Consider the following 72,089-nt stretch of genomic DNA (forward strand, 5'->3'; position numbering starts at 1 on the left):
ACCATGCCTTCGAACAATTTGAACTCAAACTTCTTTCCAGCCTGCACACCAATCATAGCAGCCTGCTGTACAAGCTTCTTACTTAACATCCCTAATTGTTTCAGCAGCATTCGATATTTGCCTGTATAAACGACAGTAAAAAAATCTATTAGATGATATGAAATATCTACTTGCAGAGGTTAAATCATCTAAACATTGACTATAAAGACCCATAAACAAACTATTATCCAATTAAATTAAAATTCCAACAACCGCTCTGCTCTTACTAACATTAGCAATTTTGTTCACGCCCTCTCTTTCTGACTGTATTGAGTATTCTTGTCATACAACACCCAGTTTCCGGAACTTGCAAGTTCTCTTCCATTCCATGCAACTCCCTGTGTTTCAAATTCTAGATTTGTCCCAAGTCTAACATTTCTATCTTTGGCCATCAATTCCTATAAATTTGTACAGTATAATGACGAGCATAATTCTCATGGCAAATCTAAAAATATAAATCTTATAATCTCAAACTATAGAGTGAATTTCACTTTTTATCCATAGTCTAACATTTGTGACAGCAATTACCACATTTAATAGGAATTCCTCCTGTTTACCCTATTTAGTCCAACTCTAATATCTGACGAATGGTACGAATATAGGGACAGTACTGAACGCATTCACCAGTTAACATTCCCATTTAGTGAAACATTTGCCAGTTTATACAGTTATATTTGGTAGGACTCGTTCATCAGGTCTACGTGGGCATGCGCGACTTCAACAATCCTAGCTGCTTCTACTACGATCTTGGTTGTTGCTACTGTCAGCTTGCTTCATCGATCGCTTGGCCGAAACCTGAAAAGAGAAGCTAGAGCATGCACACTTGTCCTGTACATGCATGGCACACAGAAATTTTATGCTACGTACTAGTACTAGAACAAAAACAATAATTACCAAAAATACAACCAAAATACTCTACTTAAGTGGACTACTACTAGTGCCCTATTATGCTCTGGCTAGCTCTCGCGTTTAGTTCTATCTGGCTAGCAGAAGGTGAGAACATTGTGGCAGCAACAGTTGCCACACAAAGGTACAGATGAGGACCTGAGAAGGTAGTCGGATATTAAAATATGCCAGGGCAAAATATGTTTCTGATATTGCAAAGCCACATAGAGCTGATAACTCGGTGCAACCTTACAGAATGGGTTAAGTTTAAAAGAGGGTGAAAGCTGACACAACTTTTACTAAATGGGATAAGTGAGAAGAAATTCTGCTAAATGGGCCAATTGTTAAACTAGGGGGTGAAAAATGGAGTTCACACTAGACTATACGCATTTCTAGAAACCGATAGTTATTCAAGAATCAAGATAGAAAGAAAGGTTTGACTTTGGACAAAACTAGAATGACAACTAATATGAAGTAGAGGGAGACCCTAAATGTACTGCCATTTTTACAGGGGCCACAGATCCACTGCAATATTTCCCCTCAAATAAGCCAACCATAGGGATTGCCAATTTTGTCCCACTAAGAAACAGCTGGGTTAGCTAAGCTTACCTATTTTGCTTATTTTGTGTGATGGAAATAATTTCGGTTCCACAAAAGAAATAAACGATTAACACAAAAGCAAGATTATGTACCAAGTAGGTGCACACAACAAAGGAAAACATTGCTTTATTGGTGCACATAGTGCATCTTATTGTTTATAGACAATGGCCAGGGAAATTGTCACGAAACACGCAATGCATGGAAGCTGAATCCTGGGCATGAGATAACCTACCAATGGTGTGCAATATTTTCCCCTCAAATAAGCCAACTATAGGATTATTTCCTTGGTGCACCATTTCAACAACGGCTGTGGATCAATAGGGTTTAGTTACACCACATGGCGTGCAAGATACAGCACATGGCGCACTCATGAAATCATTCATGTGCAACACACCATAAGCAAGCAGAAACATCGGTTAGGGAACAATGCGGTGAAGTTAAGCTGGACAGTCTTTTACTTTTGTGCATTGAATGAAGCCTTTTTAATACATCTCATCAAACAGAAACCATAGAATTTAAATGTGGTAACAGGGAGCAGCAAGTGCTGAAATTTTGGACGGAAACGTAAATGCTAACAAGATAAATGCAGACACAATGTTCACCATCCTGAAACAAATACAGTAGTTATTCTGAAACAACAAATCAGATAGATCTAGAGAATACTAGTTGGTAGCTGCACATGATCAAACCAAATAATAAATAATGAAAACCAGAATTGTAATGGACGATGGAACACATTCTTTTGTGAGATTAACATGCACAACATAATAAGAACATAGATGTAACAAATCTACATCCACTCGGTAAAAGTACCTAAAGTACTCTCCTGCTGCCCGTACAAGCTGGTTTACCATTGATACTTCAGTTTGTACCTCATTTTGCTAAGCAAGAATGTGAAAGCTCTAAACAAAATTACCTGGTCGGTGAGAGAATGCCCAGATGCTTGGAGATCCCACTCTCAAGGTAGGTGAAATGATAACCCAGGGGTCTTCCAGAGCCAAAATTAGCCACGCCTTTTACAGTCTTGTTCCTCATATCAAGAGCAATCACACAGGCCTTACCGTCATGGGGATCAGGTGTGTGCATGAGGTAAACAACATCACCATCATGCAAGCTAAGAGCAGGATAGCCTACACAAATTTTCTTCAGGTTTTCCTTGGTATCATCACCCTCCTGCGGATTAGGTAACATTTGGGCATACACAGGGTTATCCACTGGGACATCATCACAGCATCTGATAGTGCAGTCCTCCTCCCAGTTACTACCAGAACCAATGCTTGAAATTTTTATCTTTTTTGTTGCAGCAATCCAACCTTCTAATATCGGGGAGCTTCCAGTGTATGAGCTCGGTCTGACATTATTGTGCATCTCGAAATACTTGATGTAACCTTGGAGGACAACGATGTTCCGAACAGACAACGGATAACGCTGTAGTGGCTCGGGCGACAGCGGCGAAGGCAGCGGGACGTAGCGAAGGCTCTGGTTGCTGTCAAGGAGGAGAAGGTCACAGATGATAATGCCGCGTCTAAGGTCGACCCAACCAACGGAGCCATGCTCCCCTCCGATGGTGATCTCCTTGTTGAGAGAATGGAACTCAAAATCCGGCGGCGAATCAAGGTGCATCAGCTTGGTGCTCCATGTCTTTGTCTTGGAGCTGTACAGGTGGAGATTAAAGTGCCCGTCGGTGAACTCCCGCTCAACGAAGGCCCTGCGGAGCACGGCGATGAAGAACATGTCCTGGTCGCGGCGGCGCAGCAACGCGACCTCGTGGTCGAAGAAGGTGAAGTCGGGGGGCGAGTGGACGAGCTTGACCGACGGCGGAGTGTTCTTGGTGCCGGCCTGGTAGACGAAGTAGCAGATGTTCTTGGGGTACATGTACTGGCGCTCGGGGCAGATGGTGATGCAGAGCAGGGCGAGGCCGTCCTCCGTGTAGCAGACCTTGGGGATGCTGCCGTACGCGTCGGGCTTCAGATCTGGGCAGTGGACGGTGAAGCAGGAGACGCGCGGCGGGGCAGCCGGCCAGAAGGTGACCAGGATGCGCTTGCCCTTCTTCTTGGTCCTGCTCCTGCGGCCATTGGCAGTGGTGGCGTTGGTGCGGTCGCTGAGGTAGCCGAACGAGTCGATGAGGATGGTCTCCGGAAGAGGAGAGTCCGGATCCTCGGGGTGGATGGGCGGAGGGATCGTGAGCAGCCGGAATTCATGGTCATCCATGCCCATGGCAACCGAGGAGGTGGATCGATGCGGATTTCTTTTCCTCGTGCGGGCCGATCGAAGCAGGAAGGCGTCGTCGTACCTTGATTGACTCCACATGCGTTGATCAAAAGGCGCGGTACCTTGATTGACTCCGCATGCATGCGTTGAGCCCGCTGCTTGCACCGCGTCGTACAAATGAAAACGCGTTTAGAGCATCTCCAACAGGTGCGGCAAAAGACGCGCCCGTGCGGTAAAATTCGGTTTTAGTGCGCGCCGGCTGGTTTCGCGCGCTCCAGCGGTGGCGGGAATTCACCGCGCGCGGGAAGCGCTTGCACGCGCGCGGGAGAAAGCGGCACGCGACGCGGTAGATTTGGCGCGCCGCTTCGCGCGCGCCTATAAAATGCCGCGCTCGCCACGCGCACAGACACAGCCACGCGCCCTCCCCTCGCAACCTCGCCGTTTCGCCACCTTGCCGCTTTCCGCGCCACCATGCCGCCGCGCCGCTGGGGTTCTTCGGGCTACCGCGGCATTCGTGAGCACCCCAACGGCTGGTACTCCGCCGAGATCCGGTCCGGCGACGTCCGGCTCGGCCTCGGGTCGTTCCGGAGTGCGTACGAGGCGGCCCGCGCGTACGACGCGGCGGCGTGGCGCTTGGATAGGCCCCGGTCGCAGATGAACTTCCGGGACGTCTTCACGCGCGAGCAGGCGCAGCGCGTCGCCCCTCCGCCGCGTCTCATCACCGACATGGACCGTGTCGACTACGCTTGGCGCTGCCGCCGCCTCCTCATCGCCGAGGAGGACGAGTGAGCCATGGCAGAGTGGCGTCGTCGCCACCCGGAGGACGTCGCCGACGAGCGTGCCTACTGGGCGGAGAGGACGGCAAGGCGCCGCGCGGAGCGGGCGGACCGGCGTTGGCGGAAGGCATTGGCGAATGCGCAGTGCGATATCGTTGAAGCAGGTGGGAGGTCGATCTTCACGTCAGACGATGAACGTTGGGACGACATATGGCTCGATACCTCGGACAACACCGACGATGATGGTGATGATGGTAGCGACTTGGAGTAGTTTCTATCTATGTATGCCGTAGTAGTTTCTATCTAGTTGCACCGTAGTTCTATCTATCTATGCTTTCGAACTATCTATCTAGTTGCACCGATGTAAAATACCTTTGTATCGTTTTTTATCTATGCAATTTATCGTTTTTTATTATCTTAATATTTATCTATGCTTTCGAAAATGTTGTAAAAATGAGCGCGCGTGCTGCATTTTTGCGCGCTGCTAGAGCGGCGCGCGCGCTGCATGTTAGCGCGGTTGCTGGAGTCAGCGCTGCGCGCCGCGTCAAACCAGATGATGGACGCGCGGCAAAGCTGTTTTTTGTGCGCGGCGCGTTCGGCGCCTGTTGGACATGCTCTTATGAAGCAGACCATAGAGTACGTCAAGACCGGAATACAAATCCTTTTCTTTTCTTCTCTATTACTAGCTATTTGCCCGTGCGTTGCAACGGGACCATACATATTCCAATAGTATAACATCAATTGTGTATGTTTATAGGATACTCATGCACAACAGACAACATTGTTCTCCCACAAAAAACAACAACATTATTGACTATTGTTTCACCACTCAATCACACTCTTCTTCTTTCACCACTATTCCCACCTCTTCGTCGCCCTACTCCAAGTAGCCTCCCTAGTCCAATCTATCCACACGGTTCTCAATAGTGCATCCGGGTCGCATCCTCAACCACTTCCACCCTCACACACACACTGGAATTTCAAGCACGCAACCATGTAGTTGGGGTATATTTTCACAATGTGCTTCTCTTAGCAAGGAGTGGTTGGTGGAGGTTTTGATATTTCAAGATTTCCTATATTGCATCCTAATTGGTGATTAGAAAGAAGCCAAGGATCAATAGAGTCATATTATTCCAGAAGCAGAAACAGTAAAACAGAAACAAATATTCTGGAGGTTAAAGATTTGTACAAGTTCAACGAAGACTAATGCATGCTACCACATCAAATTCCTTTAGCAAGATAATACTTTCCCAAAATACGTTTAACATCTAACTTTTCCAATAATTGTACGACAGCTCCATGAAAATAAACTGAGCAGTGCTACATGGACGATAATATTGGACGATTGCTGACAACAATTAAATGCAGCGGAGAAATCTTGTCCATGGCCGAGCAACGACCGCTGGATTCTCTAGTCGTGCACATATCGCCCTAAGTTTGACGTGTCTGGATCACTTTCGAAATTAAATTGGATTGAATCATTTGTACTCTGATTCAATTTTGTGAATTTTGCACCTCGAGCTTTAGGTCGAACAATATGTGAGATAGTCCTAGAATATACCGGGAGATTGGATGATTTGCCACACTTTACTTGGTGCTTAGATGATTCGCCCTGCTTTAGTTAGGATTAGATGATTTGCCCCATTTTTCTTTTATCTTTTGATCGTTTGCCCTAATTTGTATTCTAATTAATTTTTAATTATTTTAATTCAAAGAATCAACGTGGAATGACCTTTGTGCCCCAATGGTAGTTTTGCAATTTCTATGCCTAATCTACCTGGTTCGACCCTTCATAGTTCATATTGAACCTGCTGCTCGTCCTTCTCGCTACTCTTATTACTGAAACACCGATGCAGCAAGAACATGAAAGCAGCGCTGCAGCTCAGCGGCCCGGTGGCTACTGCTGCCGCTCGGAGGCCCGACGGTTCCCGTTGCTGCCCGACGGCTCGACTGCCCGGCAGCTTCCTCTCCACCCTAGTGGCTCCCACTTCTGCTCGGCGGTCCGGCGGCTCCCGTTGTTGTTCGAAAGCCGGAGGCTCCTGGTGCTGCTCAACGGCCCAGTGCCTCCCTCTGCACCTGGGTGGCTCATGCTGCTGCTTGGTTGACGGCCGCTCCCTCTACTGCTCGGTGACACGGCGCCCACCCGGCGACCAAGTGCCCTGTATTTCCTTGCTCCTTTCGATCCCCTTGCTCCACTCGATTCCTCCGCAAGGCAGCATGCAACTTACAGCAGGGGGGAGATTTAGTGTTTGACCAGTGCATTTTGAGCATTTTCCTCCGATCCCTTACTCTGAACTTGTGCATAGAATTTTGAGAGATCCCATTATCCCATGTAAGCATAGGTTCTGCATCAGTTACTAATGTTTCTATCTTGAACAGGAATACATGGACAATCAGTTAAATGATTTTTTTGCCTGTTAGATAGGAGTCATATCTCATTCAATAGATGACTCTATGTTCACATTTAGAATTAATGCATATCTTCACACAAAATAAATGATTCAGAGTTCACATCTCACAATTTATCACAAGTTGCCACACGAAACAAATAAATGATTCAGAGTTCACATCTCCTAATTTAAAATAAGTCATCACATCATTGAAATCAACCTAGCATCTTAATGCAATAAAATTTCAGTGTTTTTTCTTCCTTAGGGTCAATTTCTTCCTGGATGCTATAGAGCTTGAAGGCATGTCAAAAAGAGTTGCTCGAGAAGAACATTTTTTGTTCAATATGTTGGTCAATCACAAGATGAGACATTGTCAAAGAGACCCAGGACAACATATTAGTCTCAACCATCTGGAGCGGCAGCCGTTGTAGGTTTGTTGTCCTTGCCACCGCTGTCACCGTGGAACATCGCGGCTCCTGCGAAGTTGCCGGAGTCGCCTCGCCTTGCCCCGTCATGATTGCTAGAGTGGTTGTGCCCATATGTGACTACTTGTGGCTGCCAGTCTGCTTCTCGTCCTGGTCCATAGCGGTGATGGTGGCTCCGGCGATCTTGTGCTCGTGAGGATGGTGCAATGCTAATGGTGTGCTGCCTTTTTACCATAGAAGAGAGAGTTTATGGCCTTATACATAAGAGATTCGGTGAGTTTATGACAGAGATAGATTGATTATTTGGTTTCCGTGTGTTTATAACCTTACCATATGTGAATTGATTTATTACCATAATTGTCATATTTGCGATTTTCGTGAGGTTATGGCCTTACCATACGTGAATTGATTTATTACCATAATTGCCATATTTGAGATTTTCGTGAGTTTATGGCCTTACCATACGTGAATTGATTGATTACCATATTTGAGATACGTGGGGTTTTCACGTGAGACGAAAAAACTCAGTAAGAGAGAAAAACCGGTTGAAGGGGGAGAAAAATCGGTGGAAGGGGGAGAAAAATCGGTGGGAGTGGGGGTTCTCGTACGTGGAGGGGCGGACGAAAGGTGAGACGACGTAAGAGGGGAGAGGAAACGTTACGTTTCTTTTAGATAGTAGAGATAAGTAGTAATACTTCTTTCATGAAACAAAGCCTTCCCTAAAAAAATAGAAAGAAAGCCCGCAGCATGTACGGTGGGAGTGGGACCCACCCGCCCACGACGCCTTCCTTCCTCCTTTTCTCATATAACTAGCAAAAAAGCCCGTGCGTTGCAACCGGTATAAAATAAATATGAGAGTTCGTGTGGTATTCAATAGTTTACCTACCATGGTGAATAATATGAATTTCCAATTAAAATTGGTTGTAGGACTTATAAGGGTCCCATTTATGAAGACCCCATTGTACCCCAAAAGCTCGTAATCTTCTTCTCTGCTAATAAAACCTACTCCTTCAAATCGCCCTAAAGAAATTGAAATATGTGTAATAAATTGTTAATATTCAAAAATCATGTGTAAAAATAGTAACAAAAATATAAACATTTATTGGTTCAGTAGATCAAAAGACTACCCCTTTGATGCGAAAATAATTGTGCATCATTTGTATACGTGTAGCAGATTCAAATAGATCATATATTAATTCCTATATCTCTCAATCCCTATTAACATTTATTCATATTTATACTTTCCCATTTGATGGAAAGTAAAGAGTTTACAATGCTTGGCCCTCTTTTGTTGACACATTGCCGACGGTAGTAGGAGTACACCCTTCACGTCAACATGACCATTTACCAAGACATTATCACCTAGCCTCATTGGGGACCATGATTGGGATATGCAGGCCGCGGGATCAATAGATGGTACAACGGAGGGGAGTGCTTCCCTCCCAGCTGTCGTGCGGGGTGAAACAGGACACGATCAAGATGCGGCGTCCGTTGTCATACTCTCGCTATCATCACTCCCTCTCTCCTCCCTATCTCACCAAGACATAGGTGACATCCAGAGTTAAGAAATATCTTGATGGTTAACATGTACCGGTGAGCCCCAAATATCTTCCCTGCTCTGTATGTAGTACATATTATAATCTCTAAAAGGAATCTTATTTTTTATTGAAGTAATTATTATATCAGATAATGTATTTGTATCAACAAATAACAGCAAGTTGTAATCGGCGCACGTCTAGCAACTTCGGGTCTGTGCAGCACAACATCTAGCACCTACTACTGTCTACTACCCACCGCCCACTACGCATTGTGCTGCGTGCCCCTTATCCACGAGGACACATACATCGCGCCATTCGTCCCCTCATGTTCTCCATCCACCGGACGCTTGCTTCCTTGGCCCCCTCTCTATCCGGTGCACGCCGAACGGCTTGGCACGAACATTAAACTCATGTGTAACAACAAACAACGGCATGTAATTATAAATCGGTGCTCATATAGAACATTTTCTTTGCAGTTGATAGCACACAAAAATTATAATGGCCAACATAAAACAATTCAAGTTCATCAAATCGCGCCAATCTAATGTAAATCCTACAAATCAAATCGATAATTAAGAATAAGCAGATCCTGAGATCAAGGAGACCATGGACGGGAGTATGTGCTCAAGAAAAAGAAGCATCCAGAAACATTTAATATCAGTATAACGGATGCTACATTTTTAGAACGTTGGCAGAGGCTAGAGCTACCATCCCGACAGTCTGTTGCTACATATACTAATATCAATATTTAAATACAGCAATAATATAACTTACGTGGCATCACCAAAAAAATACTACAACAAAAGGGCATGGGGTAAAAAAACATGGTCCACAATCATCGACTGGAAATATAAATCAATCCAGCAGCTTCTGGTCGGTGTGCAATCAATAAAAAATAGACAAAAATCCCCATCGGAGAGCTCCCTTATCCACACAGCACTGCTCGTGCTCGTCATCAATCCACGCCCCCATCAGCGCTGCTCTCTCCTCTTCTCCGCCCCGGCCCCAGTTCCATCCGTGCCACACCCCCCATCTCTCTTCCCTCCTCCTGTCCTCCGCACGGACCGTGGCGCCAGATCGAGGTAAGGGCCCTGCCTCCTCCAACCGCGCGCAAGTAGGCCAAGCCGATGCCCGCCCCCTCCCTCTCTTCCCCTTCTCTCTCTAATCTCTCCCACACGTTTTCTTTAGGGAGCCTGGCAACGGAGGTCGCCGCCTCTCCGTCTCGATCCGTCGGCTGCTAGATCCGACTGCGTGGCCCGCTGGTGCCCTCCAGGGACCCCCAGACCCCGCGTCAGTGAGGACAGCCATGGATGGGCCCCCTGGAGCTCTTCTGCCGTCGCCCGATCTGGCCGCCCGCCCAGTCGCCGGACCGTGCTCCGGATCCGGCCAACAGCATCGCCTCCGACTCGATTCAGACGCCCACAACCTCCCTCCGCCACCTGCGCCATGCATGCCCCCAGGTCCGACCGATCCTGCGCGGCTCATCCTCACTGCTTTTCTTTTGAGTGAACCTCTCTGCTTCTTTTTGGCTCGCAGCTCGCAAGGAGGCCAGGCACCTCGTCCAACTGATGCACCGGCGGCGCGTATCGGCGTGGGGGTGAGCCGGTGACACACATCGGCATATTTCTTTTTCTCTCTTGTCAGTACCGCTTCGGGTTGACTTATAATAGTACTGCGGGTTGAATACCCAAAACAGCAGGGGGTTTTCTGTAAAAATGCCGACGACGTACGTTCTCTCGGTCTCTCTCTCTTTTCGTCTTCTCCGCTGTACGTCGCCCGACCTCCAAATTAACCACTCCCGCCGTCGCGATTTGAGCCACCGCCGGCATGGTTGCCGTCTTCCCCGAACTCCGCCATGCATGCCAGCTCCTCCTCTCTCTGCGGTCCGCCCACGACCGCGCTCACCGCCGCTGGATACCGTCTACCTCGCCACCGACAAGCTAGGGTAAAAAGCTAACTTTTTCTTTGTTTGTTTTTGCAGACGTGACGTGCGGTACGGACGACAAAGCGACGACCACCGCGGACACCCATGCATGCATCAGGCCTCCCCCGGGCCTGAGCCACGCCGGCCTACAACACCGACGGTGACCATGCCCCGGCTCGCCGAGAAACGCACAAGGTAGATAAAGCTGGCATCTTTGTGCATCGATCCGCGCCGCGCCCAACGTACGTCCTCGCGACCGTCCTTTCTCCGACGAAACTCCAAGTCGCCCGGGCTCTTGCTCCTTCACCCAACCAAGAAACTGACTGCCACCGTCCTTCATGGTTGCCGTCTTCTTCCTCGCCTCCTTCCCATGTGTGGTGTAGTTTGACCTACTCTTGGCGTATATAGCTCCACCGTCTTTGACGTACTCTTGGTGTATATAGCTCCACCGTCTCTCGTCTGCGCTAGCTCCAGGTCATGCATGGACGGCGGACATGCCCCGGCCGGTTCGTCATCGACGCCGGCGCCGAGGAACAACACAACACGTACGTACGAGTACGCCGCCGGCGTCGATCGGCATTTCCAAAGATGCATGCATGCCAGCTCCTGACCCACGCACGTACATGCACGCCGGCGTCGTCGGACACGAGATACACCCATATCAAGCCTCCTCCTGACCCACCTCTCTCCGTGTCCTGAGCCACGCGGACGGTGACCATGCCGACGAGCTATGTAGGCAAAAAAACAAAAGCCCAATGTCCGGCGTGGGCGCCGAGCATGGCCATTCAACCGTCCTCCTCTCCTCCAAGTTCCCATTTTCGTTCGCGAGTCGCCCGACCGACCTCCCGCTCCCGCTCCCGTACGGACCACACCGCCGTGCTCCTTTTCCCCGGTAACCGATAAATAAACAAACGTCTCTCCTTCACCAGACCACCCAACAAACCGCCTAGCCGTCGACGTGCATGGTGATGCTTGCCGTCTTCCTCGGCTAGCTAGCTACCTGGTAGTGCACGTACACACAACTTCAATCCACTTACACTGCATGCATTCCAACGCTAGCTACATGCCACCTCTTACACTGCATGCATTCTGCATTTTAACGCGCACACATGCCTAGCTACCTACGGGTCATGCATGACGCATGCATCAACCTAATTAGCTACCTAAGAGCATCTACATCCATCCGGCCACCTCGAACCCCTCTCACACGCACGCCCCGCCGGACGGACCGGTCAGTAGCCGGTCAAGAAAAAAGCCAATCCAGACAGGCTATTCAGATCGGCCCTATATGCCCGCCACCCCCTCATATCTAGCCATAGGCCAAATCAACGAAAAAGAAAGGTCATCTTAGTTCATGAAGCATGGATAAATGTTAACGAACGAGTCAATTGCATTGAATAAAGTCCATCTCTGTCGTATCAGACTGACCGTTGGGACCCATGCGGTAACACTCCAAAACCCGTCGGTCCGGCGGGTGGCTCCTTCGATTTTCCATGGCGCACCACCCGAGGGCCCTCGTCCGGCTATTTAAGCCGGATGCCGGTACCCAAACCATACCTCGTCCCCATTTCCCCCCTCTCCCATCCGCCGCCGCCACTTCCCAATTAACCCCACTCGCCATTTGCCGCTAGTCATGCCCCCACGCCGGATCATGACGTATGTGATGCTCACGTCAAAGCGGTGGCTTGAGCTCCTTGAGGAGATCCGGGCTAGGTGTGAAGCCTGGATCACAGCCGGCCTACCTTCGTACTTGCTGGAGACGAAGGAGGAGGAGGTGGTGGCTCGGGCCCCTTGAGAAGATTTGGGTTAGCCGTGAAGCCCGGATCACAGCCTGCCTACCTTCGTACTTGCCGGAGACGAAGGAGGAGGAGGTGGTGGATCAAGCTCCTTGAGCAGATCCAGGCTAGATGTGAAGCCCGGATCGCAACTGGCCTACCTCCTTACTTGCCGGAGACAAAGGAGGAGGAGGTGGTGGATCAAGCTCCTTGAGCAGATCCGGGCTAGATGTGAAGCCCGGATCGCAACTGGCCTACCTCCGTACTTGCCGGAGACAAAGGAGAATAAATAAATTAAGACAACTCCTATGGCTCTTGCCGGTTGTCATACTCATCGACATGCAAGTCATGATTTCTATTACAAGAACATGATCAATCTCATACATCACATATATCATTCATCACATCCTTTTGGCCATATCACATCATAAGGCATATGCTGCAAAAACAAGTTAGACGTCCTCTAATTGTTGTTGCAAGTTTTTACGTGGCTGCTATAGGTTTCTAGCAAGAACGTTTCTTACCTACGCGAAAACCACAACGTGGTATGCCAATTTCTATTTACCCTTCATAAGGACCCTTTTCATCGAATCCGATCCGACTAAAGTGGGAGAGACAGACACCCGCTAGCCACCTTATGCAACTAGTGCATGTCAGTCGGTGGAACCAGTCTCACGTAAGAGTACGTGTAAGGTCGGTCCGGACCGCTTCATCCCACGATGCCGCCGAATCAAGATAAGACTAGTAACGGCAAGTAAATTGACAATATCGACGCTCACAACTGCTTTGTGTTCTACTCGTGCATAGAAACTACGCATAGACCTAGCTCATGATGCCACTGTTGGGGATCGTAGCAGAATTTAAAATTCTCTATGCATCACCAAGATCAATCTATGGAGTAATCTAGCAACGAGGGAAGGAGAGTGCATCTACATACCCTTGTAGATCGCTAAGCGGAAGCGTTCAAGTGAACGGGGGTGATGGAGTCATACTCGTCGTGATCCAAATCACCGATGATCCTAGCGCCGAACGGACGGCACCTCCGCGTTCAACACACGTACGGTTGGGAGACGTCTCCTCCTTCTTGATTCAGCAAGGTGAGAGGAGAAGTTGAGGGAAAACTCTGACAGCACGACAACGTGGTGGTGATGGAGCTCGTGGTTCTCCGGCAGGGCTTCGCCAAGCACTACGGAGGAGGATGAGGTGTTGGAGGAGGAAGAGGGCTGCGCCAGGAGAAGGGTGCGGCTGCCCTGTCTCTCCCTCACTATATATAGGGGGAAGGGAGGAGGGGGAGGAGCCCTAGGGTTCCCTAGGGGAGGGGCGGCGGCCACAGGGGAAACCCTAGATGGGTTTGGGCGCCCCCACCCCCTAGGAAACTTGCCCCCCAAGCCGGGAGGGGCGGCTGCCCTAGGGGTGGCGCCCCCACCTCTCCTGGTTACGTGAGATGGGGTGGGAGGGGCGCTCAGCCCCTTAGTGGGCTGATGTTCACTCTTCCCTTGGCCCATAAGGCCCCCCAACGCTTGCCGGGGCCTCCGAAACCCCTTCCGGACACGCTGGTCATCACCTGATACCCCCGGAACAATTCCGGACTCCAATACCCTTCGTCCAATATACCGATCTTTACCTCCGGACCATTCCGGAGCTCCTCGTCATGTTCGGGATCTCATCTGGGACTCCAAACAACCTTCGGTAACCACATACTATTTCCCATAACAACTCTAGCGTCACCGAACCTTAAGTGTGTAGACCCTACGGGTTTGGAAACCATGCAAACATGACTGAGACAACTCTCCGGCCAATAACCAACAACAGGATCTGGATACCCATGTTGGCTCCCACATGTTCCACAATGATCTCATCAGATGAACCGCGATGTCGAGGATTCAATCAATCCCGTATACAATTCCCTTTGTCCAGCGGTATTGTACTTACCCGAGATTCGATCGTCAGTATCCGATACCTTGTTCAATCTCGTTACCGGCAAGTCTCTTTACTCGTTCCGTAACACATCATCCCGTGATCAACTCCTTGGTCACATTGTGCACATTATGATGATGTCCTACCGAGTGGGCCCAGAGATACCTCTCCGTCACACGGAGTAACAAATCCCAGTCTCAATTCGTGCCAACCCAACAGACATTTTCGAAGATACTTGTAGTGTACCTTTATAGCCATCCAGTTACGTTGTGACGTTTGGCACACCCAAAGCACTCATACGGTATCCGGAAGTTGCACAATCTCATGGTCTAAGGAAATGATACTTGACATTAGAAAAACTTTAGCATACGAACTACACGATCTTTGTGCTAGGCTTAGGATTGGTTCTTGTCCATCACATCATTCTCCTAATGATGTGATCCCGTTATCAACGACATCCAATGTCCATGGTCAGGAAATCGTAACCATCTATTGATCAACGAGCTAGTCAACTAGAGGCTTACTAGGGACACGGTGTTGTCTATGTATCCACACATGTATCTGAGTTTACTATCAATACAATTCTAGCATGAATAATAAACGATTATCATGAATAAGAAAATATAATAATAACCAATTTATTATTGCCTCTAGGGCATATTTCCAACAGGATTAAACGAGCCGGAGCTCGATCCGTGGGAGTGCCACCCCGCGCGTCCACTCTGCGTTTAGCTAAAAAACCTGGATGTTCCTGCCTTTCGCTTTGGTCGACGCGACCGCTCGCACTAATTTTGAACGAAAATTCAATCCAAGGAGCGGGAAGGGAGTGCTTTGGCCCACAAAAGAAAAGGAAGAAGAGAAAACGCAACCAAACCACAGCCAGGCCGCGCGGCTTCTCTCTCTGTCTTGCTCCTCTCTCAATCCCCTCCAGATCAGCCGCCACCGCCACCGCCGACCTCTGTCCTCTCCCCCAACCCCAGCTCCAACTCCGGCCTCCACTCCACCGCCGGTGATCCATCCGTTCCCCTCCTCTCGCTCGCCGTAGATCCGCTCGAGCAGCGCAGCCCACGGTCAGATCAGATCCTCGCGCCCGGAACCCTAGCCCTCTGGCCATGGCGACCGGCCGCAGCACAGGTGTGAATCCCTCCTCCCCTTCTCCTCTTCTTCCTCTTCTCTCTCTCTCTCTCTCCCTATCTCTCTCTCTCTCTCCCTATCTCTCTCTGACCCACATCTCGCCTCGTCTCTTCTCTGTAGGTTGGAGGTGCCACCATGGAGTCCTCTGCCGGGGACGCCGCCCAAGTGCTCGTCAAGGCCCGCTGCTCCTTCTTCCTCCTTTTCCTCAAATTCAAGGGCAATCAGCAGCACACGCCATCCTCAAGGTCCGCCCCTCTCTCTCGATTTCCTCTTCCTGGCCTAACCTGGCCTGATGCATGGTATTTCCTTTCCATGGCAGGCGCATGGTTCTTCTCTTCTCTGATGGATGGATGGATGGGTGGATGGGTTGGTCGTGGAGGAGAACGACCAGAAGAATAGAGTCCCGTCTCTTCTCTTCTCTTCATCAATGCCGGCCAGGAACAACGACCCAGCCACCCCTCAAGGGAAGGTAAAGGCACCCTCTTCATCCCCAAAGACAAGAAAGATTCAAGGATGGCCTCCATATTACAAGGATGCCCATGATTTTGGTCTGCATTCATGTCCATTGTGCCATTTCTATGTCTGGTCAGGCTGCTACAGTATGTCCTTGCATAGTGATGATGTTACTGTTTCTTTTTTTTGCTCGTTTGCTTGTTGGTCTGTCTGTTTGGTAATTATCATTCTACCACTAGTCTTCCTGATACAAACTTCCCATCCCACTCAAAAGTCTGAAACACTTCTTCTTCGCACTCAACAACTAAGCAGCACAGCACACCTGAATATATATGTGCATCTGTATATACTTAGTTTCCCATCACCCACATGGAGCGATCTTGTTCGCTTCGGGATGTAGTATCACCACTACCTGCCTGCCTCCTACCTGAAATTCTGACAGTATATATGTGGTCTGCGTACCATGATCTCATTATGGAGTGGTTTTTATTTCCAAGGATGCCTTCCTACTCCTACTAGTTCCAGTGTCATACAGTTTGATTAAATCGAAATGAATCATTCATGGTTGAGCATTTTGTTTTGATGATTCAGCATAAGATCCGATGTGACATTGAGTTCAGTCTCTCCTGCCTTAGTTTTCAAATTCATGATTTTCTTTCGCAATTCATGATTTTATTTGCATGAAGCTTGATTTATGGTTGTCTATGGATCTTCGCTTTCTCTGTATGTATGATAGATTCTGTATTTAGTTGTTGTTTGGTCAAAATATTATGATTGGCGAAGTTGTATTTATTTCCAAGCTGGCAATGCTTTATAGGTGTCTTTGTTTACTAGTACTTGAGAGGGAATTGGAAGTAGTTTGTCAACTGAAGCTTGGTGCTGCTCGACACCAAGGAGAGGCGCAAGGGGGTGCCTAGCACCGGTGCCGAAGAATGCCGGTGCTCCTCTTCGTCTTTGACCTGCTCTGCTCCTTCAAGGTAAGCTGGTCTTGGTCCTTGACCTGATCATTGGCGTCGCCCATGAGTATGATGCTGCCATGTTGAGTCGGTAATGTCATAGGCACACTTGTCTTGCTATAGTACAGATTCGCCGTATCAACAGCCCTGGCTAGTGTTGCTGGATTTATATTGTTCTCCTTGGGCTGGAACTCGATTTCATCCCTTATTTTTCTGAAATGGGACATGTCTTTAATTTCTGAAAGAAAAATGGCAATGCTGACTTGGCATTTGACGGGTGGTTTTGAGATTTAGCATTATGGAATTTATGTTATAGGTTAGCTTGATTAATCTTTACTACGGGATTTCCTTCTAAGGAGCTAGTGTTGTTGGGTTTTCTTCCAAGGAGCTAGTCGGGTTTTCTATAGTCAAGCATGTTAATCATACTGGGATAAATTTGTATGAGAAATGTCTTGGACATCCTGTTAAAAGCAACAACATATGCTAGAGCTACAATTAATTATCAATAACAACGCTGTTTGTTTTCAACATTTGCACTTCGCACTGAAGCGAAGTTATCGTCCGTTAGCAAACTATGTGGCTGTGTGTTAAACATCACTGAAAGTTGTCTTAAAAGGGGTCATGTTTCTTGTTGTTATTTATTTGATCTTCACAACTCATGTGGTTTCCTCACCCATGCAGGTGATAGCCGAATGGTATACGCGTGAGATTCTTCTTCCACTCAAACGCCTCACGCCCTGCCCCTCCAGTAGCTGATTCTTCTTCGACTCTGTCACATGTGGTAAGCTACTGGTTCCTCTCCTCTGCTCTCTCCCATGCTCTGTGTGCCCACGGCCATCAAGCCATGGTGAATTTGTGTGCATTAACGAATGCATTTCAGAAACAGCTTCATCCTTGATTTGTAGTGCACGAATCAATTTCTGAATGGATCATCATTGATTTGCTTGGGTTGGCGAATGCTTGGGCATCATGTACCAAATAAACTTGTCTCATTTTGAGCATCGGGTCAAGGCCTTTTATTTGTTGGCTGATGCATTGCATGTGTGTACTGTGTATGTATGTAAAGGAGATGGATAAAATTGGTAGTAGTTGCTTTCAGCAAGATGTTGGCTTTTTTTTATTGACGAGGGAAAATAGTAATCGAAATTTCATGGTATAGGAGGGATGATTAACAAGGAGAGAAATTCATTTTCTTAAATAGCTCTTTCAGTTTCCTGTCTGCATGAAAAGTGAGAACTGGATTTTCAAATCTTGCCTCAATTAAAACTGTATACAACTAATTCTTGTATCCATTCACTTCAATCTTCACGTTAACATCTTGCTGGAGTGCCGATTCTCTCTCACACGCACTAGACCTCTTAGGTTATATATTTCTTAAGGGCTGCATTTTAATCAGACTTTGTTAATTCGTGCCAAAACCGGTTTTTGAGCTCTAAGTTGTGAAGACTGGCCTCTAGTGCTGTCACTGGAGAACAAGCTTATATTGTCAAACTTTTTATGTTTGGGGTGTTTTGAAGATCTTTTGTTCAACTGCTTTACAGACACTCCTTGAGTATGATGCTGCCATGTTGAGTCTGTAATGTCATAGGCACACTTGTCTTGCTGCAGTACAGATTCGCCGTATCAACAGCCCTGGCTAGTGTTGCTGGATTTATATTGTTCTCCTTGGGCTGGAACTCGATTTCATCCCATATTTTTCTGAAACGGGACATGTCTTTAATTTCTGAAAGAAAAATGGCAATGCTGACTTGGCATTTGACGGGTGGTTTTGAGAATTAGCATTATGGAATTTATGTTATAGGTTAGCTTGATTAATCTTTACTACGGGATTTCCTTCTAAGGAGCTAGTGTTGTTGGGTTTTCTTCCAAGGAGTTAGTCGGGTTTTCTATAGTCAAGCATGTTAGTCATAGTGGGATAAATTTGTATGAGAAATGTCTTGGACATCCTGTGTCAGGATCCCGATTCCAAGTCACATCAATCTAGCCGGTAACACCTCATATCACTTTGCGGCCTCACGCACGGTATTTCCATGGGTGTCGCCTTACCATGGCCCGGGACCGTTTGCGCCTTTTGGCTCATGTATATGATAGTGTCGCTACTATCCATATGACAGAGAACCCGGGGCGACATGACTAGTCATGAACCCAAAGTGGCACTAACTTACGGGGACAGGCATACATGAATCAACATCGAGCATGTCGGTCAGCAGCGTGCGAATCCGGGCTGTAGCATTGGGCTAACATGACTCCGGGAACTCGGGCTGTAGCAGGCTAGGCAGGACTCCGGATGTCACCGCGTGACATTTCCCCAAAGGGAAGACACAGGAACGAAGTGAATCACATGCCGGCCAGTCAAGTGTTTCGGAGCAGTAGTGCTGGGCTAGCAGGACTCCGGTGAACCGGGCTGTAGCGGACTACTATGGCTCATCGAAGCACAAGACTACATTTCCCCATAAGAGAGGCTACCAAGGATAAACAACTAGGTTGTCGGATCCCACATATACCAAGCATTTCAATCATACACACAATATGCTCAATATGTGCAATACAACATGGCATCACAACAAGACTCTACGACTCAGAGTATTTATTCATTAGGCTCCGAGGAGCGAGATATTACAAACATGGGTCTCATGACCCAACATTCAAAGCATACAAGTCAAAGCACATGCGGAAGCTTAACTTGTCTGAGTACAGACAACTAAAAATGAAGAAGGCTGAGGAGCCTGACTATCTACAAGACCCTCCCAAGGATACAAGATCGTAGCTGAGGTAACAAGCTAAACTCGAAGTCCACGTGGAACTACTAGCGAGACTGAAGTCTCTCTGCAAAACGTAAATTAAGCAAACGTGAGTACAAATGTACCTAGCAAGACTTACATCAGAACTAACTACATATGCATCGGTATCAACAAAGGGGGTGGTGGAGTTTAACTGCAGCAAGCCAGCTTTGACTCAGTGGCTAACCTGAACTACGACTGCAAGTAACTCTTTTGAGGTGGCGCACACGAGTCCACATATTCATCATATCAATACACCACTATGGACCCGCTCCCGTCTCCCTACGAGAACGCCATCCATAGCACTCACGCTTATCTTGCGCATTTTAGAGTATCCACTTGCACTTGTCTATGAACTATGCAAGGGGTCCGAGTTTCCATATCTGAAGAATTCGGCTATTCAAATAGATAATGATAACCCTGCAGGGGTGTACTTCTTCACACACGCTCTCGTCACTTATCGCCATGCACACGTCATGTACCTCGGCAACCTTCAAGTGGAAGCCGGGCGAGGGAGTCGGCCACGACCTGACTAACCAACAAGTCTCTAGTCCAGGTTTATCCCTATTCGGGTTCCATCCGCAAGGAGATCCGGTCGGGGTGTCGCTCACGGCCCCAAACGATGTGTGTAGGGTTCCCAAGCCCACCATCCGGGTGCCACTTGGTACAGCGTGCCACTGTGCCTAGTCTGTCCCAAGCCCACCTGTACTGGGTGCCACTTGATAGACTACTAACATTACCTACAAACACTAGAAACTAGTTGCAACTCCTGGACAGAGATCAAGTTGATTAATAAGCCGAGAGGGGTCGAGTTACCGGAACCCAATGTGTGGTAGTAACTGTTCATGGATCACAAGCACAGAACTCAGTTCCTGAGAACGGCTACAATGAGACAACCCACCATGTACTCCTATATGGCCTCTCACCGCTACCTTTACCAAATCATGTTCACACACTTAGCTCTCAACAGTAGGGCATGTTCACCACGTTCCAATTCATTCCCGATGAATCAGACCTGACTCAACTCTAAGCAGTAGCAGGCATGACAACAAGCATGAATGAGTAGGCACATCAGGGCTCAAACAACTCCTACTCATGCTAGTGGGTTTCATCTATTTATTGTGGAAATGACAGGTCATGCAGAGGAAAGGGGTTCAGCTACCGCAGCATGTAACAGTTGAAACGTTGTTGTCCTAATACAGTAAAAGAGAGCAGGAGCGAGAGAGTGGGATTGTATCAGAATGAACAAGGGAGTTTTGCTTGCCGGGCACTTCTGAAGATATCATTGGGTCTTCATCAGTGTCAACGATCACAGCGTCGGTACAACGTCTATCGAGAGGGGACAACCACCGGCAACAGAGAAGAAACACAATCAATGCAATGCACAACATGATGCATGATAATGACATGGCAATATGTTGTTGATTGAGCTAATGCAACTAGCAACACAATTAAATGAAGTTGGTTTGAACCCAAAGTTCAAATTCAAACTCCACATGTGGTTATTTAAATACCATTCATTTGATTTGTCCTAAACAGTGGCCTTAAGTTGTTCTAAGATGCATGAAAATGGTATAGATGGATAGATTGGATTTTTCTGAAAATTTTTCATATATAATTTATTTCATTTGGAGTTACGGTTTATTTTCTATGATCTTTTGAAGTTTAGGACATTTTCTGAATTAAATAAATCATTTTTGATTTATTTAAAATCCAGAAAAGCATTTATGACCTCATCACTGCGTCACTGTGACGTCAGCCAGACAACAGGACGGGTCCAGGTCAAACCTGACGTGTGGGGTCCACGCGTCGGTGACACAGTGCAAGCTACGGTCACAAACAGGTGGGCCTGGTCAACGTACACGTCAGCAAGGTCAATGCTGACGCGTCGGTCCAGTCGAATTAGATTAATTCTAACTAATTAGGTTAGCTGGTTAACTAAACCGGTGGGGCCCGTCTGTCATTGACCCTTGGGGTTAAACTAATATGTGATTAGTGCTAATTAAGCAAATGCCATGTCAGCCCGCCGGAGTTTGAACACCGGCGAGCACACGAACGCAGCGGCGACGCTCGGGAACGTGCTACGGGCGGCGACTGGACGCGCGAAGACCACCAGAGTGTAGCTCGCGCTCTCCCGCAACCAGAGGAGCAGGTGGGTGGCTGCAGGGGCGCCGAAGCTCGCCGGAACGGAGCTCGCGGCGGTGGCGGGAGCACGGTTCCGTGCGGGTTCGCATTGTGGTGCACGGCAAGACGTGGGGGTGGTTGTGTTCGTCTCCTGGAGACGTGTTCAGCGCGTTGGTGGGCTCGGACGCGAGCGGCAGTAGCTGTGGCCGCGGCGGTGCCATGGCTGGCAGTGGTGAGCTTTCGGCTCCGGTGGAACGGCGGCTAGAGGTCGAATTAGAGCACGGGATTAGGGGAAATGGAATAGGGGCTCACGGTGATCTCGAGGGCGTGGTCTGAGAGCTCAGGGGAGGTCTGGTGCGGCCGGGACGACGACAACGATCTCGGGTGGCCGACGATGAAGATGGCGGCGAGGACGACGATACGGGGCTTCCAGCATCGTGCGGCTCGGCGATGAGGAAGAGGACGGCGAGGAGGAGCTCTCACGCAAGGTGGGGAGGCGAGGGGAGGCCAATGGCCACATCGACGGTGAGCTGCGCGCTGCGGTGGCCGGCGGGGCTCTCTATTCGGGCAAAGAACGAGGAGGAAGAGGGGAAAATGGCCAGGGGAGAAGGGGGATCAGCACGGCCTCATCCACGTCTCCTGGGCGCGGGGTTGGGAGGCAGGAGGCGTCGACACGGCGAAGCAGGAGGTGGCCGCTCGGACGTGTGCGCTCGCTGCCCTGCCTCTGCCTACTGGCAGAGGTACGGGACGACTTGCAAGGGCCAGCTGGGCTAGGCCTGCCTGCTGGGTTGCTGCTACAGGTAGGTGGCCTAGGTTAGTTCCCTCTCCATCTTCTCTTTTTGTTTTCTATTTTCTTTTATTCTGTTTTGAATTAGCAAAAATACTAATCCATTTTGTAAAATCCTGAAAATAATGGTGGGCAGTGTTTGGATTATTTCCAACAACCCAAAACTAGTTTCAGAATTATTAGAGCATTTAAAAATATTTATAGGATTTAAATGCTCCAATTCAAATACGATACGAGTTAATTCAAAGATCCAGAATGTCCTGGAAATATATTCATCATTTTTGGCAAAGGTTTTCAGCTTTATCAGAAATCATGAACATTTTTAAAGGGCATTTTGGTTCTTTGAAAAAGATTTTGGATTGAACCTAGTTGAGTTCCATTTGGTGCTAGGGTTTGAACATCCCCATTTCAAGTTTAAGTGAAATTTAAACATGATGCAAACACTCTAATGCATGCACTGACTAGGGTTGTTTCAACTCACCCCCACTAAACAAGAATCTCGTCCCGAGATTCAAGCGTAGGGTAAGATGAAGGGGGGGACGCAAACTAGAACAATCTTCACGATCCAACTGTCCTCATCGAAGATATTGATTTATTGTATCATCTTGAACTTGACATCCTTGCTTTTAAGATCTTCACCCATCACGGGGACAGAAGAGCGAGATAACTCCACGGGAATGGATCATCTTAATGATCAGAGGATCAACTCACGGAACGAGACGTGGAAACATCTCTTGAGCTGAGAGATAAAAACACGTACGAGGAGCGATGGAAAGAGGTAGACGACAAGGTTCTACAGGGTAGGCGAAAATTCCATGCTGAAGAGGATGCTGCATGGTTTCAAAGTAGCGAGGAGGTAATTGCCATGATTCCATAATGGGACACCTTAGGGAAAGGTGACTCGTAAAGCTATTCCCTTAAGTGGCAAAAAGAATTACTTTTGATACAAAGATCATTGAAACTCTTTATACCAGCCTGAGGTAATCACAATCGATCGTTGGAAGGGGTTCAAAGAATGGCATACTCCTACTAGGATGGATGATGTGGACTACCTTGTTGAAGACAACACAGTGGATGATTTTTAGCTTATCATCGGAAATGGATGGGGCTCACGGTAGGATCACTTTTGAAGATGATCCTGAACAACAATTATTGAGAAGGGCGGCCCATGGGGAATTGGCTCAATGGCGGTGCAAGCTGGGAATAAAATGTAAATGTTGGGAGTTTTTCAACCATCATATCTGCTTGAGATTCAGATCTGGTTGGTAACAGGATATTTCAGACATCATGTCTGCAAAAGAAAGTTTGCAACACAAGTCGACGAGATGGCATTGCGAGATTCTCGAGGAATGAACTAAGATAGCAAGCTCCAAAACATGAGCTGGTTCTGCTGCATACATGTGAACACGTTGTCGCAGACAAGCATGACCACATAGTAGTCTTACAACGAAACACTACCGAGTTCTGATTGGAACCATCATTGTGGAGAGCGAAGTCCTGCGCATGTACCTTTGGTTCCTTAAGGGTTAGCACTCAAAAACTTCTTTTCCTTAAACAAATCAATCAGTGGCTTGGTGTGCTAGGGAATACATATGGAGTGGAGGTAATTAATCTACCAAACCATAGAATACATTCGCACATGCATAACTGACTTGGGATGGTACCAGAGGAAACAAAACAGTCCTTCTCGAACTCACGGCGGCAACTTGCACCAAATGCACATGAATTCGAGGAAGTCACTTCTTCCATCCAAGCATAAGCTTCATGAACGGAACACGAAGGCATTGCTTACAAAATTTTCAACACTAGGTTGATGTTCAACATGAATCATGGGGGAGACAAAATGCTGCTGATGGGCTCAACAACAACTCATCGGGATTTCCATATCACTGGACTTCCACCATCATGCGAACACAGAGATAGCGTTGGTCAAACCAAAAGATGTAATGGGGCATGCTCGAGGGATCAACCAAGAGTCAGACAACATTACGAACATCGTTGGTTCTGATTCGACTTGACGATAGCCCATACTCAAGTCAAGGTTTTGACAAGGCAATAGAACCAACAACTGATCACGAGGACCAATCGATGCAGATATCATCTTTCTTCAACACACAGACACACAAAAAGATATCCCTTAACATGAACTAAGCTGGCAAGCTTTTATCTTCCAACTCTCCAAATTATTGTTTAGCTTAACCAACTAGCTCAGGGGGTAACCGACACAGATTCTTGGAGAATGGCTGGTTTGCAAGAAACCAACTTGATCACGAACTCAACATAGCGGTCAGGTGACAACCTGGGGATACCTCCGAGAAGATATTCGGAAAATCACGAACCACCGATATGTCACTAAGTTCGAGAATAATCTTGCTTTTCAGGGCAAGACGATATGATCAAAAGAGTGAGGGATTGACACAATCCTAACTCATTGATCGAAGAGTGCACCGGAAATAAGGACTAGGTAGCACGATCAATCTTAGGATGATGATTCAATAACCAGCACGCTAAGTGGGGGTATTTTCCATTAACTACCAAGCAACGAGGTTGCTAGGAGTATTGATTTCACACATCACAATTCACTTGTCGGCATTCCAGTTACAACAACACGGAATCGAGGAATGGATAATGATGGCGAGAAGTATCACTTTGTCAGGAATTCATAAGAGGTGGTGCAATTCTCATGGCAATCCTGACATAAAGGGGGTAATACTCCGAGGTAGAGCAGAACAAAAGCTGGATTGGCATTTTGATCTGCGGAATACAACTACTTTGACCAATCCAAGAAATGGATGAGGTGCTGGAGTTTGTTTCTCCTAGTCATTCTAGAATAGAATGGCTTGACAGACCACAAGAATAATAGGCATCGATGAACACGAATGCACAACTATTCCTGACTATCAATTGATAGACTAGGGTCGGAATACAGCTGAGGAGGGTCAACTCAAGGAACATATAACTTTCTGAGTTGTGGATGCATAGATTAGTATGTCGAACCAAGTTCAACATGTTTCTTCCGGATAACCCATGCAGAAGAAGAAGGACTGGCAGATTCACAATTTGAAAGGAGAACTTGTCAAGAGCACTCTTGTTGTGATCTTTTCGTTTAGAGAACTTCTGCCATAAGCAGTTCATGGTATTTGGAAGAAGGAAATACCACGGACCTCGAGGACTATTGCAAAGGTTACTAATATCCTAAAGGAACTAGCAACAATATCAACAGGAAGTGAACAGAGTGATTCTTGGGTCAAGAACACAGGAGTAGAATACCTACTACTAAATGGCATCACGGGATGCTTTCAAGAATGATGGCCAAAATCATCACACCGGGGATACGGAAGCATTGCTAAATTCTCGAGGACACCTAGGGTCATAGTACCAACTCCAACATACACATCAAGGCAACAGAGTACCTCAACACACCGATTAGTGTGCTTAATCTGGCCCAAAAACACAACGGAAACATGGAGGAAAGATTTGCAAGTGCATCAGACTATTTAGAAACCTGGGGTGACTTGGACAACATAACGGCTGTAAATGCTCAAAAATATTTGAGACATCCTGCAAAATAGTGGCATAACCACTCAACATCACAATATCAAGGTTCTGAGGCCAGCTATGAACATATGGAAGTAGTAGGAACTGAACTGAGGCTTAAACTCAACAATCCTAGGCAACTACATTTAGTAACACGCCATCCTGAGAGATAGAAGAGAAGCCTAGTTCTTAACCGCGTAGAAAAGATAAGATGGTGACTCAGATCAGAGGGCATGCGGTATAAGGAGTAAAAAAAGCCTTACGTTCCATCCCACAATCAATTCCCTTATATAACTAAAGCATTTCTAGACTTAACTTCGACCAGCTTGGCTTGATAATCCTACAGGCAGTCAGGCTCTGATACCGAAGCTGTCAGGACCCCGATTCCAAGTCACATCGATCTAGCTGGTAACACCTCATATTATTTTGCGGCCTCACACACGATATTCCCACGGGTGTCGCCTTACCATGGCCCGGGACCATTTGCGCCTTTTGGCTCATGTATATGATAGTGTCGCTAGCATCCATATGACAGAGAACCCGGGGCGACATGACTAGTCATGAACCCAAAGTGGCACTAACTTACGGGGATAGGCATACATGAATCAACATCGAGCATGTCGGTCAGCAGCGTGCGAATCTAGGCTGTAGCATTGGGCTAACATGACTCCGGGAACCCGGGCTGTAGCAGGCTAGGCAGGACTCCGGATGTCACCGCGTGACATTTCCCAAAGGAAAAAACACAGGAACGAAGTGAATCACATGCCGGCCAGTCAAGTGTTCCGGAGCAGTAGTGCTGGGCTAGCAGGACTCCGGTGAACCGGGCTGTAGCGGACTACTATGGCTCATCGAAGCACAAGACTACATTTCCCCATAAGAGAGGCTACCAAGGATAAACAACTAGGTTGTCGGATCCCACATATACCAAGCATTTCAATCATACACACAATATGCTCAATATGTGCAATACAACATGGCATCACAACAAGACTCTACGACTCAGAGTATTTATTCATTAGGCTCCGAGCTAAGAAGCACGGATACGGGGACGAAAGCACAGGGATACGCATACGGGGATACGGGATACGGCATTTTCCAAAAACAGCCATTCGGGGATACGGCGGGGTATATAAGTATTTAGAAAAATAAATATGAAAGTATATAGAAAAATAAATATGAAAGTATATAGAAAAATAAATTTGAATTAAGATCTAATGAGAATTTTTTAGTACTGGATATATATTGTCTCCTTTCTATTCATGAAAGACTGAGAGCAGTCCACTCACAGCCCATGTAGCTGTCCGTCCACTTAGAGCCCATGTAGCTGTCCATCCACTTAGAGCCCATGTAAGGCCCAATTCCAGAAAACCCTAGACTAGTAGCACTCCAGCTGCTCCAGCCGACCCGAACCTCCCATTCTCGTACTCCCTTTCTCCAGCCGCCAGTGAAGAAAGGAAACGATAGCGCCGCCAAATCGGCAGCTTCCATCACCCATCTTCTTCCTCGCTGGCCACCACACTCCCCATCTTTCTTCCTGCCGGAGCTTCTTCCTTGTTGGCGGCCGCCTTGCCATCTTTCTCTACCAAGATCTCCTTCCTTGCTAGCAGCCATTGAGGTTACCTGCTTGACCATGGTTGCTATCGGGAGGATAACTGGGCAGCAGCATGGTCATTGGAGTCTGGCTGCCGAGTCCCCACCGTGTCCACGCCGTATCTAGGCCGTATCCCAATTTTATTTCTTTTTTTTTAATTCCAAAAAGATGGGATACAGCGGGATACGCGTATCCAGCCGTATCTGGGCGTATCCCCGTGTCCCCCCGTATCAGGACGGCAAATCGGCAGTTCTGGCCGTATCAGTGCTTTTTAGGCTCCGAGGAGCGAGATATTACAAACATGGGTCTCATGACCCAACATTCAAAGCATACAAGTCAAAGCACATGCGGAAGCTTAACTTGTCTGAGTACAGACAACTAAAAATGAAGAAGGCTGAGGAGCCTGACTATCTACAAGACCCTCCCAAGGGTACAAGATCGTAGCTGAGGTAACAAGCTAAACGTCGAAGTCCACGTGGAACTACTAGCGAGACTGAAGTCTCTCTGCAAAACGTAAATTAAGCAAACGTGAGTACAAATGTACCTAGCAAGACTTACATCAGAACTAACTACATATGCATCGGTATCAACAAAGGGGGTGGTGGAGTTTAACTGCAGCAAGCCAGCTTTGACTTAGTGGCTAACCTGAACTACGACTGCAAGTAACTCTTTTGAGGTGGCGCACACGAGTCCACATATTCACCATATCAATACACCACTATGGACCCGCTCCCGTCTCCCTACGAGAACGCCATCCATAGCACTCACGCTTATCTTGCGCATTTTAGAGTATCCACTTTCACTTGTCTATGAACTATGCAAGGGGTCCAAGTTTCCATATCCGAGGAATCCGGTTATTCGAATAGATAATGATAACCCTGCAGGGGGGTACTTCTTCACATACGCTCTCGCCACTTATCGCCCTGTACATGTCATGTACCTCGGCAACCTTCAAGCGGAAGCCGGGCGAGGGAGTCGGCCATGACCTGACTAACCAACAAGTCTAGTCCAGGTTTATCGCCTACCCGGGTTCCATCCGCAAGGAGATCCGGCCGGGGTATTGCTCATGGCCCCAAACAATGTGTGCAGGGTTCCCAAGCACACCATCCGGGTGCCACTTGGTACACCGTGCCACTGTGCCTAGTCTGTCCCAAGCCCACCTGTATCGGGTGCCACTTGATAGACTACTAACACTACCTACAAACACTAGAAACTAGTTGCAACTCCTGGACAGAGATCAAGTTGATTAATAAGCCGAGAGGGGCCGAGTTACCGGAACCCAATGTGTGGTAGTAACTGTTCATGGATCACAAGCACAGAACTCAGTTCCTGAGAACGGCTACAATGAGACAACCCACCATGTACTCCTATATGGCCTCTCACCGCTACCTTTACCAAATCATGTTCACACACTTAGCTCTCAACAGTAGGGCATGTTCACCACGTTCCAATTCATTCCCGATGAATCAGACCTGACTCAACTCTAAGCAGTAGCAGGCATGACAACAAGCATGAATGAGTAGGCACATCAGGGCTCAAACAACTCCTACTCATGCTAGTGGGTTTCATCTATTTACTGTGGAAATGACAGGTCATGCAGAGGAAAGGGGTTCAGCTACCGCAACATGTAACAGTTGAAACGTTGTTGTCCTAATACAGTAAAAGAGAGCAGGAGCGAGAGAGTGGGATTGTATCGGAATGAACAAGGGAGTTTTGCTTGCCGGACACTTCTGAAGATATCATTGGGTCTTCATCAGTGTCAACGATCACAGCGTCGGTACAATGTCTATCGAGAGGGGACAACCACCGGCAACAGAGAAGAAACACAATCAATGCAATGCACAACATGATGCATGATAATGACATGGCAATATGTTGTTGATTGAGCTAATGCAACTAGCAACACAATTAAATGAAGTTGGTTTGAACCCAAAGTTCAAATTCAAACTCCACATGTGGTTATTTAAATACCATTCATTTGATTTGTCCTAAACTGTGGCCTTAAGTTGTTCTAAGATGCATGAAAATGGTATAGATGGATAGATTGGATTTTTCTAATAATTTTTCATATATAATTTATTTCATTTGGAGTTACGGTTTATTTTCTATGATCTTTTGAAGTTTAGGACATTTTCTGAATTAAATAAATCATTTCTGATTTATTTAAAATCCAGAAAAGCATTTATGACCTCATCACTGTGTCACTGTGACGTCAGCCAGACAACAGGACGGGTCCAGGTCAAACCTGACGTGTGGGGTCCACGCGCCGGTGACAAAGTGCAAGCTATGGTCACAAACAGGTGGGCCTGGTCAACGTACACGTCAGCAAGGTCAATGCTGACGCGTGGGTCCAGTCGAATTAGATTAATTCTAACTAATTACGTTAGCTGGTTAACTAAACCGGTGGGGCATGTCTGTCATTGACCCTTGGGGTTAAACTAATATGTGATTAGTGCTAATTAAGCAAGTGCCATGTCAGCCCGCCGGAGTTTGAACGCCGGCGAGCACACGAACATGCTACAGGCGGCGGCTGGACGCACGAAGACCACCAGAGTGTAGCCCGCGCTCTCCCGCAACCAGAGGAGCAGGTGGGTGGCTGCAGGGGCGCCGGAGCTCGCCGGAACGGAGCTCGCGGCGGTGGCCGGAGCACGGTTCCGTGCGGGTTCGCATTGTGGTGCACGGCAAGATGTGGGGGTGGTTGTGTTCGTCTCCTGGAGACGTGTTGAGCGCGTTGGCGGGCTCGGACGCGAGTGGCGGCAGCTGTGTTCGCGGCGGTGCCATGGCCGGCAGTGGTGCGGCGGCTAGAGGTCGAATTAGAGCACGGGAGTAGGGGAAACGGAACAGGGGCTCACGGTGATCTCGAGGGCGTGGTCGGCGATCTCGGGTGGCCGGCGATGAAGACTGCGGCGAGGACGACGATACGGGGCTTCCGGCATCGTGTGGCTCGGCGATGAGGAAGAGGACGGCGAGGAGGAGCTCTCGCGCAAGGTGGGGAGGCGAGGGGAGGCCAGTGGCCACGTCGGCAGTGAGCTGCGCGCTGCGATGGCCGGCGGGACTCTCTGTTCGGGCGAAGAATGAGGAGGAAGAGGGGAAAATGGCCAGGGGAGAAGGGGGATCAGCACAGCCTCATCCACGTCTCCTGGGTGCGGGGTTGGGAGGAAGGAGGCGTCAACACGGCGAAGCAGGAGGTGGCCGCTCGGACGCGTGCGCTCGCTGCCCTGCCTCTGCCTACTGGCAGAGGTACGGGATGACTGGCAGGGGCCAGCTGGGCTGGGCCTGCCTGCTGGGTTGCTGCTACAGGTAGGTGGCCCAGGTTAGTTCCCTCTCCATCTTCTCTTTTTGTTTTCTATTTTCTTTTATTCTGTTTTGAATTAGCAAAAATACTAATCCATTTTGTAAAATACTGAAAATAATGGTGGGCAGTGTTTGGATTATTTCCAACAACCCAGAACAAGTTTCAGAATTATTAGAGCATTTAAATGCTCCAATTCAAATACGATATGAGTTAATTCAAAGATCCAGAATGTCCTGGAAATATATTCATCATCTTTGGCAGAGGTTTTCACCTTTATCAGAAATCATGAACATTTTCAAAGGGCATTTTGGGTTCTTTGAAAAAGATTTTGGATTGAACCTAGTTGAGTACCATTTGGTGCTAGGGTTTGAACATCCCCATTTCAAGTTTAAGTGAAATTTAAACATGATGCAAACACTCTAATGCATGCACTGACTAGGGTTGTGACATCCTGTTAAAAGCAACAACATATGCTAGAGCTACAATTAATTATCAATAACAGCATATGCTAATCAGCTTGGTCCCTTCCATTCGAGGATGACTACCTCATATATGTCCCTGGACATCCTGTTAAAAGCAACGAGCAGATGCTACAGCTACAATTAATTGTCAACACCTGCACTGTTTTCAGCATTTGCTCTTCGCACTGCAGCAAAGTTATCATCTGTTCGCAAACTATGTGGCTATGTTTTAAACATCGCTAAAACTTGCTCTAAAAAACTAATGTTTCTTGTTGTTTATTTGGTACAACTTTTGGAAACTAATTATCTGTTTTCTTCTCCTCCAGTGACGACATATATTCATTTTCTGTTTTTTCGGCCGTGGGAGAGCTAGTTGCTGGTGATAGACAGTAGTATCAATATCTGGTTGAGAGCATTTGCCGGTTTAAAAAATACTCCCTCCGTTCCAAAATAGATGACCCAACTTTATACTAACTCTGTACTAAAGTTGGGTCATCTATTTTGAAACGGAGGGAGTAGGTGATTATTTCTAAGCATTTCCTGTTATTAAGCTGCCATATTTTGGTCATTTGCTTGTTGCTTTGGACGTGTATTGCTGCTGGGTTCTTATGAAATCTGGACTAGTTCCCTTCTGCTGGAACTTGAGCTTATCTTTGTTTTTCTGAAATGGAATGGTGCCTGTTCTGTTTCTCTGCTTGTGTTGATTACTTAGTCATGTTGATTTTTGTATGTTGAACGAGTTGCTGATATTTCCTCATTCTTGCCGATTTATCTGTTTGTAACATCTATCTCTGAGTTTTAGTTTACCGAAAAAAGAATAATGATGGTAATGCATTTGCATAAGTGGTATTTCATTTTATCTTGTATGGTAATCTTGATGGGTGACTTTTGGGTTCAGTTTGTTCATTGATTCCTGGTCCCACTCATCATGATAAGCATTTCATATTGTACAGATCAAATTTTTGTTTTTCATACACATGTTACTTGCCTCATGAAACATCCAAGTTATGTACACATATTTTTTGTGATTTGATCATGAAACATCCAAGTTATGTACAACAAGGTGTTCGTCATGCCAGGCTTCGCGGCGCTACTGCTTCCATGTGACGGTGTTGTTTGGCATTGGCTACAAAAACGGCCACGGTGAGGTCCTCTCGTTCCTCCACTCCCTGCCTCCGGTGGTTGCTCTGAGCTTGTTGTGTCCATCGAGCCACGGCTATGGTGGTCGATTTGCGTTCATGTTCATTGTGCCATTTCTATGTCTGGTCAGGCTGCTATAGTATGTCCTTGCATAATGACGATGCTACCGTTTCTTGTTTTGTTCCTTTGCTTGTTGGTCTATCTGTTTGGTAATTATGATGCTACCATTGTTTGCTTCAGGGTGTAGTATCACCACTACCTGCCTTCCTCCTTCCTGAAATTGTGACAGTATATAAGTGGTTTGTGTACCATGATCTCAATATGGAGTGGTTTTTATTTCCAAGGATGCCTTCCTACTCCTGCTAGTTCTGATGTCATACAGTTTGACTAAATCTAAACGAATACGAATCAGGTTCATGGTTGAGCATTTTGTTTTGATGATTCAACATAAGATCAGATGTGACACTGAGTTCAGTCTCTCCTGCCTTGGTTTTCAGATTCATGATTTTCTTTCACAATTCATGATTTCCTTTCGCACGAAGCTTGCTTTATGGTTGTCTATGAATTTTCGCTTGCTCTATATGTATGATAGCTTCTGTATTTTGTTGTTGTTTGCTCAAAATATTATGTTTGGCGAAGTATTTATTTCCAAGCTGGCAATGCTTTATAGGTGTCTCTGTTTACTAGAATTGGAAGCTCGGTCTGCATTTTGTAGAGGAAGCTTTTGTTTTTTTACAACTCACCGACAGGTCCTTGTTAGACAGCTGTGCAATTTGAAGTATTGTGTCGGCATGCATCTTTGTATTTGTGCTGTGTTGATCAGAGAGAGAGACCTGACTCGGTGGTCCTTTGATGTTACAGGAGAGCATATATATGTGAAGAAAAGAAAAGGCTGGGAGTCATCGTTGTTACAAGATGACGCTCAAGGGAAGAAAATCTATGCTGGAGATGGGGGAGCAAGTTTGATCTTGCAGAGGGTGAGAGGACGGACGGATGGACCTTATAGCGACTCTTGGTTGTAATTGAGCTTGTTTTGTGTTCAACGCAGGCGCTGTTTGCTCCTCTCGATTACCATTCAGTTTCTGAAGAAGCACAAGACGCACGACGAGTCCATGAAAATTAGTAATGGCCTGAGCTGTGCAATCCAAGCTCAAAGCGACTTGATCCAGTAGCTCCGCACTAGTATACCGTGATGTTTGCGGTCGTCTGCCAACAAGACTAGCGTAGCGCAAACTTGTGTGATAATTTGTTGGCCGTGTCTATTGTTCTGCTGTACATAAGTGAATCTCAAGCGAGAGTGATATGAAATCTGAATAGGTTTGAAAGTTGCACCTGCAAATTAGTTGCATATTTCCATGAACCTCTCTTAAATGGGCGCCTGCGGATTATAGAGCAGGTCTATTTGCAAGTTTGTCAATCAAGAAATGAGCCACATCTCAAATTGCATATGCTTAGTGTGTTGTGGCTGATGAACTTTCAAAATTCACAACTGGAATCAGTCTAGACCTGTAGCTGTGTAGCATTGCCGGTCTTATGATCTCATCATTTGTTACGTATGGATATGGTACTAGATGCATGGCACGTTCAAATCTAATTGAAGTATTACATGCATGGCCCGTTCAATGCAAAATCATGTACAATACAGGGAAAATTGTCTTGATTAATTGCATAAAGAGTCGGTCCATATTTTCAACATTTTTATAAAAAGAAACATGTTGCTTGAGAATTTGCGATTTGTTTTCTGGCTGGTTCTTGAGTTGAAATGAAATGGGGAAAAATGTATTTGTGGAATTGAATTATTATTTGTTGATGATTTGAAAAATATGTGTTGATTTACGATGTAGTTGGGCTGCAGAAGCAGTATAAAGAAACTTTTTTTAGATGAAGAACCCTAGGGATGCCCACTAGCCATCAAATGTTTGGATTGCACCACCTCATTGATCCATGGCCTTCTTATGCTCTCCACTTTTAATAAGCGCCCTAGGGATGTCCACCAGCCATCAAGGGTTTGGATCGCGCCACCTCATTGATCCATGGCCTTCTTGTTCTATCCACTAGCCAGCAAATGTATGGTCAGCAACTGGGCCTTCCAATTCTCTTCATCATACCTTCTAAGGCCATCTCTATATATACTAGCAGTAGTCGTTCATCCGCGTGCAGGGTGCGCGTGCGACTTAGGACTTGCGACGGCCAGAGGCGAGAGGCGGTGCTTTCCTCCTTCTGAGGTGGTTCTACTCCTAACTCCTCAACCATCTGTTAGTCGTCGCCGGCGAGTGCACTGTGTTGGAATTTTGCTAGTAGGCCTTTGGCCCAAACTCCAACTAAAATTCTGAAATTCTCTTGGCCCATTCATGCACACATGTGAGTGGAGTGAGTGAGGCTAAAGTTTAGTCCCACCTCATAAGTTGAGAGAGAGTTGCACCTCTTTATAAGGTGAGCTCTTCTACCACTTGTATGAGCATGAGAAGAGGAGACCTACACGCGCGCTCCTCCTCCTCGCTCGCCACGCCTCGTCACGATGCGCCGCGGGTTGCGGGATTGAGCCGAGCCGAGGACAGAGCTATGCACGTTGTCTATATTTTGCTGCTTGGAAAAATTAATGAGTCATTAATTAATAATTAACGGGCGCGTTAATTACTGAACCGTTTCCGATTCTTTTGGATCGTGACGACTCGGACGTGGGGTCTACTCCCACGATCTACCCGGCCCGCATTATATAGTCAGGCAGACGTCTACCCGAGCTGCCGCTTCGTATGGTTTCTCACCACCGTTCCAGATCATTGCGCCGCCAAGCAATTTTTCTCCATCCCTCCTTTCGGCGTGCACCGGGAGAAGGGACAGCAGGCCTCCGGAACCCCACCTCTCGTGATCCTGTATGGGAGAGGGGCGATCGGGTTTTTGGGGAGCGCACTCGCGCGACTGCTGGCAGTGACGACTTCGCGAACGATGACTTCTTCCCCGACCTCGGCAACCTCATCCTTGATGACATAGGCGACAATGTCAACGCCGGCGGTGCTGCTCCCGCTGCACCGTATGTGATTCTATCCTTCCTGTTCGAGATCGTGGTAGAATTCATGTTTCTAGTATGTGCCCTAGATGTGATTTGTTCATCTGCTATGCTAGCTCACATGATTAGTTTAATGTCTGCTGTTGTAGTCATGATTTATCTTCTATTTATTCGGATTAAATCTCGTAGTAATTTGCTCATATTTCCAACAATCCAAAAACCTGATTATAGGCAATTTACTCCGAGTGGTTTTGCTGCGCATCTGAAGCCTCTTGCCTTTAAGGGGACGCAATATAAGAGGTGGCGCACGAGAGCAGTCTACTGGTTTCAGACCATGGGCTGCTATGACGCCACCAAGGGCAAGCCTGAGGGCGATCTTAATCCAGCACAGCTGGAAGCTTTTGAGAAGATCGATACCCTCTTTAAAGGCGCTCTTCTGAGTGTTCTTGATGACTCAATTGTGGATTCATATATGTCGTTTGACAACGGCAAGGACATGTGGGCTGCGCTCGAGGCCAAGTTTGGTGCCTCGGACGCCGGCAGCGAGTTGTATGTCATGGAGCAATACTATGACTTCAAGATGACTGATGAGCGCCCTGTTGTACAGCAGGCTCATGAGATACAGTCTCTCGCAAAAGAACTTGAGTACTTCAAGTGTGTGTTGCCGGACAAATTTGTTGCCGGAGGCATCATTGCCAAGCTTCCACCTTCGTGGAACAATTTTGCTACTTCCCTGAAACACAAGAGACAGGAGTTTTCCGTTGCAGATCTCATTGGTACTCTTGATGTTGAAGAGAAGGCGAGAGCAAAAGACACACGTGCTCGAGTTGCTGAGGGAGGTTCTAGTGCCCACATGGTACAGAAGAAGAACTTCCAGCCCAACAAGTTCAAAAATAACAAGATCAAAACTCAGGGCAAAGGCAAGTTTGATACAAAGAACAAGCCATCACATTCTACCAACTTTAAGAAGAATTCTCATAAGAAGGGGAAGGGACTTTGCCATGTCTGCGGTGATCCTAATCACTGGGCTCCGAAGTGTCCTAACCGCTTTGAGGAGCGCGAACATGAGAAGAGCGGCAAGTCCGCTAATGTTGTCATCGGTGATACTGATATGAAGGAATCAGGGTACGGTATTTTTCCTACCATCCTTTCAGTATTTCAATCCCCTGATTGGTTAATTGACACCGGTGCCAATGTACATGTTTGTGCTGACGCCTCCATGTTTTCTTCTTACCAGGCCACTGGGACTTCTCCCGTGCTGATGGGGAACGGGTCACATGCCATCGTTCGAGGTGTTGGTACGGTCGATCTGAAGTTTACTTCGGGGAAGACTGTGCGTCTGAAGAACGTTCATCATGTGTTGTCCATCAATAAAAATCTCGTTAGCGGTTCCCGTTTATGTCGAGATGGTTTTAAGTTGGTTTTCGAATCCAATAAAGTTGTAATTTCTAAGTGTGGACAATTTGTTGAAAAAGGCTATGAGTGCGGAGGCTTGTTCCGCCTATCTTTGTCAGATATTTGCACTAAAGTTATTAATAATGTTTGCCACAATAATGAGTCTGATATTTGGCATTCACGACTTTGTCATATTAACTTTGGATGCATGACGCGGCTAGCCAATATGAATTTAATTCCGAAAATCTCTATTGTCAAGGGCTCTAAGTGCCAAGTATGTGTGCAAGCTAAGCAACCTCGCAAGTCCCATAAGACTGCAGAGGCAAGAGACTTGGCGCCACTAGAGCTTATACATTCTGATCTTTGCGAGATGAATGGCGTGTTGACAAAAGGTGGAAAGAGATACTTCATGACGTTGATTGATGACTCCACTAGATATTGTTATGCGTATCTTCTGAAATCAAAAGATGAGGCTTTGACTTTCTTCAAAAACTATAAAGCTGAGGCAGAGAACCAACTTGATCGAAAAATTAAACGGCTTAGGTCCGATCGTGGTGGAGAGTATTTTTCCAATGAATTTGATCTGTTTTGTGCAGAACATGGTATAATCCATGAGAGGACGCCTCCCTACTCACCCCAGTCAAATGGGGTAGCCGAAAGAAAGAACCGAACTCTAACTGATATGGTTAACACCATGTTAGACACTTCGGGTCTATCCAAGGAATGGTGGGGGGAGGCGCTAATGACTGCGTGTCATGTCCTAAATCGAGTTCCCACAAAGCATAAGACCATGACTCCATTTGAGGAATGGGAAAGGAAAAGGTTGAAACTCTATTACCTACGTACTTGGGGTTGTTTGGCGAAAGTCAATATACCAATTCCCAAGAAGCGCAAGCTTGGACCAAAAACCGTGGATTGTGTTCTTCTGGGCTATGCTTTTCATAGCATCGGTTATAGATTTTTGATAATAAAATCTGAGGTATCCGACATGCATGTTGGTACAATTATGGAGTCAAATGATGCAACTTTCTTTGAGGACATAATTCCTATGAAGGATATGTCGAGTTCATCAAATCAGGAGATACCTACTCCATCTAGTGAGGAATTCACTATAATTCCTAAACCCACCATTGTGATGGAACACGTTGAGAATCCTGTTGAGGGTGACAATGGAACTCCTGTGAGGAGTAAGAGACAGAGGACTGCAAAGTCCTTTGGTGATGATTTCATTGTGTACCTCGTGGATGACACACCCAGGACTATTTCAGAAGCCTATGCATCTCCTGATGCTGACTACTGGAAGGAAGCTGTACGTAGCGAGATGGATTCCATCTTAGCTAACGGTACCTGGGAGATCACTGACCGTCCTTATGGGTGCAAACCTGTAGGATGTAAGTGGGTGTTCAAGAAGAAGCTTAGACCTGATGGTACGATTGAAAAGTACAAGGCACGGCTTGTGGCCAAGGGTTATACCCAGAAAGAAGGTGAAGACTTCTTTGATACTTACTCACCCGTGGCTAGACTGACCACAATTCGGGTGCTACTATCATTGGCTGCCTCACATGGTCTTCTCGTTCATCAAATGGACGTTAAGACGGCTTTCCTCAATGGAGAGTTGAAGGAGGAAATCTACATGGACCAGCTAGATGGTTTTGTAGTACCTGGTCAGGAAGGAAAGGTGTGCAAGTTATTAAAGTCTTTGTATGGCCTTAAACAAGCTCCTAAGGAGTGGCATGAGAAGTTTGAAAGAACATTAACTGCTGCCGGCTTTGTAGTAAATGATGGTGACAAGTGTGTGTACTATCGCTATGGTGGGGGCGAAGGAGTTATTCTTTGTCTGTATGTCGATGACGTATTGATCTTTGGAACCAAACTTGATTTAATCAAGGAGGTTAAGGATTTCTTATCTCGCTGTTTTGAGATGAAGGATCTAGGAGTAGCTGATGTTATCTTAAACATCAAGATGTTGAGAGATGAGAATGGTGGGATCACACTGCTTCAGTCTCACTATGTGGAAAAGGTCTTGAGTCATTTTGGGTATAGCGACTGCACGCCTTCTCCAACTCCATATGATGCTAGTGTGTTGCTTCGAAAGAATCGACGGATTGCTAGAGATCAACTGAGGTATTCTCAGATTATTGGCTCGCTTATGTATTTGGCCAGTGCCACGAGGCCTGACATCTCTTTTGCTGTGAGCAAGCTGAGTCGGTTTGTGTCAAAACCGGGAGATGATCATTGGGATGCGCTTGAGAGAGTTATGCGCTATTTGAAAGGCACCGCGAGCTATGGGATTCACTACACCGGGTATCCAAGGGTACTGGAGGGTTATAGTGACTCAAACTGGATTTCTGATGCTGATGAGATAAAGGCCACAAGTGGTTATGTTTTTACACTTGGTGGTGGCGCTGTTTCCTGGAAGTCTTGCAAGCAGACCATCTTAACAAGGTCAACTATGGAAGAAGAACTCACAGCATTAGACACTGCCACTGTTGAAGCAGAGTGGCTTCGTGAACTCTTGATGGACTTACCTATGGTTGAAAAACCAATACCCCCTATCTTGATGAACTATGATAATCAAACTGTGATCGTCAAGATAAACAGTTCTAAGGACAATATGAAGTCCTCAAGGCATGTGAAGAGGAGACTAAAATCTGTCAGAAAATTGAGGAACTCCAGAGTTATTACGTTGGATTATATCCAAACGTCGAAAAACTTGGCAGATCCCTTCACAAAGGGTCTATCACGTAATGTGATAGATAATGCATCGATGGAGATGGGTTTGAGACCCACCACATGAGTTGTCCATAGTGGTAACCCACTCTATGTGATCGGAGATCCCGTGAAGTAGAAGTGGGAGACAAGCTGTTGGTCAGCTGGGAGGAGAGTATCCCTATATTAATTATCCACTCCGTGAAGATGCAATACTCTCCTGATCTGCATGGCAGGTTGATACTTATCTTAATGTGTTCCAAGTGGCTTATTCGGGTAAGCAGAGATGTTGTCCTGCAGAACATCTTCTGAGGAACACACCTATATGAATTTGACTGTTAATGCCGCAGTCTGTGAGAATTGGTTGTTCTCTAATAAATTCATGAAAGGCCCTGGAGTATGACGTATACGCTCCACCCGCGGGGAAGCCTTGCGGCAGCCCAGTATCGGTCAAGAATTTGTGTGAAACTAGTTTCACAGAAAACTTGTACTTCAAGGCATAGTCCACTATTCAAGTTGTGATCTAGTGTAGCATAAATCTCTAAGTGGAAGTTCAACTTCACAGTCTCCACTAAGCACCGGTATATAAAACAATGTTTTGGAACTAAATGATGAGATGTGCCAATGAGACTTTGTGGGGGATTGTTGGAATTTTGCTAGTAGGCCTTTGGCCCAAAGCCCAACTAAAATTCTGAAATTCTCTTGGCCCATTCATGCACACATGTGAGTAGAGTGAGTGAGGCTAAAGTTTAGTCCCACCTCATAAGTTGAGAGAGAGTTGCACCTCTTTATAAGGTGAGCTCTTCTACCACTTGTATGAGCATGAGAAGAGGAGACCTACACGCGCGCTCCTCCTCCTCGCTCGCCACGCCTCGTCACGATGCGCTGCGGGTTGCGGGATTGAGCCGAGCCGAGGACACAGCTATGCACGTTGTCTATATTTTTGCTGCTTGGAAAAATTAATGAGTCATTAATTAATAATTAACGGACGCGTTAATTACTGAACCGTTTCCGATTCTTTTGGATCGTGACGACTCGGACGTGGGGTCTACTCCCACGACCTACCCGGCCCGCATTGTATAGTCAGGCAGACGTCTATCCTAGCCGCCGCTTCGTATGGTCTCTCACCACCGTTCCAGATCATTGCGCCGCCAAGCAATTCTTCTCCATCCCTCCTTTTGGCGTGCACCGGGAGAAGGAACAGCAGGCCTCCGGAACCCCGCCTCTCGTGATCCTTTACGGGAGAGGGGCGATCAGGTTTTTGGGGAGCGCACTCGCGCGACTGCTGGCAGTGACGACTTCGCGAACGACGACTTCTTCCCCGACCTCGGCAACCTCATCCTCGACGACATGGGCGACAACGTCAACGCCGGCGGTGCTGCTCCCGCTGCACCGTATGTGATTCTATCCTTCCTGTTCGAGATCGTGGTAGAATTCATGTTTCTAGTATGTGCCCTAGATGTGATCTGTTCATCTGCTATGCTAGTTCACATGATTAGTTTAATCTCTGCTGATGTAGTCATGATTTATCTTCTATTTATTCAGATTAAATCTCGTAGTAATTTGCTCATATTTCCAACACACTGTTGGCATGGATGATGTGCTAATCAAATCTCTCACAGTATAGGGAAGTGCAGAACCAGTACTCAAGGGGGATTGCTGCTAGAGATATCAATGGAGTGCAATAAGCAAGTTGACATTCATGTCAGTCTTCTGTTTGTGGCGTTGTGCCATTCTTGAACTGTGTATCCTCAATGGTGTTACTGGCTAATACTACTGATAGGTAATTAACTTTGTATACCATCTCAAAGATGTGTATAGACTGAAAAGCACCATTTGAATATGAGGATAGCTTGTAGGGCCAGGGATACATGGGAGTGAAATGTCTCCAACTAGACGATATTTGCGATGGTTTTGAGAAATGCCACCGTAATAGCAACCATATACTAGATGATTATTTTGCTATTTACCCTCTGGCCAAAGTTAAATTCTAGAGGTTCACTCCAGTGGTAGTTGGCTTTGACTAACTGTACATTTCTGAGGCATTGTGTATTGTTGTTCAGGAAACAAGCTGATAGTTGCCTCATGTGTTCAAGTTTTACATGGAAAACGAAAGATGGTACATATTTAATTGCAGATTAGCATACGTGCTTGCATCCTGTGCAACTTTTTTGGAGTGGTCATAAACTGGATATCCTATATCTGGAGGCGTGTTACACATTTGCTTGAAAAGGAAAACACATACAGTAACACAGAACCAGTAAGCTAGGTTGATTGCTGCTAGAGATGCCAATGAAGTGCAATAAGCAGGTTGGCATTCATGCCAGTCATTTGTTTGTAGCATTGTGCCATTCTTGAACTGTGTATCCTCAGTGGCGTTACTGGTTAATATTACTGGTAGAGAATTAGCTTTGTACCATATCAAAGGTGTGTATAACTTGGGGAAAAAACAGTTGAATATGAGGATGGTTTGTAGGGCCCAGGGATACATGGCATTGAAACGTTTCCAACTAGACGATCTTTGTGATGCTATTAAGAAATTGCTGCCATATAATACTAATCATATATGATTACTTTGTTCTTTACTTACCCTCTGGCAAATTTAAATTCGGGGTTGGTCAGTGTGTGCACTTCTCTTTGACCAGACATATCATTATCCAAGTGGCGTGAAAATAGCTACACTTCTTGTCACATCATTTCCTGAATTTGACTTGTGTGCACTAAATTTATTTCAAAAATGTAACACATGGCTTGTAGATAATGCGGTTGGTTGTACTTGTACATCAAAGAAGTAATCAGAAATATGTCTTTATCGCGGTACCAGAGTTTCAATGTTGTAGCTGTCTACTGCATTAACTTCCTATTTCTAAATATTGTCATGAACCTTGCAGGACTTCTTTGCCCAATTTTAGGGGATGCAGAAGGTCTAATTTTGTGGCAGCATAACACGAGGTAAATGCAGAAATTTACTCTCTTTTCCCGCACCCTTTAGTACAACCATGTAGATGTTCTTTGATTTCCGTGGACTGTGTTCTGTGAGGCACACGTAGTCTGGGGGTATGCATGTGGCTATGGATCTATTGCTATGACTGAAAAAACATTTTTAAATTGAGCAAAAAGAAAATTCAGAGGCATTTGTTTTGTTTTAGCTGTTTCAAACTACAGAGAACCTTGCAGATTTGCTGGACTCTGTTTCCTCTTGGAAGTCTCCTCATTATGCATTCTTGATCTGATACTCCTAATATAGGGCATTGCATGTTCAGTTTAGGTAGCATGCCTTCTTATACTGTCACCTCAAAATAACAAGCATAAAATTGGTCATTTCCTCTTCTGGACAAATAACGAGTCTGGATATAATTTATTATCCAAAACCTGGTCCGAATGAATCACAATTTATACAAATCATGCCTTGTTGCTGGTGACAGATTTCAGACCATCACCTAGATGTTAGGCATTGAACACGGCAAGTACAGGATAGCGAGCCGATAATAGCCCAAGGTCGTGCCGACAAATTTGGAAAATACCTCTGGAACAAACTAAGAATCTGGCAATGACCCAGGAGAGCTGCTGATTGTTGGTTTTTTACACCCTTATGTCAATGCTTTACAGTTACAGAAGATTTTTACATTGTTGTTCTTCTCATTGAGTGTACCTTTTAATGATCAGTTAATTTCTGGCTGCTTGGACTAATTTACGCTACCTACTTTCTGTAGCTTACAGCCCTCCCATTTGTTGATTGTTACACACGGTGTATGTCTACCGGTACTCGACGCTGCTGTCTGAGCTCTACATTTGTTCGAGGGACGCACGATCTTTAAGAAAGATTTGTATTGGTTATTTTAGTCCAAACTGATGTGCTCCACGCTTCAATACAATAGCACTTCTGTAGCGGCATGTAACATCATTTTGTTGCAACTTTAAAAAGTCTCCGCAGGAGTTTCCTCCTTGTGTGTCAATAGCAGCAACCATTCTGCTGCGCAACAAGCGAACCTGTCTGTATAAAACTCAAGAACCAAGTCCTGAGATTCTCAGCAGGAATACATTTTGTGCTCGGAAACTAAAAACAGAACTACATGGTATATACTTTCAGTCTTCCATTTTCAGCTCAACCTTTCTGCCAACAAGCCATCAGTGAAGCTGAATTCGTCAACTTAGGATACCAAGTATTATAGTTTAATTAAAGTGATATTAGATTTCGACCTCAGCTCAAGGAGAAGAACACGACTCCCTTTTAGCAGCGCTAGCACCGAGATACAAAATGATGCTTCAACGTGACCTTGGTGTCCCCGAATTGCCCTTTGCAATCTGATAATATTGCCAATAAAGTAACAATGCAAGGAGGAGTGCAAAGAGCATTCAACTATTCACGGCGACTCATGTACATTGTAGCCTCCATTCGGGTTTTGTGGAATTATGTTGAACTGGGCGGGCGATAGTCCCTGAATACAGAGGAAGAGCCACCGGATGCAGCAGGGGAAGGCGACGATGCTACAAAGTTGCCTGCTGGTAAATGATGCTGAGGGGTGGTGTCCTTGATGCCCAGTACCTGCGAAGCGAGATGGGCTTGCTGTAGAGAAAGGTGCTGGACTTCTTGGAGTGTTGCCCTGTGAGATAACAGGTGGTTTTAGCTCAAAATGGACAAGCACACGGTTCGATCACAGCGATCATTCATATTCTAGAAACACTTAATTCCACCAAAATGATGAATACAAAAGGGAAATCCAAAATATGTAACAACATTCTGAAGCCTGAGAACTTAAAGGAAATCATGATCTATTGCTGAAATGAATTTACGAATTTACTAATGTAGACTCATTTTTGCTAGTACCTTAGGTTGATTCATTAAAGCATCCAACAGGAAAATATAGATTTGAGCTCGAAACATGGCCATTGCGAAAACTTACAGGGTTGTGGTTGCGAGAACCGAATGGAGACCTAGCAAAAGAGGCTGTTGAAGGGGAAATACTGTGAACATGATGCAAGGGGCGCCCAGGAGTGCCCTGGTTGGAACCAGCATCTGACTCCCCAGCAAACTCACTGAAATTGACATCAACGGTCATTCTGGGCACCTGTCTAGGAACACTTCCATCAGCTGTGTTTTCTGGCGGCTGAGGCATGGCAGCACACAGTGAAGCCTGCATGCGTGTTCTGATTTCCTCTTCGGCATTTAAAATCTGTCAGATGGCCAAAATTAATCTTACTTAGTACACTGGCTACTGGCTATTGATCACCCCCCGGATATTTATTCGAAGAAAATAGAGCATGTGACCACCAAAAAGTTTGTACTTACTGTGCAAATCTGTATACAGACAACAAGGTTACATTGCATATGTGGCACCATGATTAATATTTTTAAAATATATTTGATGAAGAGACATGTTTGATACAGAGTAACAAGTAGTACAAAATAATATAACCTGGAGAATTTGAAAGCCTATTACAAATTCCACCCGTTTCTTATGTCAGTTCACATATATAAGCAACTCCAATTACTTTGCAGAACGCTCCTTCCTGTCCATGGTGACGAACTTTGTACAACTCAAATTTGTTGAAGTACTTCATTAGAAACCAGTGCAAATTTAAACTATGGATTTATTATTTATTTAATCAGTTTCACATTCAGATGGGATAGCAAGTTTACAATTTTTCGGTTCATATATTTCAAATAAAAGAAAAACTCATTCGAACCAGTGTATTTCAAGTGGCTACTCGATTAATGGTGAAAACAGTCAAAGCCACACACATTATCACCTGAAGTTGTCGACCACCGAAGGTCAGATGGTATTCAAGGTTCAGTTACTTATGCAGACAGAAACGTAACAGGGGATGAAGAACATAGCAACTTGTTCTGAACCATAAGCGGCAGCCAAAACGATGAGAAAATTACCTGCTTCAGCATCTGCACAAGATCATGCTTTTTCTTACTTAAGGTATCCAGCTTGTCAGTCAACTCTCTCTTCCTTTCTTCAACTCCATTAGGTTGACCCACCTGAAACAGAAATGGGACTCAGAGGTCTAGATGAAAAAGAGAACAAGCACATATTTGGTGCTCGCAAGCACAATGCATGAAGCTTCCAAGCATAGGTAGTTAGCTTGCAAACAAGAACAGTATGTGTGGTGTGGTGTGGTTAATCAATTCTAGTCAGGAATCAAAGCACTCAGCAAAATATCCGTGAAAACTCAGGAATTAAACTGTTGTTCAGCAGCAACCAATAATATATTGTATTCTCAGGAAAGAGCTAGCTGTTGTAGCCAAGGGGGTGTTTGGTTCAGAAGTCCTAGGACTTTTTCTAGTCCCAGGGACTAATCAAAAAAGACTCTTCAGTAGAGTCTTTTTCTAGTCCCTGTAGAAAAAGTCCCTCCTGTTTGGTTCCTAGGGACTTTTTCTAGTCTCTGGGACTAAAAAGTCCCTGAACCAAACACCCACTAAGAAGCTTAATTGTTGAGTAGGAGTAAAACCCAAAAGCATCATTGCTTACTGGCTCATTCCAACCCAGAAACGGAAGAGACAATCTAGGAATCTCATCCTACTTCCAACAATGTGCTAAAAGTCTAGATTCTAAGATAGAAAAGAACCACCACAATACCATGACGAGTAGCAATTCCAAAAATCTACTGTCGGGACTTCACAAGTAGTCATCCACCAATGACATGAATCTAATCTCAAAAAATCTACATGAGTCCCCAAATGAAGGCCATTGTTAGCAGGATGGAGCTAAAATCCCACATAGATCAACAGGAAGCTATCAGAAGCCATGAATTTTAACGAGCCTCACCTCCGAGTTGGGGTCGAAGCCTTCGCTTTCGCCTTGCCCTTCTTCAGGGTCACCATTGCCTCCAGCATCGATATCTCCGGCGACCACCTCCCCCGCATCGTCCATTTCCACATCCTCCACCGCCCCCTCCTCCTGCTCCTCCTCTTCTCCTTGCTGCTGGTCGTCCTGCCCCTCTTCCTCCCCCTGTTGCTGCTGCGGCTCATCATGTCCCTCTTCCTCCCCCTGCTGCTGCTGCTGCAGCATCGGCGCATCATGCCCTCCTCCTCCTGCTGCTCGTCCTGATGCTGCTGCTGACCCCCGCCCACCTCCCGCGCCTCTCCCACGGCCACGGGCCCCGCGGCGCCGTCGTCCAGGCGGGGGTTGGGGGAGTTGGGCCGGGGAGCCCCGGCGAGGCGGGAGACGGCGAGGGAGCGGCGGTGGAGGAGGCGGCGGAACTGGGACGCGGAGAGCGTGGGCTGGGGCTGTCAGTCCCAGACTGCTACTGTCACTTATATTCAGTTATTCCCATGCCGGTTCAGCCACAATGAAGATCCTACGGTCAAGACTGAAGATGCGGGATGGACGGCGAGGATCGCAACAGCTACTTTACCGTCCACTCTCCCTGTTTTACTTCCTCTGCTTTATAAGGGCATCTCCAGCCGTTGGCCCCCAGGGGCGTCTAAAAGCGCCGCATGGGGGTGAGCCGACGAAAAAAATGGCCCTGGAGGCGAGTCGGTCCCTAGCCGTCGGCCCCCAGGGCCGCCCCCAGACGCGTATTAAAAAAAAAACAGAGCCGTTCGGCGAAGTTATGATAAAAACTAGTTAAATTTCGGCCAAACATGGCAAATTTCGACGAAATTCGGCCAAACATTACATTAACCTAATCTAAAAAAAGAAAGGGGCTGAAGTCGTCGCCGCCATCGTCGTCGTCGGCCTTCTCCTCCTTGACGCGGGCGCCCCTGCTGGACCCCTGCCCGGCGTCACCATGGCGGACAGGCGGCGGCGCGTCGTCGTCGTCGTCGCTGTCGCATAAGACGACGACCCCGCCTTCCTCGCGGCCGCGTCGGCGCTCCTCGAAGCGGCGTAGGGCGGTGCACTGGCGCTCCTTCTCCTTCTCCCGGCGCACCTTCTCCATCGCAATGGAGTCCTGGCGCGCCCATTCTAGGGCCGCGTCGTCGTCGAACTCCGGCTTCACCGGCGCCAGCCCCGGCTCCGGCTTCACCTGCGCCAGCCCCGGCTCCGTCTTCACTAGCGCCAGCCCCGGCTCCGTCTTTGGCTTGACGAAGCGCGGAGGAGCCGACGAGGAGGAGGCACGCCGGCCGCCCTCGTTGATGACGATGCCGGCGCTGCGAGTGCGCCAGCCGAGCGGCGTCTCCGCCGCGGGCTCGGCCTTGACGCCGAGCAGCGCCAGAGAGCCGGAGCAGCGCGAAGAAGAGCGTGATGAGGAGGAAGAAGAGGAGGAGCCGAACCTCCTTGGCGCCCACGGCCCGGCGCGTCGGTGCTGCGACGGGGCGGCCACCCTCGCCAGGGGGTACGCCAATGGCGGGTCGTTGCCGCCCTCGAGGTACGTGAGCACGCCCTCGAGTGTGCGGCCGGGGACGCCCCACCAGAGGTGGCGCCCCTCGCTGTTGTTCTGCCGGCCGTCGACCACCGGCGCGCCGTTGGTGGACGCCAAGCGCTGCTGCTGGCGGCGCTCGAAGTACGCCGCCCATGCCACGTGGTTGTCGGCGGCGTACTGCGGGAGGGAGAGTTGGGCGTCGGTGAGCGACGCGCGCACGATCTCGACTTCCTCGGCGAAGTACTTCGGCTTCGCCACGGCGTCGGGCAACGGGGGAATGGGCACTCCCCCGGCACTGAGTCTCCACCCCGTCGGCCCGGCGCGCATGTCTGGCGGCGCCGGGATGTTTGCCTGGAACAGGAGCCAGGACTCCTGTTCGTGGAGCGAACGGCGGCCGAAGCCGTTGGCCGCCGCCTCGTCTCCGGGGAAGCGTTCTGCCATGGCGACGGCGGGGCTGGGCACGGTGCTCGGGAGAGGTAGGGAGAGGGAGGGGCTGGACGGCGGCGAGGGGCGGGGGATGGTGTGGGCACAGGCGAGTGGAGGCCACCGGCTTTTATAGCCGCGCCGCGCCTGTGTGTACGCCTGCGAGGGAGGGGAGGCGTCGGCGCGCCGTCCCGTGACGCGTCGCCCGTGAGGAATCAATGGCAAGGCTGACCGGCGGCAGCCTTGCCATTGATTCCCCACGGGAACTGAGGCCGTTGGGGAAAGACGAGGCGCCGAGTCGCTGACGCGGCTGGCCCGCGTCTTTTTCGCGCCAAAACAGCTCGCCCCGGCGCCCCCCAGCGCGCCGGGTTCGGCCTGGGTCCGCCAGCGCTGTTTTCGGCCCAAGCCGGCGAAAATCGGGCTCCTGAGGGCGCGACTGGGCCGTTTTTTCGGCGCCGGCACAAAAAAATCGCCTGGGGAGGCCTTCCTGGGGGCGCGGCTGGAGATGCCCTAAGCTCGCCTGCGTGCGAGGAGAGGGCATCCAATGTAATGAGATAAACTCAACTCTAGCTTTTTATCCTCCTAGTCGCACTTGTAGCAAAATTCCCCAATTAATAGAAGGGTCTCCGCAACGGGAGCTTATCAGTGATTCACTTGAAGTGAGTGATCTATTCTTGATTGTTTGATCCTCAGTAGGATCTGACAAATTGGTATCAGATGTTATCGGTCCTTGGCAGCGCGGCGGTGGCGAGAGGAAAGGAGGCGGACGACGGCGGTAGACCAATTCGAGCACTAGTCGACAGCTAGGTACGGTTGCCGGCGAGATCCGCTCCTGGTAGTAAAATCCCGTGACCAAGGTCGGCTCGAGTGCTATCGGCGGCGAGGAGCGCTGGTGGCGGAAGGGAGACGGATCTAGCAAGGGTTCCAAGGCTCGTCCTTGTGGTAAAATTCCGGAGCCAGATCTCGATCCATGGCGAAATCGAAGGGAGACGACAAGGCAGACGCAACCGAGGTCGCAGAAATCAAACTCGACATGGAGCAATTGGATGGCAAGGTCGACGGTCTACAGACCGAGATGGAGAGCATCCGCACGGAAGTCACGGCGGTCAAGAAGCAGCTCTCACGTTTGGAAGAACTCATGTTGAGGATGGAGGAGAAGCTGACCCCCTCCACAACAACGACGAATGGTGCAGGGCCATCTCAGCAACAACCCCCACCCCAACAGCAGTCATAAAATCCCCCCAGCAACCAGAGCTAGTAAACAGAAATCAGACCACCGCATCGCCTCTGCTCAACAAGGGGACACCAGTTTGGAGACGCCGAGAGCAGGAACAAGCACCACACTTTGGTTGGACTGATGACCAACAAGCTCCGGTATACAACCCCCAGGAAAATTATAACTTGCAGGGACACTACCAGGATGACCAGCAAGCTTTTGCATATCATCAGCCGCCCAACTACAACATGCAAGGGTACTATCAAGGCCAAGGACCACCCCTGCAACCACCTCCCTACCAGCAAGTTCTTCATCATCCACCTTATCAACAACAGTGGTATCACCAACCTGAGTACTCACAGCAGGAGTATTATCCACAACACCAACAAATACCACAACAACAGTTTCGGCCCCCTCCAGAACAGCAACAAGTCCAGTACCTCCCAACACCACCCCCACAACAACATTACTTACCCGGCCTACAACATGGGCAAGGGCTAGGCCCTCCTGGACAGCAACAACGTCAACAACAAAGGCAAAACCCACACCACACCAGATACACAGATAACTACAGAGAACCAGACAGAGACAATCAGTTTTACAGATAAATTGCCAGAGCTCCAAAGATAACATTTCCCGCATTTGATGGAACAAATCCCATGGAGTGGTTGAGAACTACTGAGAATGTTTTCTCTATGGTGTACGTTCCAGAAGAAGCAAAATGGGATTATGCTCAAATGTACCTCACTGGCAAAGCAGATACATGGCTAAGAAACTCTAGAGTATTAGATGAAAACCTCACTTGGGACTAATTTTGTGCTGCTGTACTCAAAAGATTTTCAGAAAATAGCTCCTATGAAGTGATAGAAAACTTCAACTCCATCAAACAAGGCTCCCTCAGTGTTTCTGCTTACATTGATCTGTTTGAAGAAAAAATGGCTTCCTATAAGAAAGAAAACTCAGGGGCTAGTGAGAGCTACTATGTGAAATGTTTTGTCAATGGGCTGAGGCTCGAAATCAAGCACTACCTCAAACCCTTCAAGCCACAAACACTGTATGAGGCAGTTGAAACTGCCAGAGACATGGAGTTAGGGGTACAAGCCCAAGCATCACAGAGGAAATTCTCTCCCTACGGTGGATATCAGAAGAATCTCACCAAAGGTACAGGCAACTGATAGCACTACCATCAAGAAGGACGGAGATAGAAAAACCAATCAAAGACCTGAGATTAAATACAGAGAACCAGGAGTCTGCAGATACTGTGGGGGAAAGTGGTTCTTTGGCCACAAATGTGCCCAGTATAAAACACTCAATCTCATGGCCAGTGAAGAAACCCACGAGAAAGACAATCCCGATGAAGTCCTACAAGACACAGATTTTGAAGAACATCATGACACACCTGTGACTAGCCCCACAGAAGAGGAACAGTTAATGCAAATTTCTCTCCAGGCCTTGGGGAAAAAGCCAACTGCTGCCACATTCACATTTCAAGTCCATATCGGAGGTAAATGTGGCATAGCCCTAGTGGACTCTGGCAGTTCACACACATTTATGGACATGCACTTTGCTGCTAAAACATCATGTACTACTGTTCAGCACCAAATGGAAACCGTGCTGATAGCTGGGGGAGGCCAACTACAATCTGGATCACACATAGCGGACACACAATATACAATCCAGGGCCATAAGTTCTCCAACTCATTTAAAATCCTTCCCCTCAAGAAGTATGACATCATATTGGGGTGTGATTGGCTCAGCAAACACAGTCCTATCACTATGGATTTTGACAACAGGAAGATCATAATTAACTTGGATGGCAAAACAACAGTGTCCCTCAAAGACAATAACAGAAAGAAGACAATTCATGTGATCTCCCTCCATAGAATGGAAAAATTGACCCCCAAAGGTGTATCTGGCTACTGTTTACTTCCTGCTCCTGACTTGAAACCTACAATGCAACAACAGTGTGCAGAAGTGGAGGACCTGCTACAAGAGTACAAGGATGTCTTTGCTGAACCTAAGGAAATGCCACCTGTAAGATCTTGTGACCATGCTATTCCTCTCAAAGAAAACTCTGTCCCTCCAATGGTCAGACCTTACCGAATACCTCATAAGCAAAAAGATGAGATGGAAAAACAAGTCAAGGAGCTACTTGATGCCTGTGTTATCAGGCCGAGTGAGAGCCCTTATGCCTCTCCTGCTATATTAGTAAGAAAAAAAGATGGTACCTGGAGGATGTGTATAGATTACAGAAAACTCAACTCCCAAACAGTCAAAAACAAATTTCCCATCCCTGTGATTGAGGACTTATTTGATGAACTGCATGGGGAAAAATACTGCACGAAGTTGGATCTTTGCGCAGGCTACCATCAAGTTAGAATGAAAGAAGAAGACATACACAAAACAACTTTCCGAACATACTTCGGGCACTTTGAATACTTGGTCATGCCCTTTGGCCTCACAAATGCACCCGCAACATTTCAATCCCTCATGAACAAGGTGTTTGCTCATCTAATGAGGAAATTTATTCTGGTATTCTTCGATGATATACTCATCTAGAGCAGAACCCTGTTGGAGCATCTCCATCATCTGAAAGAAGTGCTCGAACTAATCAGGAAACACAAACTCTTTGCCAAGGCTAGCAAATGCATCTTTGCTGCACCCCAGGTGGACTACTTGGGGCACATTATCTCTGGCAAAGGAGTTGAAACCGACCCCAAGAAGATTGAGGCTGTAAAGGACTGGCCAACACCCAAGAACTCCACACAACTCAGAGGAATTCTAGGCTTAGCTGGCTATTATAGAAGATTTGTACAGAACTATGGCCTCATCTGCAGACCACTTCACGACGTCCTCAAGAAAGACTCATTTAATTGGGGAGAGCACCAGCAAATAGCTTTCAACAAACTCAAAGTCAGTCTTACCACTGCCCCAGTCCTTGCTCTCCCAAATTTCTCTCAAGCTTTCACAGTGGAGACAGACGCTAGTGGAACAGGCATAGGAGCTGTCCTTATGCAGCAGGGTAGGCCCATTGCCTTCTATAGCAAAAGATTAGGCCCTAGATCTGCTGCCTTCTCAACATACGAAAAAGAAGCCATGGCCATCCTGGAAGCACTAAAGAAATGGAGACACTATGTCATTGGCAGTGAGCTTCATCTGAAAACTGATCAAAAAAGCTTGAGGTTCATCATAGAGCAAAAGGTTTCAGAAGGAATTCAACACAAGCTTATGCTGAAGCTTTTAGAATTCAATTACAAGATTAACTACGAGAAAGGACATGAAAACAGAGCTGCTGACTCATTGAGTAGAAGGGATATGTCACTCATGGCCACCACTCTCATCACTCCTACGTGGATAGAATCTGTAGAAAAAAGCTACCAGGAAGATGATCACTGCCAGTCACTATTACAGAAGCTGCTGATCACACCACAAGCTGAGAAACACTATTCTCTTACAGCTGGTATCCTCAGATATAAGGGGAAGATCTACATTGGGAAGGTTGAAACTACATGCTTCTGCAGTTGGGGGACACTCTGGCATAGTGGCTAACTACCAAAGAATTAAGAGGCTATTCTACTGGCCAGGACTAAAGAAGGACGTTGAGAAATTCATCACTGAATGTGCTATGTTTCAAAGAGCAAAGGCTGAGCACTGCCAGTACCCAGGACTTTTGGACCCTCTTCCACCTCCTGACATGGCATGGACTCATATTACAATGGATTTTGTTGGACTCCCCAAATCTAATGGGAAGGAGGTCATTCTAGTTGTGGTTGACAAGATATACCAAATATGCCCACTTCATTGCCCTCTCCCATCCCTACACGGTACACACGGTGGCCCAAGCCTTTATAGACAATGTCTTTAAACTGCATGGCCCTCCCATCAGTATAGTGACTGACCGAGACAGAATTTTCACTAGCAACATGTGGAAGGGTATTTTCAAAGCTATGAAGATCAAATTGAGACTCAGCACTGCTTACCACCCGCAAAGTGATGGCCAGTCAGAGAGGGTCAACCAATGCCTCGAATCCTACCTCCGATGTATGGTCTTTCAAGAGCCTAAGCAATGGAATTCTTGGATACCGTTAGCAGAGTGGTGGTACAACACCACTTACCACACTACCACTAAATTCACTCCTTTTCAAGCCCTCTACAACTATCCACCTCCTATGATCAGTGAGGTCTCTGTTCCTGGACCTACTGACACTAAAGCGCGGGACTTCTTACAGGAGAAACAACACATGCTATCGAAGCTCAAAGAAAATCTAGCACAAGCTCAAGGCCGAATGAAGAAATATGCTGAAAAGAAAAGAATGGAGAGGCAATTTGACACAGGAGATATGGTGTATTTAAGAATGCAACCTTATAGAATGGCAGCTTTTGGCCTACGGCAAGCAATCAAACTCACGACCAAATATTATGGTCCTTACAGAATTATGGAAAAAATTGGTCGTGTGACTTACAAGTTATTACTGCCAAGCAATGTGGGCATTCATCCTGTGTTTCATGTCAGCCAGCTAAAGAAACACTTGGGCAGCCATGCAGTTCCCTGCGCAAACCTCCCTCTGGTCACCCTGAAGGAAAAATTAAGACTGAACCCACTGCAGTTAGGGAAACTCGATCTCTCCCTCGCAATGGTGTTCTTGTTACACAGTGGCTGGTTGAATGGGAAAACCTAACTCCCGAAGAAGCAACCTGGGAAGATGTCAACCTCATAAAGAAAGTCTTCCCAACATTCTTCAAGAAGACAATCCAAGCATGGTTCCCTGACAAAAAAACTTGAGGACAAGTATCATTTCAGAGGGGAGCATTGTCAGACCCAGACTGCCACTGTCACTTATATTCAGTTATTCCCATGCCGGTTCAGCCACAATGAAGATCCTACGGTCAAGACTGAAGATGTGGGATGGACGGCGAGGATCGCAACAGCTACTTTACCGTCCACTCTCCCTGTTTTACTTCCTCTTCTTTATAAGCTCGCCTGCGTGCGAGGAGAGGGCATCCAATGTAATGAGATAAACTCAACTCTAGCTTTTTATCCTCCTAGTCGCACTTGTAGCAAAATTGCCCAATTAAAGAAGGGTCTCCGCATCGGGAGCTTATCAGTGATTCGCTTGAAGTGAGTGATCTGTTCTTGATTGTTTGATCCTCGGTAGGATCTGACAACCGGCCAGCGGCACACGGCGTCGTCCCCGCCCCGGTGGAGGTTGCCGCGGTACATCGAGATCGCCACCATCTCTGCCTGGGACTGTGAGTGGTGCGCCGGGTGGGGTTTGGCTGGCCGGCGGCGGCCCCGGGTTTCGGTGAGCCGCCGTTGGGCCTTCACGGCGGATCTATCTTTCGCGTTCTCCTTGCGGAATTCGTCGCGGGTTCTGACCAAACTCCGGGCCTTTGGATTAGTTGTTGTTGGGCCCTCCCAGTTTTCTAGCTCATTTACTGTTAGTTCGCTTTGAGTTTTTTCTGTTTGTTTTTTTGAGAGAATAGCTTTGAGTTACCTTTTTTTGTGAGGGGTAAAGCCAATTTATATTCATCAAAAGCCACAACGAGTGGGATACAATTCAAGGTCGTGGTGTTGGGCAAACCAAACGTGACAACCTAGACCTAGAGTAAGAGAATGCTTGACTAAATTATGTGCTTCATGATGGACAACACGACCTTCAAAAATGTAATTACGATTGAAAAGAGCTGCGAAAGATTTAATCTCACTAACTATAGCACCATTCCGTCCTCGGTTCCCTTTTGCGATATCAGTGATTACTTGCTTCGAGTCGGAGGATATAATGAAGTTCTGCAGATTGAGATCCTGTGCCAATGTTAAACCTTCCTGACATGCAGTTGCTTCCAGAGTGGTTGGGTCTTCAACACATGGAATAACCAATGCTGAGCTCCCAAGGAAATTACCTGCATTGTCCCAACAAACTGTCGCTGCCGAATCCCCTCTGGTTGATCTCACCTTCGCATCTACATGGATTTTTGCGTGCCCATTTGGGGGAGCTCTTGGGTAGCGCCGGTTCGACAATTGAAACACCTGGTGCACTTCCTGTATGTGTTTCTCTGACCACATTTAGCTCACGGATGAACTTCATAATGAAGGCATATGTGGCCTATGGTGTTTGGAAAATGCCTTCGTCAATAGCTTTGCGACGTGCATGCCAGACTGACCAGAGAGTGACTGCTAGCAAAATAAATCGCTCATGGGGCAGCGATTCCATCAACGTAAACAACCGAGTGTTTCGCGTTCGGTTCCATCGTTGTCATCGGGGTATGTGCCGGGTCATCATCAACAAGGGCCCATATGCATCTCAACATCGTGCAGTTTATTAATGAATGCCTCCATGAGTCTGGTGCCCCACATAATCCGCAGAAGCTATCATGTTCCATGAGTCGATGAGCTCGAATATCTTGTGTAGGCAAGTTTAGATAATTTCCAAAGGAACATCGTATTTCCCCGGGTACCTAGGTCTTCCACAAAGTTTTCCAGGCTCCTTCCTTCATTGATGCCCTAGAAGAACCCGGATTTCCTTCGAGCCATGCTTCCTGACGATGACATGTACCTAGGGTAGGGTCATAGGCCTGACCTAGACACCCTACCCAAGGACACCGCCCTAGAGTCAAAGACATTCAAAACACAACAGAAGAAACCGACTGAGTTCACCAAGGAGTGCAATCCACTTGACCTTCAACCTCACTCAGATACCCCAATTCCATTCGACCAAGATGAAGTCACTCGACCATACAAGAAACCACTCAGCATGCAGAAGGCCTAAAGTCACTCAGGATGGCAACAGTCAGGCATTCACTATGTAGTCTTAAAGATCATTTATAGCTCTTTATAGCTGGCGTTACCAATAACACCATGTCTTAATGTACATTGAACCATGTGTAACATGGGACGGCTGGGGTCCTGGCCCACTCTATATAGGCCACCCCCTCCTTTGGCACAGGGGGTCGCACCCCCTGTAACTCTCATGCATAATCCAGTCGACCAAGCCTCCGGGCACCGAGACGTAGGGCTGTTACTTCCTCCGAGAAGGGCCTGAACTCGTAAACCTTGCGTGCACAACTTCACCGTAGCTAGGATCTTGCCTCCTCCTACGTACCCCCTATTCTACTATCAGACTTACTCCCACGATAGTTGGATCCCACCATGGGGCAGGTGTCTTAGCGACTCCGGTGAGGTTGCAATTTTTTTGATCTCCAGCAACATGGTTTCTGGCGGTGGCTTGGCTCTAGGCCGCGAGATCCGTCTCGGCGCACTCGTTTTCATCGCCGACGACTCCGCCTGGCTCCAAGAGGCCCCTCTCGACGTCGAGGCCCTTCCCATCCATGGGGCGGTGAACTTCCGTGCGAGTGCCTGCGGAGTCCTCCTGCGGTAGCCGTCGACCCAGTATCGGCCAGCTCCCGTATTGTCCACCCTTCCAGCTATATGGCGCCACAAGCGATCCGGTCGGTCGCGACTTCAGCGGTGGGTGAAGCATGTGGTGGCATGCCAGTCGGCCACCCCTCAAGTCATGGCAATCGAGCCCGACGAATCTCTCTACTGACTATTCAACCTGTGGACTGGTTCCGCTGAGACTCTATCCGAGTGCGGGAGCAGCGACCCGGCGGCGGAGGTCCTGATGGTCGACATGCCGCACAGCCCGCCTGGTTTCCTCCGCAGTCGCGGCGGCAATGGTGGCAGCAATCCATCGCGCGGTTATGACGAGTATCACACCGAAGCCCTCACTTCGGAGCAGAGAGATGAGTTGCACCGTCGCAACATAGAGGCGCTCCACACTCCCATCATCGGAGATGCCTCTGAGGCTCGGGCCTTGGAGACTATGCGCCTGGCCACTTTGGCTGAGTGCGCGTCTCTGGAGAACCTCCAACTTTCACTCGACGAGCGCGCTCGACGACAGATCCCCAAATCCAGTCGACGACACCGACAGTTGTTTTCACTTGAACCTCAGGTATACCGCACTCTGATCTAGAATCTTATAGCTGCAACCCGTATAGCAGAGTCGATTCAGCTGTCCCAATCAGAGGCTGGAAGAGGTTTGATGAAGTTCTGAGCACTGCTCCGGGCAGTAGGTGAGCAAAACACAACTGTTTCTCAGTCACGCAATAGGATCCACAGCAGGTCCGTAGTGGCGGACACAGTCCAGTCGGCCCAGAGCCCAAGATCGCCTTCGTGGCGTGAGGGTCGTGGTCACTGCCAAGAGCAATACCTGGGTTAGAACCACGAGCAGTATGATCATCGACTCGTTCGATATGACCGCCGTCGAGTGCCAATGCCCCCTCCAAGGGGCGGATCATATGGGCCTCGTCCTTACGATGACAGACGCCCATATGGCGACGAGCGAAGGATCCCAGTCGACCCAAGAGAGCCTGAGTTTGACGCAAGATCAATTCTTGTACAAGGTTTGGTCGACAGAAACCAGGCACACAGAGAAGGTCAAGATAGGAATCACCCGAGTGGAGGCCTAGTTCACGTGTTTGGGCCTGAATGTTTCAGCAAAGTCACCAGAGCTGCTGAAATTCCGCCCGACTTCAGGTTGGCGACGAGAGTAAGCAAGTTCACCGGTGAGTCGAAGCCCGATACTTGGCTAGAGGATTACCGAGTGGCTGTGCAGATTGGCGGTGGCAATGACGATGTAGCCATGAAGCATCTCCCGCTGATGTTGGAGGGTTCATCCAGAGCTTGGTTGAATCAGTTGGCTCCTTGTAGTATCTTCAGTTGGGAAGAGTTGGCCCGACTGTTTGTCAGGACATTTGAGGGCACTTGCAAACGGCCTGCAGGGCTGACTGAATTACAGCATTGTGTCCAGAAACCGAATGAAACCTTAAGAGATTACATCCAGAGGTGGACCACTCTTCATCATACAGTGGAAACTGTGTCACAACACCAAGCAGTCTGCACCTTCAAGGAGGGTGTTCTGTATAGAGAGCTTAACCTGAAATTCGGTCGGACAGGAGATATGACCCTGGCCCGAATGATGGAAATAGCCACTTGGTATGCTAATGGCGAGGAAGAAGACTGACTCCACAGTGGCAAGAACAAACCAGTCACCCAGGACACCGGAGGAGGAAATTCCAGTCGGAAGCAGAAACGCAAAGCCGAGCCCGCAGGTCCTGGAGAGGTCGTAGTTGTGAATCAAGGGAAATTCAAAGGAAAGCCTAAGGGGCCATGGATCCCCTAGAAACTGAAAGATCAAGTGGGAAATGACATGCTTGATTTGTCGTGTCACATACACACCAAGAAGGATGAAGAGGTAAACCTGATTTACCCCAAGCATACCACTCGACAGTGTCGACTCCTGATTCAGAGCTTCCGAGAGGGCCAGCCCAATGAAAAAGAAAAGGAATATGATAAGGATGAGGACAAAGAAGAGGATGATGGTTACCCCAATGTTAATGCCACTTTAGTGATTTTTGCTGACATCGAGAGCGAAAGTCGACTGAAAGTTATCAACGGAGAGGTAAACATGGTTGCTCCAGCAATGACGACGTATCTGAAGTGGTCAAAAACTCCCATTACATTCGACCAGTACGATCACCCAGTGCATGTTGCTACCCCCGAGCGCCAATCGTTGGTGGTCGACCTAGTCGTTGGGTGCACACGACTGACCAAGGTCTTGATGGACGGTGGCAGTGGCTTGAACATTTTGTACGCTAAGACCCTCTGAGGGATGGGCATTCCGATGTCCAAGCTTAGTGAGAGCAATATGCGATTCCACGGAGTCATCCCAGGGAAGAAGGCCAATTCACTCAGTCAGATCACTCTTGATGTGGTTTTTAGTGATTCAAAGAATTACCGCAAGGAAAAGTTGACATTTGAAGTCGTGGATTTTTCACAGTGCCTATCATGCTATTTTTGGCAGGCCTTCATATGCTCGTTTCATGGCTCGACCGTGTTACGTGTACCTCAAGTTGAAGATGCCTGGTCCCAGAGGTGTGATCGCAGTCACTGGAAACCGGCAGAGAGAAGAAGAGTGCCTCTAGAAGGGCTCAAAGATTGCCGATGAATAGATGGCAGCAGTAGAGATGCAAGAGTACCAGAAGAATGCAGATCCGAGTGATTTGTTGCGTGCTAAGAAGCCCGCTTCAGAGTCCGCATTTCAGTCGTCCGGGGAAACAAAGCCAGTTCACATTCACCCGACCGACCCCAATGCTGCTCCGACTCATATCTCAACAACACCAGACAGCAAATAGGAAGAAGCGCTCATCCAGTTCCTCCGTGAGAACTGGGACATCTTCGCATGGAAACCATCTGACATGCCGGGTGTACCCAGGGGACTGGCTGAGCATCGTTTGCGAGTTGACCCAAAAGCAAAACCCGTTAAAGAGCATCTCCGTCGGTCCGCCGTGGAGAAGAGGATGGCAATTGGCGAAGAGGTGGCTTGGCTTCTGGCAGTTGAGTTCATCCGCGAGATATACCACTCCGAGTGGCTCGCCAATGTTGTCATGGCCCTCAAGAAAGATGATTCACTTTGTATGTGTATCGATTTCAAGCATATCAATCGAGCCTGCCCGAAAGATCATTTTCCTCTACCCTGCATCGACCAAATTGTCGACTCAACTGCGGGATGTGAGCTTTGTAATTTTTGGACGCATATTCCGGGTACCATCAGATCCGACTGTATGGGCCCGATGAAATAAAGCAGCCTTCATCACCCCATTTGGGTGTTTTTGCTATGTTACCACGCCTTTTGGTCTCAAGAATGCTGGAGCCAGTGGCGAAGCCACGTTGAGAGCAGTGTGGTCAATTGACCACACATGTTTTTGGCAAATCCTTTGTACACAAGTAGAAAACATGTATTTTTAAAATAAAACTGGTGAAAATACATGTATTTGACATCACAGATTTGAAATGACATCACTGACTTCTAATCCTGGCACCGCCACTGGCTGGAGCCACATTCATGCACATGATTCAGAAGTGCCTGCTCACTCAATCAGTTGGAATGTGGAAGCATACATGGATTTTTTTGACATCGTGGTCAAGTATCGTAAAGGTTCCGACCTACTGACTAACCTCGCTGAAACCTTTGCCAACTTAAGAAGATATGATATCAAACTCAACCTGTCAAAGTGCACGTTCGGAGCCCCAGGTGGAAAGTTACTCGGTTTCCTTGTTTCCGAACAAGGGATTGACGCAAACTCAGAAAAGGTTGGAGCAATCCTTCGAATGAAACGCCTTGTGCATGTGCATGACGTTCAGAAGCTTACTGGTTGTTTGGCCGTGTTGAGTCGATTCATTTCTCGTCTCGGTGAAAAGGCATTGCCTCTTTACCGACTGATGAACAAGTCTGACAAGTTTGAGTGGACTCCTGAAGCTGAAGCAGCGTTTGTAGAGCTCAAAGCCCTGCTTTCCACCCAGCTGGTGCTTGCAATCAGCAAGGAGCCTCTACTAGCGTATATAGCAGCCACCGGACAGGTTGTCAGCACAGTGCTCACGGTCGAGCGGGAAGAAGAAGGCAAAGCCTACAAAGTTCAACGCCCAGTGTACTATATTTCTGAAGTCTTGACTTTGTCCAAGCAGAGATATCCACATTATAAGAAGCTTGTTTATGGAATTTACCTGACCACGAAGAATGTTGCACACTACTTCTCAGACCACTCGGTTTCAGTCGTCAGCGACACTTCATTATCAAAAAATCTGAACAATAGGGATGTAGCTGGTCGAGTGGCAAAGTGGGCGATTGAACTCCTTCCATTGGATATCAAGTTCGAGGCAAAGAAAGCAATCAAGTCCCAAGTGATAGCAAATTTCCTCGCCGAGTGGATTGAACAGCAGCAACCGACTCAGGTTCACTCGGAACATTGGACTATGTTCTTTGATGGATCCAAGATGCTGAATGGCTCTGGTGCTGTGGTAGTCCTGGTATCCCCAAGAGGCGATAAACTCAGTTATGTTCTCCAGATTCACTTTGATTCTTCCAACAATGAAGCTTAATATGAGGCACTTCTATATGGGTTGCGTATGACCATCTCACTCGGCGTCCGACGCCTGATGGTTTACGGTGACTCAGATTTAGTGGTCAATCAAGTGATGAAGGAGTGGGATATCAGGATCCCAGCTATTGATAACCCACAAGTATAGCAGATCGCAACAGTTTTCGAGGGTAAGTATTTAACCCAAATTTATAGATTTGACATAAGGAAATCCAAAGAATATTTGAAGGTATTAGCAACTGAGTTGTCAATTCAACCACACCTGGAGATTAATTATCTCCAGCAAAGTGATCAGTAGCAAAATAGTTTGATAGTTTTGATAGTAGTGACAACAACAATAGTAACCGTAACAGTGATAGCAGTAATGTTGTAGCAACTATAAAAGTGATGATAGCAGTAGTAACTTAGCAAAAACAATATGGAAAAGTTCGTAGGCATTGGATCGATGACTTGTTGGATGATATTCATCATGAGACAGTTATAAACCTAGGGCGATATGGCACTAGCTCCAGTTCATCGATATAATGTAGGCATGTATTCCGTAAATAGTCATACATGCTTTATTAAAAGAACTTGCATGACATATTTTGTCCTACCCTCCCGTGGCAGCGGGGTCCATATTGGAAACTAAGGGATATTAAGGCCTCCTTTGAATATAGAACTGGAACAGAGCATTAACACATAGTGAATACATGAACTCCTCAAACTACGGTCATCACCGAGAGTGGGCCCGATTGTTGTCACTCCGGGGTTGTCGGATCATAACCATAATTGGTGACTATAACTTGCAAGATCGGATCTAACACATGGATATAATGATGAATTCATAAACAGTTCAGATCTGAGTTCATGGCACCCGGGCCTAAAGTGACAAGCATTAAGCATAGCAAAGTCATAGCAACATCAATCTAAGAACATAGTGGATACTAGGGATTAGGCACTAACAAAACCTACTCGATTACATGATGAATCTCATCCAACTCCTCACCGACTAGTGAGCCTACGAAGGAATTACTCACTCCAGGTGGGGAGCATCATGGAATTGGCGATGGAGAAGGGTTGGTGATGACGAAGAACGAAGATCCCCCTCTCCGGAGCCCCAAACGGACTCCAGATCTGCCCTCCCGAGGAAAAAACTATTTACACGGGAAAGCTCCCAACAAGCAAAAGAAGAACAAGGAAATGTTTTTGGATTTTCTTTTTAGTGCTACTACTAAGCATGCATAGAAAGTAAATTACTACAACTATTTTGGTGCAGGCAAGGGGATAACATCATGAGTGTCAACGCTATAGACCAAGTTATAAGGAATGGCAATATCATGACGATCATGTGCAAGAAAGTTATGGTGATCCAGGTTGCACGGTCTAGGTAAACTGTGGTAAGTGGGAAATCATGAGGGCGTATCTCAACCTCGATGTGAGCCGCCAACCGAGTAGCAAAAATCCCACCATGTATTTTACCCTGGGATTTATTAAGATGGAGGCGACGAGCCACAATAGCTCCCAAGCTTTAAGTGTTTTCGCCCTCTATTGCACGATGTAAAACAACAAGGTCCGATGAACTAAGTGCACCCACCTTCTGCCTAGCAAGCAAGCATTTGGTAATAAAAAGTGCAAAGTAACAAACAACAGGAAAATGTAAGCCATCGGCAGTGATGGCCGACACTCTTCTCTCATCACCCACTGTCAAAGTGCGACAGAAATCCTCAAACTTGGCCGGCCTAGGCTCAGCCAAGCTTCCATTAGAAGGGATCAAGCATATGTCACAAAATTCAGTAAGTGGTATCTGATGGTTTTCAGCATATAAATCAAAGCTCACTTCAGGAGGATTATTTCTAGGCAAGAAAGTAAAGCTTTGAACAAAGACGTTTGTGAGGATTTGGTGTTGGTCACACTCATCTGCGATGAAGTCGGTGAGACCGGCATTGACAACGAATTGCATGAACTCATGAATTCCAGCTTCTTGCAGGCACGGGATGTGCGGCCATTCGCACGGCCGTACCTCCGCCAACCTCCAAGGGTGGAGATCATTGTCAGAAGACTCCCCAATAACACCCTTGGAGTTCTTTTTTGAGACAAACTTCCTGAAGATATTCATGTCCTCGTACAATTTTCAAGCAACAATCCCCCAAAATAGTTTCAGAAACGGAGCTTCGAGCAAAGAGATCGACATCCACGGGTTGAGCTCAAGAACACGGGAGAGAGAGCAATGGGGATTTTTTTTCTAGAGGTAAGTGATGATGTGGGATGAAGAGGTAAGTGAGGGGGCCCATGTGGGGACCACAACCCACCAGGGCGCGCCTGGGGGTCCTGGCGCGCACAGGTGGGTTGTGCCCACCTGGTGCACCTCCCTCTGGTATTATTTGCACAAAAAATTCTTAAATATCCAGGAAAAAATCATATAAAATTTTCAGGGCATTCTGAGAACTTTTATTTTTGGGTCATTTTTTATTGCACGGGAAATTCAGAAAACAGACAAACCATGACATTTTATTTTATTTAACTAATAAAAACAAAAAACAAAAAGTAAGGACAAAAGGTAGTGCTTACTAAATTCATCAACTTCATACCATTCAAAAATGATCCATTAATAAGGTTGATCAAGTCTTATTAACAACCACTTTCATTAGCATGAAACCGAAGAACTTCCATAAATCACCAAGTTACCTCAATGGGGATTTGCATTTCCCCAACTATAAGCATTTCATATTTCTTTTTGGCAGTAGGTAGAGGTATTTGAAAACTTCCAATAGTGATTGTCGGAGATTTTTCAATAACATTAATACCATTCACTTGGAATTGTTTCTTCGAAAAGTGCACCGTATGCTCATTGCCAATAATATGAAAAGTGAGCTTGCTTTTATTGCAATCAATAACAGCCCCTGCAGTATTCAAGAAGGGTCTACCAAGGATAATCGACATGTTGTCATCCTCGGGCATCTCAAGTATAACAAATTCAGTCAAAATAGTAATATTAGCAACAACAACGGGCACATCCTGACATATATCGATAGGTATGGCAGTTGATTTGTCTGCCATTTGCAAAGATATTTCAGTAGGTATGAGTTTATTCAAGTCAAGTCTTTTATATAAAGAGAAAGGCATAACACTAACACCAGCTCATAAATCACACAAAGCAGTTTTCACATAATTCTTTTTGATAGAGCAAGGTATAGTTGGTATGAAGGAAATATGCCCTAGAAGCAATAATAAAGTTATTATTTATTTCCTTATATCATGATAAATGTTTATTATTCATGCTAGAATTGTATTAACCGGAAACATAATACATGTGTGAATACATAGACAAACAGTATGTCACTAGTATGCCTCTACTTGACTAGCTCGTTGATCAAAGATGGTTAAGTTTCCTAGCCATTGACATGGGTTGTCATTTGATTAACATGATCACATCATTAGGAGAATGATGTGATTGACTTGACCCATTCCGTTAGCTTAGCACCTGTTCGTTTAGTATGTTGCTATTGCTTTCTTCATGACTTATACATGTTCCTATGACTATGAGATTATGCAACTCCCGTTTACCGGAGGAACACTTTGTGTGCTACCAAACGTCACAACGTAACTGGGTGATTATAAATGTGCTCTATAGGTGTCTCTGAAGATACTTGTTGGGTTGGCGTATTTCGAGATTCGGATTGGTCACTCCGATTATCGGAGAGGTATCTCTCGGCCCTCTCGGTAATGCACATCACTTAAGCCTTGCAAGCATTGCAACTAATGAGTTAGTTGTGAGATGATGTATTACGGAACGAGTAAAGAGACTTGCCAGTAACGACATTGAACTAGGTATTGAGATACCGACGATCAAATCTCGGGCAAGTAACATACCGATGACAAAGGGAACAACGTATGTTGTTATGCGGTCTGACCGATAAAGATCTTCGTAGAGTATGTGGGAGCCAATATGCGCATCCAGGTTCCGCTATTGGTTATTGACCGGAGACGTGTCTCGGTCATGTCTACATAGTTCTCGAACCCATAGGGTCCGCACGCTTAACGTTTCGATGACAGTTATATCATGAGTTTATATGTTTTGATGTACCGAAGGTTGTTCAGAGTCCTGGATGTGATCACGGACATGATGAGGAGTCTCGAAATGGTCGAGACATGAAGATTGATATATTGGAAGCCTATGTTTGGATGTCGGAAGTGTTCCAGGTGAAATCGGGATTTTACCAGAGTACCGGGAGGTTACCGGAACCCCCCGGGGGGTTAATGGGCCATAGTGGGCCTTAGTGGAAGAGAGGAGAGGCAGCCAGGGCAAGGGCCGCGTGCCCCCCTAGTCCGAATAGGACAAGGAGAGGGGGGCGGCGCCCCCCCTTTCCTTCTTCTCCTCCGCCTCTTTCCCCCCAAGTCCTAATCCAACTAGGAAAAGGGAGGGAGTCCTACTCCCGGTGGGAGTAGGACTCCTCCTGGCGCGCCCCCTCTCCTGGGCGGCCACACCCCCCTTGGCTCCTTTATATACGGGGGCAGGGGCACCCTAGAGACACAACAATTGATCGTTTGATCTTTTAGCCGTGTGCGGTGCCCCCCTCCACCATAGTCCACCTCAATAATATTGTAGCAGTGCTTAGGCGAAGCCCTGCGTCAGTGGAACATCATCATCGTCACCACGCCATCGTGCTCACGAAACTCTCCCTCAACACTTGGCTGGATCGGAGTTCGAGGGACATCATCGGGCTGAACGTGTGCTGAACTCGGAGGTGCAGTGTGTTCGGTACTTGATGGGTCGGATCGTGAAGACGTACGACTACATCAACCGCGTTGTGCTAATGCTTCCGCTTTCGGTCTACGAGGGTACGTGGACAACACTCTCCCCTCTCGTTGCTATGCATCACCATGATCTTGCGTGTGCGTAGGAAATTTTTGAAATTACTACGTTCCCCAACAGTGGCATCCGAGCCAGGTTTTATGCGTAGATATCATATGCACGAGTAGAACACAAGTGAGTTGTGGGCGATATAAGTCATACTGCTTACCAGCATGTCATACTTTGGTTCGGCGGTATTATTGGATGAAGCGGCCCGGACCGACATTACGCGTACGCTTACGCGAGACTGGTTCTACCGACGTGCTTTGCACACAGGTGGCTGGCGGGTGTCAATTTCTCCAACTTTATGTTAACCGAGTGTGGCTACGCCCGATCCTTGCAAAGGTTAAAACAGCACCAACTTGACAAACTATCATTGTGGTTTTGATGCGTAGGTAAGAACGGTTCTTGCTAAGCCCGTAGCAGCCACGTAAAATTTGCAACAACAAAGTAGATGACGTCTAACTTGTTTTTGTAGGGCATGTTGTGATGTGATATGGTCAAGACATGATGCTAAATTTTATTGTATGAGATGATCATGTTTTGTAACCGAGTTATCAGCAACTGGCAGGAGTCCCGCTTCTTCTATTCAGGACATCATATGGTTGTCGCTTTATTGTATGCAATGCAATCGCCCTGTAATGCTTTACTTTATCACTAAGCGGTAGTGATAGTCATAGAAGCATAAGATTGGCGAGACGACAATGATGCTACGGTGGAGATCAAGGTGTCGCGCCGGTGATGATGGTGATCATGACGGTGCTTCGTAGATGGAGATCACAAGCACAAGATGATGATGGCCATATCATATCACTTATATTGATTGCATGTGATGTTTATCTTTTATGCATCTTATCTTGCTTTGATTGACGGTAGCATTATAAGATGATCCCTCACTAAATTATCAAAGTATAAGTGTTCTTCCTGAGTATGCACCGTTGAGAAAGTTCTTCGTGCTGAGACACCACGTGATGATCGGGTGTGATAGGCTCTATGTTCAAATACAACGGGTGCAAAACAGTTGCATACGCGGAATACTCAGGTTAAACTTGACGAGCCTAGCATATAACAGATATGGCCTCGGAACACGGAGATCGAAAGGTCGAGCGTGAATCATATAGTAGATATGATCAACATAGTGATGTTCACCATTGAAACTACTCCATCTCACGTGATGATCGGACATGGTTTAGTTGATTTGGATCACGTGATCACTTAGAGGATTAGAGGGATGTCTATCTAAGTGGGAGTTCTTAAGTAATATGATTAATTGAACTAAAATTTATCATGAACTTAGTACCTAGTAGTATCTTGCTTGCCTATGTTGGTTGTAGATAGATGGCCCGTGCTGTTGTTCCGTTGAATTTTAATGCGTTCCTTGAGAAAGCAAAGTTGAAAGATGATGGTAGCAATTACACGGACTGGGTCCGTAACTTGAGGATTATCCTCATTGCTGCACAGAAGAATTACATCCTAGAAGCACTGTTGGGTGCCAGGCTTGCTGTTGATGCAACTGACGACGTTGAAAATGTCTGGCAGAGCAAAGTTGATGACTACTCGATAGTTCAATGTGCCATGCTTTACGGCTTAGAACCGGGACTTCAACGATGTTTTGAACGTCATGGAGCATATGAGATGTTCCAAGAGTTGAAGTTAATATTTCAAGCAAATGCCCGGATTGAGAGATATGAAGTCTCCAATAAGTTCTACAACTGCAAGATGGAGGAGAATAGTTCTGCCAGTGAGCATATACTCAAAATGTCTGGGTATAATAATCACTTGATTCAACTGGGAGTTAATCTTCCGGATGATAGCGTCATTGACAGAATTCTCCAATCACTGCCACCAAGCTACAAGAGCTTCATGATGAACTATAATACGCAAGGGATGGATAAGACGATTCCCGAGCTCTTCGCAATGCTAAAGGTTGCGGAGGTAGAAATCAAGAAGGAGCATCAAGTGTTGATGGTCAATAAGACCATCAGTTTCAAGAAAAAGGGCAAAGGGAAGAAGAAGGGGAACTTCAAGTAGAACAACAAGCAAGTTGCCGCTCAGGAGAAGAAACCCAAGTCTGGACCTAAGCCTGAGACTGAGTGCTTCTACTACAAGCAAACTGGTCACTGGAAGCGGAACTGCCCCAAGCATTTGGCGGATAAGAAGGATGGCAAGGTGAACAAAGGTATATGTGATATACATGTTATTGATGTGTACCTTACTAATGCTCACAGTAGCACCTGGGTATTTGATATTGGTTCTATTGCTAATATTTGCAACTCGAAACAGGGGCTATGGATTAAGCGAAGATTGGCTAAGGACGAGGTGACGATGCGCATGGGAAATGGTTCCAAAGTCGATGTGATCGCGGTCGGCACACTACCTCTACGTCTACCTTCGGGATTAGTATTAGACCTAAATAATTGTTATTTGGTGCCAGCGTTGAGCATGAACATTATATCTGGATCTTGTTTGATGCGAGACGGTTATTCATTTAATCAGAGAATAATGGTTGTTCTATTTATATGAGTAATATCATTTATGGTCATGCACCCTTGAAGAGTGGTCTATTTTTGTTGAATCTCGATAGTAGTGATACACATATTCATAATGTTGAAGCCAAAAGATGCAGAGTTGATAATGATAGTGCAACTTATTTGTGGCACTGCCGTTTAGGTCATATCGGTGTAAAGCGCATGAAGAAACTCCATACTGATGGACTTTTGGAACCACTTGATTATGAATCACTTGGTACTTGCGAACCGTGCCTCATGGGCAAGATGGCTAAAACGCCGTTCTTCGGAACTATGGAGAGAGCAACAGATTTGTTGGAAATCATGCATATAGATGTATGTGGTCCGATGAATGTTGAGGCTCGTGGCGGATATCGTTATTTTCTCACCTTCACAAATGATTTAAGCAGATACGGGTATATCTACTTAATGAAACATAAGTCTGAAACGTTTGAAAAGTTTAAAGAATTTCAGAGTGAAGTTGAAAATCATCGTAACAAGAAAATAAAGTTTCTATGATCTGATCGTGGAGGAGAATATTTGAGTTACGAGTTTGGTCTACATTTGAAACAATGCGGAATAGTTTCGCAACTCACGCCACCCAGAACACCACAGCGTAATGGTGTGTCCGAACATCGTAATCGTACTTTACTAGATATGGTGCGATCTATGATGTCTCTTACTGATTTACCGCTATCGTTTTGGGGTTATGCTTTAGAGACGGCCGCATTCACGTTAAATAGGGCACCATCGAAATCCGTTGAGACGACGCCTTATGAAGTGTGGTTTGGCAAGAAACCAAAGTTGTCGTTTCTGAAAGTTTGGGGCTGCGATGCTTATGTGAAAAAGCTTCAACCTAATAAGCTCGAACCCAAATCGGAGAAATGTGTCTTCATAGGATACCCAAAGGAGACTGTTGGGTACACCTTCTATCACAGATCCGAAGGCAAGACTTTTGTTGCTAAATTTGGAGTTTTTCTAGAGAAGGAGTTTCTCTCGTAAGAAGTGGGTGGGAGGAAAGTAGAACTTGATGAGGTAACTATACCTGCTCCCCCATTGGAAAATAGTTCATCGCAGAAACTGGTTTCTATGACACCTACACCAATTAGTGAGGAAGTTAATGATGATGATCATGAAACTTTAGATCAAGTTGTTACTGAACCTCATAGGTCAACCAGAGTAAGATCCGCACCAGAGTGGTACGGTAATCCTGTTCTGGAAGTTATGTTACTAGACCATGACGAACCTACGAACTATGAAGAAGCGATGGTGAGCCTAGATTCCGCGAAATGGCTTGAGGCCATGAAATCTGAGATGGGATCCATCTCTGAGAACAAAGTGTGGACTTTGGTTGACTTGCCCAATGATCGGCAAGCAATTGAGAATAAATGGATCTTCAAGAAGAAGACTGACGCTGACGGTAATGTTACTATCTATAAAGCTCGACTTATTGTGAAAGGTTTTCGACAAGTTCAAGGGATTGACTACGATGAGACCTTCTCACCCATAGCGATGCTTAAGTCTGTCCGAATCATGTTAGCAATTGCCGCATTTTATGATTATGAAATTTGGCAAATGGATGTCAAAACTGCATTCCTGAATGGATTTCTGGAAGAAGAGTTGTATATGATGCAACCAGAAGGTTTTGTCGATCCAAAGGGAGCTAACAAAGTGTGCAATCTCCACCGATCCATTTATGGACTGGTGCAAGCCTCTCGGAGTTGGAATAAACGCTTTGATAGTGTGATCAAAGCATTTGGTTTTGTACAGACTTTTGGAGAAGCCTGTATTTACAAGAAAGTGAGTGGGAGCTCTGTAGCATTTCTAATATTATATGTGGATGACATATTGCTGATTGGAAATGATATATAATTTCTAGATAGCATAAAGGGATACTTGAATAAGAGTTTTTCAATGAAAGACCTCGGTGAAGTTGCTTATATATTGGGCATCAAGATCTATAGAGATAGATCAAGACACTTAATTGGACTTTCACAAAGCACATAACTTGACCAAGTTTTGAAGAAGTTCAAAATGGATCAAGCAAAGAAAGGGTTCTTGCCTGTGTTACAAGGTGTGAAGTTGAGTAAGACTCAATGCCCGACCACTGCAGAAGATAGAGAGAATATGAAAGATGTTCCCTATGCTTTAGCCATAGGCTCTATCATGTATGCAATGCTGTGTACCAGACCTGATGTGTGCCTTGCTATAAGTCTAGCAGGGAGGTACCAAAGTAATCCAGGAGTGGATCACTGGACAGCGGTCAAGAACATCCTGAAATACCTGAAAAGGACTAAGTATAGGTTTCTCGGTTATGGAGGAGACAAAGAGCTCATCGTAAATGGTTACGTTAATGCAAGCTTTGACACTGATCTGGACGATTCTAAATCGCAAACCGGATACATGTTTACATTGAACGGTGGAGCTGTAAGTTGGTGCAGTTATAAACAAAGCGTCGTGGCGGGATCTACATGTGAAGCGGAGTACATAGCTGCTTCGGAAGCAGCAAATGAAGGAGTCTAGATGAAGGAGTTCATATCCGATCTAGGTGTCATACCTAGTGCATCGGGTCCAATGAAAATCTTTTGTGACAATACTGGTGCAATTGCCTTGGCGAAGGAATCCAGATTTCACAAGAGAACCAAGCACATCAAGAGACACTTCAATTCCATCCGGGATTTAGTCCAGGTGGGAGACATAGAAATTTGCAAGATACATAAGGATCTGAATGTTGCAGACCCGTTGACTAAGCCTCTTCCACGAGCAAAACATGATCAGCACCAAGGCTCCATGGGTGTTAGAATCATTACTGTGTAATCTAGATTATTGAATCTAGTGCAAGTGGGAGACTGAAGGAAATATGCCCTAGAGGCAATAATAAAGTTATTATTTATTTCCTTATATCATGATAAATGTTTATTATTGATGATAGAATTGTATTAACCGAAAACATAATACATGTGTGAATACATATACAAATAGTATGTCACTAGTATGCCTCTACTTGACTAGC

General features: G+C 46.7%; 1 protein-coding gene, 1 long non-coding RNA gene and 1 pseudogene across 4 annotated transcripts; 2 read left to right on the forward strand and 1 right to left on the reverse strand.

The window, feature by feature from the left end:
* Positions 1-4,206: 4,206 nt before the first annotated feature.
* On the forward strand, positions 4,207-11,366 carry LOC119283671. Its single transcript, XM_037563118.1, has 4 exons — positions 4,207-4,346; positions 9,764-9,946; positions 10,053-10,324; positions 10,401-11,366. Exons 1-4 carry the CDS (start codon positions 4,207-4,209, stop codon positions 10,463-10,465), a joined length of 660 nt encoding a protein of 219 aa, XP_037419015.1. The 3' UTR covers positions 10,466-11,366.
* A 3,792-nt stretch (positions 11,367-15,158) lies between these two features.
* Positions 15,159-34,077, forward strand: LOC119286851. Of its 3 annotated transcripts, none has more exons than XR_005140670.1 (7): positions 15,159-15,614; positions 15,735-15,859; positions 15,934-16,083; positions 16,885-17,044; positions 17,705-17,804; positions 32,662-32,741; positions 33,600-34,077. It is a non-coding gene; the product is annotated as an uncharacterized LOC119286851 (long non-coding RNA). The 3 variants fall into 3 exon arrangements; XR_005140669.1 differs by having other exon boundaries at positions 32,678-32,741; XR_005140671.1 differs by lacking the exons at positions 32,662-32,741; positions 33,600-34,077 and adding an exon at positions 31,925-32,031.
* A 10,055-nt stretch (positions 34,078-44,132) lies between these two features.
* Positions 44,133-52,899, reverse strand: LOC119283672 (annotated as a pseudogene).
* Positions 52,900-72,089: the final 19,190 nt, after the last annotated feature.

The sequence above is a fragment of the Triticum dicoccoides genome, chromosome 4A, assembly GCF_002162155.2.
Source record: "Triticum dicoccoides isolate Atlit2015 ecotype Zavitan chromosome 4A, WEW_v2.0, whole genome shotgun sequence".
Lineage (NCBI taxonomy): Eukaryota > Viridiplantae > Streptophyta > Magnoliopsida > Poales > Poaceae > Triticum > Triticum dicoccoides.

Excerpts from the sequence above, each read along its gene's own strand:
- LOC119283671 (XM_037563118.1), top strand. The coding sequence starts at position 4,207 with ATGCCGCCGCGCCGCTGGGGTTCTTCGGGCTACCGCGGCATTCGTGAG. Across the intron at positions 4,347-9,763 it reads GCGTACGAGGCGGCCCGCGC|ACAAAAATCCCCATCGGAGA; the intron begins GTACGACGCGGC and ends AATAAAAAATAG. Across the intron at positions 9,947-10,052 it reads GACCGTGGCGCCAGATCGAG|GGAGCCTGGCAACGGAGGTC; the intron begins GTAAGGGCCCTG and ends CGTTTTCTTTAG.